The sequence below is a fragment of the Triturus cristatus genome, chromosome 2_2 (genome assembly GCF_964204655.1).
Source record: "Triturus cristatus chromosome 2_2, aTriCri1.1, whole genome shotgun sequence".
NCBI lineage: Eukaryota > Metazoa > Chordata > Amphibia > Caudata > Salamandridae > Triturus > Triturus cristatus.
Window position 1 is genome coordinate 1114976483 of NC_140582.1, and position 72089 is coordinate 1115048571.

Genomic DNA, 72089 nt, shown 5'->3' on the forward strand with positions numbered 1-72089 from the left:
TCTCCCCCACTTGAAAGACCCTACTGGGTATAAGAAATGGACTTTATACTTTACCAACTCAGTACACTTCTAGACCTGAGGATACCCTGCTAAGAGGAAGGCTCTTTGCCAAAGGTACCAGAAGGTGACCACACGTTAATGTAGGGTGTGTTTGTAATTTACCCTGATTAGGATTGTAGTTACTGCTTGGACAGGGTGCACGCCTCTGTCAACCAGAAATCCAATTGCTAACACACATATTTCCAATTAAACATACTCTCTCACATAACAGACACTCACCAGCAAGCATTCGCACAACATAAACTTAACATCATTATTTTTACTTTCCTTAACTGCTAGGGAAGGTCGTATTCTAGCTAATTGTACTCAATTTTTTTAATATGCTAGTAGTGACTAATGAAACATTATTCACTGTTAGTGTGATAAAAGAATTGAGAGTAATCAATGAGAGTGGAGACCCAACAGAGGTCCATAAGGTCAAATGTTCAGTTTGTCCCTGGCAGTGATTATTTGTCGCCTCTGAGGCCAGGGATTGCAAAGGCAATGCTAGTGGTCATAAGGGCCAATCCAGGGGCACAGATATGACCCCTAGTGACCCCTAAATGACATTCATGGTAAAACAGCACTCCTACAGCTCTTCAAATGTTCAGAACAGCAGTTAAGCAAAAATGTCGGACGGTATCTAAAAATAGCACTGGAAGTGAACACATGCATTGAATATTCAACCAAGACTGCACTGAACTCTGAAAGAAGACAGAAAATCTGTGGATTGTAACGTACACTACAAATGTCATGTGATTGTCAGAACAAAAGTAGTTACTATTTTACATAGAACTTCGTGGCGTATCAATTTTGCAGTAAAATGCACAAATATCTTTTTTCGTTTCTGAATTCAATTGTACTTTCTATGGTCATTGCTTTGACTTAGATGATTTTAAAGGACTTGCAAAGACTCCAATATCATGGAGACTGTATGAACAAGTGAGTAAGTCTTTGTGAATCTAATTGTTATTTTGGAAACCAATTACAAACCTGTCCCCCCTATAACCTGTGCTTCTGGAAATCTAGTGTTAAATGCGCTCTGTATCTGTGAAAAGGGAAAATATCCAACTTGTTATCACATAATGCAACTGCACAGGACTGTTTTCATGCAGGCCTCCCTGGTACATTAGTTCACTAAGTTATTTTATTTTTATAACCAACGTTATTAAGAGATTTGCAGTAGGACACATTGTAACACATTTCAAGAAGAATGAGTGATGCACATGCACAGCCCCAATCACCAGAAATGGTAAACATTACAGAATCAAATCAACACTCCATAATAGCCACACCATTTCCCCATACTCATTCATGCTTTTGAGGACAACAGAGGGCCTCATAAATCAGTTTTCCCTGGTAAGCGCACCAGTCCATCCTTGAATGCCAGCGGCTGACAGTCATGGCTTAGGCTTATTCCACGCACAGGCCACATCCTGTTTGGTGAGTACGCAGGCCACCCCCAGAAATAAATGCTCAGCTCTGGGGCCCCCAATCTCCTTCATCAGCCCCAACAGTGCAATGCGGGACATTAGGTCCAGGGTGCGGACCAAGACAGCAGCAAGCACTTGACCCACACCCTCCCAGAGAGCCTCAGTACTGGACATTCCCTGGCCACGTGGAAAGAAACTGTCCCTGGAAGTGTGCAAAGTGGGCACATTTAGTGAGCATCGGGGAACAAATGCTGTAAGCGCCGTGGTGTGAGATATGTCACATGCAAGTGCTTAGATTGAACCATTCGCAACTGCAATGAAATCGGCAATTTATGAGGTGCCATGCACACCTCCCTCCATTCCTCTTCATTCCGCTCTCCCACCTAGTTCGCCCACCTCTGCCAGGCCCCCTTCAGACCATCAGGGTCATAGGTGACCAGAGAGTGGAAAATCACTGAAGTTGCCCCTTTTCCCAAATGCCCTAAGAAGACCTTCGCCTCTAGAGGACTGAATTTGGATAGCGAGTGAATAAAGAGCTTGTGAGCCTGCCAGTTGTGGCGTGGGTTGAGGTAACAACAGAACTGTGGCTAGAAAGGGTATACCTAGTCTTTAGATGCTGAAACAAAATAATGCCTCCCCCCGGTACACCTCTCCCAGGTAAGAGATCCTTATTGGTCACAGGGGACAAAACCTTCCACAGTTGAAAGCTGACCAAGCCACTTCCCCCGCCATAGAGGAGTCATCCCAGTGAGGCAGTGATCCCAACCAGTGAGCTGAAGAGCTGCCCTCCAAGAGGAGAGAGCCACCTGTGCACAAGAGTGTAATGTGGTGGGCAGATGCACTCTGTACAAAAGATCCAGCAGACTATCTATACTCAACAAATGAATTTCCACATGATGCGCTGGATCGGCCCACCCCCGTAAACCAGTCGTTAACCTGCACCGCGTGAGCTGAAAGATGATATAGGTAAATATATGACACACTCAGGTCACCATCAAAGGGAGATCTGCGCAGTGAGTGAAAGGCCACCTTGTGCCTACCGACAGAAAGTGTGTAATCTTGGCTGTCACGGAGTGGAAACTTTTGCAAGGGATGGATTAGGGACAGTTGCCCAGAGTCTACAAATAACACAGTAGGCATACCAACAGACCCAGAAAATTAAGGTCCCAGGCCAGGTCCAGGATAGAGGACACGTGAATCCCTAAGTATTTGAAAGAATTATGCATGGTAGGAATGTACAGACAACAAACCCATCCCAGGGTGTCACCCTTCACCTCTACTAGGCAACACTTGCCTTTATTAACCCAGAGCCCAGATGCCTCACTGTATAGCTGAAGAAGTGTCAGAAACTGGGACCCAGAGCTCTGGGGATTCTTCAAAAACAGAGTGTTCTGCCTCCCAAACTTGACCTCTCACGCTCAAATCCGCATGGAATTCAACCTGTCATCTCAACTTTAGATTCTGAAAGAAAGATTTGTAGCTTACTGCTTGAAAATTAAATACGCCCGAGACCATACTTTAAAAAGCCAAATCTGAACACTGATAAACAACTCAGGGACAGCCTGGAACACATTTTTAATGCACTGTCTAGCTGCACTAGAAGCCCATAAACTTTGGTTGAGCATGCTACCCATAGGTGTGGCTGCTAAACTGTTAACCAAACAAGCAAAGATATTTTCAGCTAGGCATGATGCACTAGCCATGAAAAACCCCTCTCCCACCGCAGCTGGGCATCAAACTTTATGACTGTGGAAGCCTACCTCACTATCATTCCCCTTAAGCCAACAATGAAATGCCACTTAATGATTATGATTTGGACTAATCCCTCTGATAGCATGCAAGTGTGGTCAGAGGTACAAAGAAGGCACGGCCACTCAGTGCTGCTTCTGTGGTAATGGGGAGAACCTTAATTCACGTACTATGTATCTGCAACAACCTGTGTCCGCTGCAAATTTTTTGGCTGTTCCCTATCTGGCGCATTCTCAATGTACGAACATGCCAAGAGGCCCAGGAGGAGTGCATGAAGGGTGACTCTGGCCATTTGGCTGCCCACTGTGGGAAATTTATGACTGCAATAAAATCTTTGCTTCCTACAGAAGATCACTCAGAATTTTAGATATGTCGCACATGATTCTGTTTATAAAAAGACAAAAAAAATTGTATTATCTTTTTTGTAAAAATTGTATTGATTTTAAGTAATTGTGCAAAAAAAATCTATCAATCTATCAAAAGATATTAAGTTGCCTTGCAGTTGTGAACTATTGTAGTAATATTAACCACAAACATTTCTCTGTCTGTGCGTCAAAAACAATTAAGAGACCTGACTCTCACAATATTTTAGGCCCGCCCGCCCAACATTTTTTCATTCTCAATTCATTACTCCGCTTCACATTTGGTGTCAACTTTGTCTGATTTCCCTGTCCATTGCCAGTATTCTTAATTCAGGTTTGTTGGAACTCTGCCATACTCCCAGAGCTCCCATGGCATTACATTTACATCCAATTTGTCGCTAAATCTATGGCGTCAACTTGTGCTGGACATAGGGGGAACCTTTCACTCATCCATCTCTTGAGTAAATAAGCAATGGCACATTCTTTGTTGATGTGCATAGTTATATGGGCTATGGAAGGTTAGTAAATCTGAGTCAAGGTGTCTTTGAAATATGGTGGTGAGGTTATATAGCTAATGCCTGGCTGAGGTCACATTAAATGCATTTAAAGGGTTAGTTACAAAGGTATGTCCAGCTCGAGATCTGGAAAGTATGCTAGGCAGTTTGGCTGCATTTTTTTTTTAAAGCAAAGCATAATATTGGCGAACATGTTCGTTTTTCATTACTGAAAATGCACTCTAATTAAAATTAATAAAATTACAATTAAAGCTGAAGTATAGAGAACATATAACATGCATTTATACACTGGTGGATTGCAGATGATCTAGTATTTTCCTGGTGGCAAGATTGAATGCATGAATCAGATTAATCAAGAGCGTCCAGCTATCCAGTATTTAGACAAAAATACAGAACCTGAGTTCTTCTTTTAATATTAGTCTCCTGAGGTCGGACTTAGAGGTCATACAACTTGTGCCCCCTAGCAGCCCTAAAGAGCAGGTCACATGGCTATTCCTGGAAGACACACAAGATGATGGACGGAATGTTGCACATTGGCAAAACATTCACCCCCAGTCACAGATCTGGGTTTAATCCATCGTTATTTTGCTCACCACGCCACCCCAGTTCAGACATGGCCATGAACTGGGGTGGCGTGGTGAGCAAAATAACGATGGATTAAACCCAGATCTGTGACTGGGGGTGAATGTTTTGCCGCACTGGTTGTGCCACACACAGAAGCAGCCTGTAAGATCTAAGGTCTGCCATTGCAGAGCCTGCGTGCAGTCTGATACTGTCATGCTGACTGGGCAAGTGCACCCACTTGCCAGTCCCTAAACCTTCCCCTTTCTTCATATCAGACACCCAAGGGTGGGGTGCATTGTAAGGATAAGGTAGGACATGCCCTGGTGTGTGTGGCATGTTCTAATAGTGAATTACAGCCATTTTTGTTTATCACTATTGCAAGGCTACCTGTTCTCCATAGGCCAGAATGGGCAGTTTTATTATTAAATCTTATAATCCTAACTGACTCAGGGAACATGGTAGAAATTCGAATTTAGTATGCCTGAACTCAGAATGATAAAATACATCTTTTAGTGAAGTTGGTTTTAACATTCTGTGTTTGAAAATGCCACTTTTAGAAAGTAGGCCTTTTCTTGTCTAACCATTCAAACCTGCCTCTGCTAGGCTGTGTATTCCCTGTCTGGAGTTTTGAGTGACAGGGCTAGGGAATACCAGGAGACAGGGTGAATAGAGAGATCTGCATATAGATGGGTGGGAGGAGTTGCACCTGGGACCTGAATAGGGCTGTGCCTTCCCTCCACAATGCTGGCTCCACCTCCTGTGGTGCGTCTGATGTCTGATGTCTCTGCCCTGCACTCTGAAAGGAAAGAAGGAGTCAGGTAAACAAAGTGCTCCAGGAGTGACCAGAACTGGTGTGAACAAGGCAAAGGCCTCTCTGCCCTCAGATGACAAAGGATTTTGGGGTATAAGTATTGGGACCCTGATCCCAAGAATTTAGATCACTTTGGGAAACAAGAAGAAACTCTGCTGAGAAGAGGAACCAAGGAGAAACTGAGGAGAGACTATCCCTGAAACTGGGGGATTGGCCTGCAGGGATTGCCTACTGCCAAAGAGAGGAGAAAGGAACTTTGGGTGTACTTTTGCTCAACTTGTGAAGGATCTCCAAGGGCTTGGAAAGAGCTTGCCTCCTGCTGAAGTCTCAGGAACAACAGACTTCACCCCCCAGCTCCCTAGAGTTCTTTGGAAGTGCCTGCTGCTGTTGTTGGGCCTTCTGAGGACTGCGTGTCGCAAGGAGCTGTTGTCGTCGCATCGCGTAAAGGGTGTCGCCGCTGCAGTTGTCGCATCGTGCGGAAGCGTCTCGCATCCCCGAAGAAGTGTCTCGCAACGCCGAAGAAGCGTGTCACCATCGCAGCCATCATAGCTGACGCATTGCACCGCATCAAGAGAAGAGTCTTGCATCGAGGAAGAAGCGTGTCGCCATCGCAGCCATCGTAGTTGTCGCATTGCACCGCATCAAGAAAAGCACATCGCATCCACGGAGAACGAGCCGCCGTCGGGGCTGCTGTCGTCACATCGTGTAAAGGGGTGTCGCCGCTGCAACATCGCATCGAGCGGAAGTGTCTCGCAACGTCGGAGAAGAGTGTCGCCGCCAAGGCCGCTGTCGTCGCATCGCGTAAAGGGATGTCGCCGCAGTAGGCGACGCATCGAGTCGAGTCTTCTAGCAACATCGGAGAAGCGTGTCGCATCTGGAAGATCTTCACGTCTTTATTTCTTTGCACTAAAATCTTCAACTCATCAACATTGTTGCAACACTTTCGTTGCCCTGCGTGTCGCATCTAAAAGGTACATTGACTTAAAGTGTTGCATTTAAGAACTAAAGAGAACAAAGCAAAATGCTACCATCTAAAGTAACAGTATTGTGTATTTTTGTCGTTTAATGGTCTTGTGGTAAATCTATATAAAGAATACTTATTTTTTATATAAAACCTGTGTGGTGTCCATCTGTAGTGTTGTCACTTGGTTGCTGTTTGTGTTCACAAATGCTTTAGACACTGCCACTGAGATAAGCTTGTCTGCTCATGCCAAGCTACCAAGGGGGTGAGAAGGGGTTATTTTAGGAGTGTACCCCCTTACCCTGACTAGAGGCGAGGGTCCCTATTTGTCACAAGTGCATACCTGTGCCAACTAGAGACCCCCAAGTCTAACATTGGTGGTCAGCGGTGAGGATTCTGGACTTGCATTTGTGACTCATGTACAGAGATTGGTGAACACTACTTAGTGAGTGCAGACCATAACGCAACCAATACCTGTTGGTAGATTTCTTTTTGGGACTTTCTATTTTTGAGTACTGCCAAGTTAACCATGGTGGAGAAAGCAGCATCCATGGTCTCTGTTGATAGTGAGTGGGAATGGGAAGAAGAGAAACGGGAAAGCTACAAAGTACAACAGCTGAAATTCTTTTGCAAAAAATGTAATGTTTGCACTACTGGATGCAAAAACAAGGCAGAGTTCTACAAGGCGCTGAGGGCCTGGGTAGAAGCAAGGAATGCCACTGATGCTGATAATGCAGAGGAGCAGCTGGAAGGGCCAGTGGGTCCAAGAGGAAGGAGAACCCCTTCCCCTACCGGTAGCAGTGTTTCTGGTAAAAGTCTGTCTCCAGAGGAGCTGGCAGATAGAAAAGAGTGTAGGATGCACGAAATGGAGCTGACCAAGCTCAAGTTAAGAGGGCAGTTAGAATTGAAATTAAAAATTAGAAAGTTAGCCGTAGAGGAAAAGAAAATGGAAATGGAGCATGAGTTGAGTATGAGGAAGCTTGACTTAGAGCTCGAGAGGCTTGAGGCAATGAGTGTCTCAGCCCAGCAACAAGAAATGTGTGTAGCTCAGAGATTGAGCTTTGCTGAGTGGGAGGAGGAATCCAGCTCAGATGGTGGCAGCAATATTGAATTTTCTAGTGCTGAGAGATGTGGCGCCTGACTTGAAGGAGGGGGTTAATTTACACCAGGAGGTTCAAGGATATGAGGTAGCTCCAGTGGTGCGCAGTGTTCTTGAGGTGAATTGGGAAACTGGCACAGGGGTTCAGAGTCCTAGTGGTGGGAGGAATTCCCCCATGGTTGAGATCCTGGTGTGTGAGTGTGAAGACCGCTCAGAAGAGTGTGGGTTGAGTGACAGAGACAGTCAGATACTGTCTCGCCAATCTCAGGAGAGTGGTGTGGAGTACGTGTGCAAGGCACTGGATGGTGAGGTGAAGGATAGTTTGGTTAACCCTTCTAGGGGGCTGTGTGATCCAATTGTGGGAGAGCATATTGTAAGTCCCTGTTTTCCAGAGCTATGCCAACACCTGTTGGAGAGTGAGTTCTCTGAACCCAGGGAGCTCACATTGGAGGCTGTCCTTTTGGTGGATTCCAGAGGGTCCGAAGAGGCATTGGGGAGTGATCCCAAGAAGAGTGGTTCAGGTATCTTCAAACCCAGTGTAGTGGAAGTGGCTCAGAGTAGCCCAGCGAGGTCCTGTAATAGTGAGAGGGGTATAGGGCCTCACGTCCTGTCTTTAAGGGGAAGGAGTGAGAATGGGTTATGTCCCGGTAGTGCCCAACCTCAGTCTCAGAGCCTGGATGATTCTTTAAGGGAACACCAGGTGGGGAGCCTAGTCTGTCCTGAGGGGCTGCCCGTTGTGCGGGATCCCCTAGTGTCTGGTGAACTGGGAGGGTCTGTAAGCAGGCCTCCATCAGTTCTGGTGTCTGGAAGTGCCACTCCAGTCGGGAGGGTGCAGAAGTCCAGAGTGAGGGGTGAGAGGGGGGAAGAGTCCCCAGTGGAAGAACCAGTGGGTCAGGGGCCAGCCAGAAGGGCTGCGTCACCAGTGAATGACCATGGTGACACCACTTCTGTCCTGGGGGATCTTCGTGCACTGTCAGATGGACAGGGGTCGGGAGATCTGCACCAAGCAGACTGTCACACGACACATGAGTTATCTGTCACCCTCTGGGGGGGCATGCGTGCTCCCCAGGAAGTCCTGGTGCGCCAGGTGAGCGCTCAACTACATGGGTTGTTCCCAGGGTTGGGAAGCCAGGTTCAGGTGTTGTCTGACCTGGAGGGAGGGACATCTGTAATCATTGTCCCTACCAGTATAGTCTGTCTTCTTGGTGTATCACTCCAGGTGGGAGTGTACAGCCATCTGGAAGGGGGTGCAGAGGGAGGGAGTCCTCGCCTCTGACCCCGGCTCAACTGAAGGGTTTAGACCCTAGGTAGGAGGGCCAGGTTCAGGGTCCCCCCCTGACCTGGACGCCCAGTTGCAGGAAAGAACCCCTGAACTGGTGGGCGAGTTGCGCAGGACACCTGCCACAGGTGCCCTGGCAATTCTGGAGGGGGAACCACTCCAAGTGAGAGGGTACAGAGCCCCAAGCAGGAAGACCGGGTGTGAGAGAGGCCCACCCAGTCTTTGGTCCAGCTGCCGGGTACAGGCCTGGGGCTGGTGTGTCAGTGTCAAAATGTCATACCTGACCTGACAGGAGGGAGAATGGACAGAGGGTGCCAAGCACCTGGGGCTACTGCCCCCCCTCTCTGACACCACAGAGGTTTGAGAGCCCTGAGAGGCATAAGGCCTGGGTCTCATCACTGACTACTGTCAGTGGCCACAATGGCTTGCTGTCTGTCTGTTGGGGCACACCTGTGAGCAGGTTAAGGTTAGATGCTGGACAGGTGGTGTCCACAGGTGAGGAGCAGGGTTCCCCATGGGTTAGCTTGGTGGACCCTGCGAGTATGGACAGAGAAATTCCAATAGGTTCAGATTGGCGTATGTTGGACTTGGCCCTTCTGGGGGGTTCACCCCCAAAACTTTTTGCAATTATCCTAGCTTTTTCCCTATGTTGTGTAAGTGGTTTTAGGCCTCTAGGCGCTTTTACACCGTGTCCCAGTGGAAAGTGCGTGCGCTCTGGGTTACAGTTAGTGAGACTGACCTGCCCTCCCATAGGAATGCATGGGGAATGTATGTGTCCATGGTAGTTCCGGGTGCGTGGGGAGTGCAGGGTCGAGTTTGGTATGTGCGAACTCGTGAGATTGAATGCTGCGCGATGATGTGTGCGGCGTTAGTGTGTCTAGTGTAGAAGTGCCACTTCTAGAAGCTGGCACGTCTGTGGAATAAATGTGAAGTGCCTGTCTGGCGTGTGATTGGCTGGTGTGCCTGTCTCCAGCAGTCAGGATGGGTCTGCCCCAGTGGCGAGTGGAGAGATCTGCATGTTGATGAGTGGGAGGAGTACACCTGGGACCCGAATAGGGCTGGGCTTTCCCCACACAATGCTGGCTCCGCCCCCTGTGGTGCGACTGATGACCCTGGCCTGTTCTGTGAATAGGGAGAGGGGCTGAGCAAAACAAAGTGCTCAGGAACCAGTTGCATCTGGTTCGCCCCTTCCCTGCACCTTGAGACCAAGGAAACCTGTGTATAAAATGGGGCTGTGACCCCATGTAAAGGTCTGCTCTGCTGATCCTAACGGGAGGGGCCTGCTGCGGCCGCAGGGCGCCAGGAGGACCGCCACTGGGGACTGCCTCCCTGCCTGGAGGGCCCTGTGAGCTGGCCCCTGGGCCCAGCCCTTGCTCCCTGCCTTCTGAGGGACTTTTTCCTGGGCTTGGAGCTTTGCCCTGAAGCGCGCTTTCCCTAAAACTAAAGAGGGCTGGGGATTCTGCCCTGGCATGTGGAGAAGCACTCCTGTTCTTTATTTGCAGCGCAGGGATGCTGCCTGGCCGATATACAGCAGCGGGTGCCCACCCCGCATTGCCACCATTGACGATTTATTACCACTAGCGGGTGCCTACCCCGCTTTGTATGCGTAAGAAAGAGGGAGCCCACCCCTCATTGCCGCTTTGGAGGAAAAGAAAATCACCGCTGCAGCCGGGCTTCACCAGGAAGTCAGGCGAACTCCGTGAAGACGTGGGTGGGGCTTAAACAGGAAGCGGACGGGAGCCTACCCCGCGCTCCTGGGATCCAGAGAAACGAAGGCCCCGTGCCAGCCGCCGGAAGCGAGAGGAGGGGCTGCAGCTGAGTAGCGGGGCTCCCGTGGCAGAGAGAGAGCCCCGCGTGTGCTGCCCCGGCCGGAGGTAAGACAAGTGGCTGCAGCCCCAGCGGGGCTCCCGTGTCGTTGGGAGGAGCCCCGTGGGCAGCCCCGGACGTCCAGAGCCTTGCAGACTCCTCGCCGAAGTCCCGGTCCTAGGAGAGGGACCGGGTGAAGAACAGAGTCCTTCCCAAGGAGAGGAGCCCGCCGAAGATGGAGCGGAGTCCCCAGGAGCAAGCCCGGTGAGTCTCGAAGGGCTGGGGGGCTCTGTGGGGACTATTGTTGGTGCCAGATAAAGGCACAGTGCAGATCTGCCTTTAGAGCGGCCCCGGATGGCAGCAGGCTGCTCCAACCCCGGGGGCATGTGTTATTAAGAGCTCAGAGGGGCTCCATCGTTGGGGGCATTATTCTTCTAGAGCCCAGAGGGGTTCCATCGTTGGGGCATTATTCTTTTAGAGCCCAGAGGGGCTCCACCGAAGGGGGCATTTTTAGTCTAGAGCCCAGAGAGGGTCCAACGTTTGGGGGCCCTAGCAGTTTCAGAGTCCCAGAGCAGGACTCCAACGTGCACCTGGTTGGTGCTGGCATTTCCCCCAGCTGCCCCGTGTGATAGAGGGCAGCTGCAACGTGGCGCAGTTCTGTTAGAACAGGCACAGTGAATGCCCGGGCCCATCTTTGAGTCTACAGCTGCCCAGCAAGTAGTGGGCAGCTGCCACGTTTAGGCCTGATCTTTTTCTCTGCTGTTTCTGCTGCGTGCGCTGCCCAGCCCTGACATTGTGGACAAAGGTCGTTTGAGCCCCTGAGAAGCCAAGTTGGCCTGGGGACAGTCTTTCTGTGTTGTGCCCTCACCTAGGGTACATGGTTATTTTTACGTTGGTACTTTTGCGTAATATACAGTGTCTTTATGCTTATTTTTATTCCTAACTGTGTCTATGCGTAGGAGATTGTTTTCCTAGTATAGGTTATTCTAGTGAGTTCATGGTTCCCTGCGTTATATATGCCTAAGGTGTTTAGGATTGCGTTGGGTGTACTTACCTTTTACCAGTGGTTACTGGTTGTGCGCTACATTTATTATTTGCTCTACATTTCTACATTTACAATTAGTGATTTGTGCTAATTCTGACAGTGGTCTATGTGGCCCTGTCTTGTGTAAATAGTCCCCTGTAAGTTTCTGCCCAGTGCCAGTTGGCACAGTGTAAAATATGTGATTATCATCTAATGAGTTTATTATAATACAAAGGCTATTTTTATATATAACCTTGTGTGGAGTTTCTTTTGTGGTGGGCCTAGGGCGTTGTTGCTGTGTGCGCACGCAAACGCTTTACACATTGCCTCCAGGATAAGCCTGCCTGCTCGTGCCAAGCTACCAAGGGGGTGAGCAGGGGTTATCCTTGGTGTGTAACTTCCTTGCCCTGACTAGAGTGGTGGTTTTTGCCTGGCTTTGGCGCAAGCCCTAGCCAACCAGAAATCCCATTTCTAACATTGGTGATCAGCGGTGGGGTTAGGACTTGCGTTTGCGCAGTACCACAGCCACGACAGGCTGCACTACAAAACTCTGCATTTTAGATAATCACGTGTTTGGGGATTATTGTTCTGAGGTTTATTTTTTTTGTCCTAAAAAAAAAAAAGTGTCATTTTTAAAATTGTGTACTCTTGCTTCAGCTCAGACACTTAGGTCCCTTGTGTTGCACGTGTCCCTAAGTGTCCTGCCAAAATGTTGTCTGCTTTTAATTTCTGTGGTCTGTTTAGATACAGTATGGGGGAGTTGGTTGAGTTTTGTGAGGAGAGAGACATAGCAGTGAGTGTGTCAGACTCCCAGTCAAAACTTGGGGAATACCTGATCCAATGGCAGAAGGATGAATGGGAACGTGAGCGCAGTAAGGAGGAGAGGGCCCGGGCCACACTCCAAGAGGGTGGTGGGTCTGAGGGGAGCCCTGAGGAGTCTGAAGAGGAGGAAGAAAGTGACAGGACAGGGACGCCAGTAGATAGTGAAGACCCCAGAGATAGGGAGTCTCTTGCTGGGTCCAGTGTTACGGGCAGCGCCCCCTCCCTTTTCCTGTCCCCAGAGGAGTGGGTAGATAGGAGGGAAGAAAGGGAGCATCAGCTGGCTGTGGAGAAGCTCAGGTTAGAGCATGCCAAGGAGATGGCGCAGCTGGGCGTGGAGGAGAAAAAGTTTGAGACCGAGAGGGTCTTAGTGCAGGAGAGGATGGCGGAGGCGGCGAGGGCCTTCGCCAGGGAGAAAATAGCTCTGGAGGGTCAGTTGTCCCCTGAGCGCAGTTGTAGTTGTCTGGATTCCCCAGGGAGGGTAGAGTCCAGTGGTGGAAGCGATACAGAGTCCAATGCAGGACGTCCCATTCCCAGTTCCCCAAGTATGGTGCCTTGTTCCCGAGAGGAGGAGTACAGGTTAAAGTTCAGGGGCAATAGGAAGCTGTCTCACCAGGATTGGGGGAATTTTGTGGATGAATCTCATGATGCACTTGCTTATTGGGTGACGGTTAACACGGTAGAAGATTTGGACGAAATGTTCAATCTGGTTATCAAAAAGCAGATTCTCAGTTGTTGTTTTCCCGGGTTGCGCCAACACCTGTTGGAGTGTGGGTTCGCTAGTCCATGGAGACTTGCAGAAGAAGCAGACCGCTGGGAAAGTGCCCAAGGTTCTGATGAGGTATGGGAGAGTACTTCCAACAGTAGTTGCTCAGGTATCCTCCCGTCCAGTATGGGGGAAGAGGCTCAGAGTAGCCCAGCTAGGTCCCAGAGTAGTGAGAGGAGTGTAGGGGTTCACGACCTATCTCAATGGAGTAGGAGTGAGTGTGTGACTTCGAGTCCCCGGACGCAGTCTCAGAGCCTGGATGGTTTCTTCAGGGAACACCAGGTTGGGGGCCTAGGCTGTCCTGTTAGTCCATTTGAGGAGGATCACCTAGTGTATGGAGAACCTGGAGCATCTGTAAGTAGAGCTCCAGTGGTTCTGGTGTCTGGCAGTGCCACTCCAGTAGGGAGGGTACAGAAGTCCAGCGAGAGGGGTGGCATGGGGCTGTGTTCCCCAGTGGAGGAGCCAGTTTGTCAGGGACCAGCCGGGAGGGCTGAGTCTCCTAGAGGTGACCATGGTGACCACACGTCTGTCCTGGGGGATCTTCACGCACTGTCAGGTGGACAGGGGACGGGAGATCTGCGCCAGGCAGACTGTCACGCAACATATGAGGCATATGTTACCCTCGGGGGGATGGTGTGTAAGTCCCCAGAAGTCCTGAAGTGCCAGGCAAGTACTCAGCCAAAGGATTTAGACCCCTGGTTGGGAGGCCAGGTTCAGGATCAGCCTGACCTGGAGGGAAGGACGACTGTAAGCAGTGTCCTGACCGATGTAGCTGCTAGGGGCACCACTCCAGTTGGGAGGGTGCCGGACTCTGGAAGGGGGTGCAGAGGGAGGGAGTCCTCGCCTCTGACCCCGGTGCAACCTGAGGGGTTAAACTCTAGGTTGGGAGACCAGTTCTCAGGGAGAGGTCCTGAGCTGGTGGGTGAATTGTGTTACGAGGTCACCTCTCAGAGGAAGAGAGGACGGAACCCTAGAAGAAGAGGTAGGGGGAGGAGAGCCTCGCCCGTGACTGTTGGTCAGCTTGAGGGTACAGACCCTAGGCTGGAGGATCAGTGGCAGTTTAAAACTGCCCTGATGAGGGGTAGAGTGGAGAATGGTTACTATGTGCCAGGGGTTACTACCCCCCACTCTGTGGGTAGGCAAGGACCAGTGGCATCTGGATGGCCTAGGGCCTGGTCCTGGCCGCGGACAGCTGAGGAGTACCAGTGGGGTAGCCCAGTTGGTCCGCAGAGCTTTTACAGAGGGAACCATGTGGGTTCAACGTGGCGTAGAACCGGAGGGTGTCCCTGCCGTTGCGGGCCCGCTACCGTGTTCTATCGCCGAAAGCAGGAAAGCCCATCACGGTGGTGATTGGTCTCCACTGCGTTTTGGCTGGAAGGGGGTTGTGTTGGACTTGGCCCTTCTGGCAGGTTCACCCCCAAAACTTTTTTCAATTATCCTGGCTTTTTCCCTATGTTGTGTGAGTGGTTTTAGGCCTCTAGGCGCTTTTACACTGTGTCCCAGTGGAAAGTGTGTGCGCTCGGGGTTACAGTTAGTGAGACTAACCTGCCCTCCCATAGGAATGTGCTGGAGTGGGATTTTCTTTAAAAATGTTATACTCTCTCCATTTTGCATGTTTTGATTAAAATGAATAATTAATTAATAGTAATTGAACTAATAGTTTGCTATGTGAATTGACCAACATTACTAATATAAGAAATACACGTGGGAATTGCATTTGCATGGCCTAATTAATGACGTAAACTAAATGTGTATGCATATTAATAATAGATATTCAGAAATTGCATGATTATAGGTTGCTTTTGTGATGTATTCGAGATTTGTGCTTTATTAATGTGAATATAACCTGCATTAAGTGTTGCTTCTGCTAGATAAATACATACACATATGGGTATTAGTAAGGGGATAACAGATTATTAGTCATTTCTATGTATTAATTACATCTTTGTGTTTCTTTGCTTAAGTTGACCATTTGGTGGCCACAAAATGGCCGACATCCCTATCTGACGAAAACGACTCTATTATGAGCATCTCTGGGTGAAGTGCGCATGCGTCGCCATCAGCTGCCGCGGCCTCTGTACGACCCCGACTCAACTGTGCCAACCAAGGTTACACCGGGCTTTTGGCCAGCTGCTCTGAAGGAAACAATGAAAAGATACTATTGCGTGGATAGGAACTATATCTAAAGACACATTATATGTATGGGAAAGAAGTCGAACTTTCCCCAACGGACCAATGAGATTCGTTCAAAATATCATTTGTTACACTTTAGAATGTACATTTTACTATAAAAATGGTAGACTAGAGAGGTTGGTAGGTCGAGACCCTTCAGAAGATTTTCGATTTCCTGACGTTATGCTGACGGAGAGGACGGTGACACTGCAGGACAGCTGTTTCCTAAAGACTCTGACAGTATGAACTGATGACCAAGATTTTGACTTAGAGGTCGACTTTTAGCCAGAATAGGTAACTATGAGGATCTATTTGCTTGATTAAACCAGAGACTCAAATTTCAATTATTTAGATAAAATTTAAGATTCCTTACAAGAACTGTGTTGGGTCGTTATTATTTGAGAAAATGTATTTATGTAAATGATGTTATAGAATTTTTATCACTTTAACCTGCAGCTAGTGGATCCATGGCCTATTCATGGGAGGAGTACAAAGGTGAAGTTTAGATCTTTATGAATAGGGATATGTGAGTACTCTCTTCCATTACAGCGAGTGGAACAATCACCTCTTTGAAACAGGTTATTAGAAGAATGTATGTTGGTGTTATGGGCCCCACCAGCGAATGTAGTGATTGCGTGTGATCTATGATCTGTGACGAAGGGAGGGATTCTGCATTCCGCGCTGCATCAGTTTTTCTTGGTAGCAGAGATATAGTTTACTACCGTTTTGGTTTAGTGATCATTGCATGTAAATAGCGAATTGATTATTGATTGGTATTGATTTATGTACTAACACTATATGTTGAGTTGCGTTGAGTTATAGGTTGTTAGCACGGCTTCTGGGATGTAGGAAGCGGAAGTTTGTAACAGTTCCGTAGCAGAGCAGAGGTAAGCGCTGCTCTCGGGATAGACGGAATTGTTGTTGCCCTGTAGGTACACAGGGGAAACGTGTGACAAGCGAAGTTGCCCAGGGCATTGTCTGGGTTCGATCCGGCGGCTTCGTCGTGTGTTGCCATTAGAAATATTCTCGGTGTGAGAGAAGTGTGTATGATAGCGAAGGTTACCTGTGAAATTTTGGTCTTTAAGTACCAGGAAACCAATTGGCATACCGATAACGCTTATCACTGAAAAGGTAGCAGGTGTTCTCTGAGCTTGTTAGAAGGACGAAGTAGAGGGAAGCGCTGCTTTGTTAATGTGTGTCATAATTCTGTAGTAGGACAGACTGTTCGCTGTTCTCGGGAAAGACAGGATTCTGTGTGTATGTACAACATTTTGTTGTATGAACGAGTGTGAATGTAAAAGCATTCGGGTTGATTGCGAAACTCTAGGTTTATTTCTAAAATACCAGAGAAACAATTAGCTAATGCTTGCTAGAAGGGTGAAGTAGAGGGATGTGCTACTTTATCAACGGAAGTAACGATTCCGTCGTGGGCAGAGGTAAGCGCTGCTCTCGGGAAAGACGGAGTTCTTGTGAGAAAGGTCTATTGCTATTCTTTGGTTAGCGGAGCAGACAATGGAGATGTTTCAGTGTTGTTACTAATAGAATTGTAAAAGTTGCAGTAAGAGTTCACGGAGCGGTCTTGTAAAGGAGGGGTAGACAGGAGCAGAGCTGCCGCAGCGGCTGCTGACGTCAAACGACCACGCTGGGATTGGACAGTGGGTCAGAAGTGTAGAACGCTCCGGATTGGTGCGTTAGTGTAAATCCGCGCTGGGATTGGAGAAGTACAGGGTGACGTAAACACTCTTCATTGGTGCGTTAGTGTGAGTCGCGCTGGGATTAGAGGACTGTGAAAGTGACGTAGACGCTCTTGATTGGTGCATTAGCGTGAAGTCGCGCTGTGAGTGGACAGAATAGCGGTACAGTTGTAAAAGACTAGCGATACACAGAAACCAAGAAAATTTATTACCAGCCCCCAGATAGAGAAAAGAAATCCTGGTTTGGTAAAGTTAAAAGGCGGTTCAAGAAAGATAAGCAGGTCAAAACTAGGGAAGGACAGTTAATTCCTCCACCGAAAACCCCCGCAGCTTTAATGATTACGAAGTATGGATATTATACTTGTATTTGGGTAGATAATTAGGTCAAATATACCAAGGACGATGGAGTCCTGGTATTTCCAGAACATGGTTCCTTTAATTTGGCTGTTTTAAGTAATTTGCGCCAGAAGATGATGTACTTAGAACCAAGACCTAGACCGACGCAGTTTGAGGCATTGACAGAGTGGGAAGACGAAGCACATGAGCGAGAAAAGCAAAGAAATGGTAGAAGTTACAGATGTTTGTTTGGCAGGTCATATGGACATGAAACGCATGATGATCGAATGAAAAGATGGAGGAATGCAAGTATGACTGAGGGTATGTTTCCTGTAAGAGCGGTAGGAGAGAATGAAGGTAGAAAATGTGTGGAAAAAAGGAATAATGTGGAATCAAGAAGTTACGGGGCAAATGATTCGGATGATGATGTGTTGGATGATGTGTTTTATAAAAATCCACCACCGTACTGACCAGAACCAGAAATGTTGACACCAAATGCCCCAATGAGAGAAACATTACGAATTATCAAGACTGAAACTATGTCACCAGATTTAGAAAAAATAAACTCCATCAGAGAGGTAGAAAAGAGATCAGAGAATAAAATAGATAGCGAAAATTCAGCGGAATTGGCCAAAACAACTCTAGAATTAACAGAGAAAATAAGAGAATTAACCAAGAATCTAGACGCTGTAACAGTTCCAGTGACTATAGGTCCAGTAATGCCCATTTTTGAGAAGCAAAAGGATAGCGAACATTGTTTAACTGTACCATGGAGACCGGCAGTGAATATGTTTGAACCACATGTTTCAAATAATCCCTTTATAAATCAGAATTATGCTGAAAGGAGTAGAACGACAGTAGAAACTTTGTTGGAACCTCAGAGAAATCCAGAACAGAGTAGCGTAGAGAACCCGGTAGGACCATCTGTGGAAGAACTGAGTGAATGGTTAAAAGGGTTGCAGAGACCAGATAAAGATTCCCAGCCAATAGATGTGGCAAAATTGCGGATGGTATTGGAAGAATTGATTGTAGGGACTATTCCGGTAGAAAAATTAAAGTTTTATCAGGTTGAGGAGCTGTTATTCCTGTGCAAAAGTGTGACATGGAGAGCGAGGAATCTGCATGAAAGACTAGGAGAAGTTGCGAATGAAATGGGTATAGATATTGATAAGGTAAAAGCCTTACAGAAACCCTATCAAGTTAATTTTACTGAAAAAGACATTGAAAATCTGAACACCACAGGACAAATAGGTCAGATTAATGACATAATCATTGTATTGCGAAAATGGGGAGATGTGGATAAATGGAGAATTAAATGGTATAGAAAACGAACTATATAATTTCAACAAAAAAATAACCTGACATGCTTGTTAACATACATCAAAAGAGTCAAGTCGTGGGTAATGGATAGTGTTGGGGAGGTGGGGATTGGAGTGACAGAGAGACGAGCACTTTCACATGCATGCATTTTTACACTTTAATTAACCAGACTGAGTGAGAGGGTGCAGCTGGGGCTAGCAGGGAGTCTGGGAAAGGTTCCAAGCCGGCTTTGCTGCTGGTTTTCCAGTGTGTTTAAGGTATCTATGGTGTGAAGCTCTGATGCTGCGCTTAATTTGTTTAAAAAAAAAAACACAAACGTGTAATGTCAAAGCCCCGCTGAGGAAGTCGTTGCAGTTTGCACCAATTTAGACTAATCAAGGCCCCCAAAGCTATAATAATGGCTTGAACAGCAGTCATTAGTTATTTTTAAATAAATGAATTCAAAGGAATATGGAATGTTGAACTGTATATTGGCGGCATCTGCCCAGGGCTGCAATGTCTGGTCTCGTAGGTTCCGCATAAGGCATTTCAGAGGAACATGCCTCGAAACCGGCTGAGGTACCGAAAAATAATGATTTCATAACACAATAAAGCGACAAACTTTTCATATTAAATGCAAATTAACACAAACAAGAAATAAAAGATTTAAAGCACACAGAACTGTGTCAAAAGAAAATCCAGACTCTGTAGCTTTGAAACAGATGAGCAGCCGTTCACATGCCAGAGTCGGTGCAATATTTTATTTTATCTGCAAACAAAATATTAACAATTTAAATTTCGTCTAGTGCACCGCCACACCCCTTCCCATATCTAAAGCCATCGACACATCCCAACAGATTGCACAACAAAGCCACTTCAATGGCCACAGATTCCTGTATAACCATGGGGGTGTTTGTTAAAGCAGAAAAGCACCAGTGTCCTTTTGCGGTTGCCTCGTGGAGTGAGTGAGCTCCCTGAAGGCAGAGGCGTAGCTGGAGCTTGTGGCGCCCAGGGCTATCCCTCAGATTGCCGCCCCTGGGGGGGGTTGCTGGGAAAAAAGGACAGCAAGCACTTGAAAGAGGACCGAGAGACACGTAGTATCGCCGCTATTAGTTACCTCCATCATGCAAGTTACATGCACATACATGACACGGTCCAAGGCTACACAGTTGAATACACCAGTGATTGACAGTGACTGGCAGTCCAAAAGAGAACACACAGATTGCATGATCTATCTGGGGACTCAGAAAAACCGCATGTGACATCCATCAGAGAGCTGCGTGAACAATTACCTGGTAATCCCCTCAGCACAACGCAAACATGCACATACATGACACTGTTCAGGGATCCATCATCTACAGAAGACATTAAATGACCATTCATCATGGTCCCCCCATTAAAGCAGTGCACTTTGTGATCTGCATGGTACATGTTCTTTGCAGCAGGCATATTAACCCTCTGTGCTACCTTTCCAGGAATCAACCCTTCCACTAGACAAAACTCGGAGCTCTCTCTAGGAAGAACATTAATCACTGAAGTTATCATAACATTTTTATTGTTTCTGAAAATTGCTGGAGGCCAGGAAAGTGGCAGCAAGTTTTTTTTAAACCATAATATACTTGCAAACACTACGCACCCACCCGAAATAGGTACCCAGTGCGGTCACACCTTTGCACCGCCCTAACCTGTTCAAGGTTCATGTGACCTCAGTAACAGAGTCACAGTGACTGGATCACTTTTGCTCTAGGGTGTGCTGCTTCGTAGGCCTGCCCGCAAGACTGGAGATGAGCTTCAGTATAGATTGTGGTGGACAGGCCTTCAAGGTTAACTCACAATTGACACCACTAGGGTACACCTGCTTGTGCTAAGACATCAAGCCTTCTAATGTCTAGTGGGGCCTTGTAAGGTCTAGCATGGGAATATGCTCCCTCAGTAGAGTGGTCTGGTCATGAAGGCTGAACCCAGTTCCAAATTCGACAGCTCTGGCCATAGTGCCACATCCTCTCCCCCACTGAACACCATACTGCCCCACTGAGAGAAACTAGCACTGCCTTCAGCTACAACCTAATTGTGCCAGCTATAAACACTTGGATGTGGCTCAATTCAAATTATGCACTTGATAAGAGTAATATGCTGCCTAAAAAAAATGTAAAAGCAAACACTCATAGGGAATGCAAGATTAAGTAAAGCATGTGAAATGTAAGCAGAAACAACATGGTTACCTTAACGATCTCTCACTCACTATTCAGAAATCAGCGAGTGGTTTTACCTGAAAAGTTAAGGACATGACTACAGGGCCCTGAAGGGAACCGTTTCAATGACCATTGCTTATATCCTTAATAAGCGTAAGTAGTTTGGTTTAAAAAGACCACATCCATAAACAAAGCCATGGTACACATTTTGTTTTCCAATCCATCCATCAACCAGGTATTGCAGTACCTCCAGGAATGGTGCACTTCCCCACCTGGGGACAACAATGCTGTTTAACCTCTTCAGCGCTGCGCGGATTCCCGCGCGGTGCTGTAAGTTCTGAGCGCGGGCGGGGCCATGACGGAACGGTTCCGTCATAAGCACAGCCCAACCGACGTGCATGACAGAACCGTTCCGTCATCGGCGTCGAAGAGGTTAAAGAAAGACGAGAAAACAAAAATAGCGCTTCACTGCAAAGTCTGTAAAGTGAGGCTGATGTGTTTGGATGTGAATAAAACCAATCTGGCCACTTTGCAACCGCTCTGTCTTGCTTTATTTAGTTATGTATTTATTTTTCACATTGAAAACCTTCTATTTCTCTCCATCCCGCTGCACTTTGGAATAGAAAAATGTCAGAAAAAGGGCATTTCCCGCAAGAGTGTTTTTCTTTTTTGGATCCATTTCACAGGGAAGCAACTAAATGAAAGAAGGAAAGAGGTTGTGAACCGTTTCTTCAAGTTACGGTTTTCAGTAAGTGAGGAGCAAGACAGAAAGAGAGGGAATCATAGGAAGAGGGCGGGGCAGCAGCCAGCACAAAAAAGAAGAGGACATTGCCCGAGTCCTATTCCTTCTCTGCCTGTCCCCGAACGTCCACGAAAGCAAGCCGAGCCTTATCGGAATGCCTTTGTCCACCCCCAAAATAGTGCCGCCGGGGGCGGACCGCCCCCACCGCCCCCCTCCCTAGCTACGCCACTGCCTGAAGGCAGGCAGCCAGCCAGCCCAACTCCCGTGACCCGAGGGAGCCAGCAGCCACGACGCCCCGCTCCCTGGGAGGGAGTAGCTGGGGAGGCGCAGGGCAGATCCGGTCATTGCGATCAGAGGTGCTTTTCACAACTTGTGGGCAGATATCGCAGTAGAAGGAGAAAGTCAAGCAGTAAAAAAAAAAAAAAAAAAACATTCCTATTTATCAACAGACTTGAGTATTTTGTAATCCCTGCCCCTTCTCACTTTTGTGACACGCACACACATAAACCCAAACTCTTTTTAAGAAATCAACATTCGAATTTGTCAGCAGTAAACAGCACGGTGCTTGATATCACCCGAAGAAACACAAAATAATGTATATTTTGCTGTTGTCAGCGGCATTCCATTAAATTCGGGTTGCAAACCGCTATGTATTTAGTCCTCACGAAGAATGAAAAGACTAGTAAAGGAATACGTCATGCCCTGGAATGCTTAGCTGCTTCAGAAACACCAAAACTGCAAAATCCATTCCACTCATACTCTAGGAACTAATCAATACAAGCATTGGCATAGCCAATAGGTCTCGCCTTTGGGACCTTATAAGTGTTTAGCCATGCAACAGTTGCATAACTAAATACTTATAAGGTCCCAAAAGCGAGACCTATTGGCTATGCAAAGCGGCTGTGCGGCCGCGAAAGTGAAAGTAATCGCAGTAAAGTGTGGCGCGCGCACCCGTGCACATGCACTGTAGCTCTAGGCTGGCCTGGTAGCAATTTTTGGAGCCCTCTCAATAAGTCTCGCCAGACCAGCGCATGCGCTGGGTCAGGCGAGACCTAAAAAACAAGACAGCAGGCCTATTCCGTGTGTGCACCAGGACCTGGAACAACATCGCCGTATCCATCAGGACCACCCCAACCTTGCTCCAATTTAGGAAAATCTTCAAAGAACATTACATCACAACACATGAACCATCCACAACTCAGCTTCCTCTCCTATCAGTTGGCTTTATGCGTTGCCTTTTGGCTGGGTTTGCCTACAGAATTTATCACGTGTACCCTTACACATTGAGTATCATGCCTCTTTCTTCTGATCACTTCACAAACTATCTCATTCCATTTAATTTCTAATCCATAAACAAGCAGAAAGCACACAAGAAAGAGACAGAAGACCTCATGACTGAAGCCTTCACCAGCTTCACAAATATATCCAATGAGGACGTCAAACGCCTAAGTGACAAATTCATTAATATCTCGAGGATTGTCTCTTCGGCCTGATGACCACAAAAGAATGTTGCACTTTACAGATAACATAAAGTCAAATAAAAAATCAAGGGAGGCAAGCGCATTGCTTATAACATTTTATAGGCAAAAGAAAATTGCAATCTGCCACCTATTTCACAAAGCTGGGGATGTCTCTCTAAGTGAAACTCACTCCTGTTTCGAAGGCTTGCACCTACTTGGGGAAAGCATGTATGTCTCTATTTGATATTACAAGCAGAATGGTGTTCACTTCGTAATCACACTATTCTAAAACTATATTCTTATACTGCACAAAGAGTTAGTGCAGCTGTGACCCTCACAAAAACAAACCAATAATGCTGCTTCACCCGACAAAAGTTTTCGTTAACTTTCCAACCGAATCAGGACTCTATCTGATGTGGTAATCAAGCCAATGCGCACACATTTTTGCAGGTTAATCTGTCCAAATGTGCAAAGGGATATAGCAGCATACTCAGAATTTTGCATCTCAGAACGGGTGAAAACACGCATTACTGCAAAAATCAGTGCAAAGTAGCATGCTGTTCCCGTTGGGTGCATATCCACCTGGAGCGCTGATACCTGCTTAACCCTGCTTCCTGCCGGGTTATAAAGTATCCAAAATATATCACATTAGTTTAAAATTAATCTTTAAAATCCCAGCATATGATTCAGAAAGTTAGTCCGATATCGCAGAAGTAAACAAGAACTGTGCCCGCTTATGTGCTCTTGTTCAAACACATGAAGCATCGTGCCGTGAATATCTTCTCACAAATTAGTGCTTAAAATTCAAACTAATACATGTAGGCGCGCTGTACAATAGAATTTGAGGAGCCAGCTGTGTGATATTCACACAGTCTAGTGAGCAGACCCAACTCCATCTCCTCTCCTGCTGCGGCTGGGTCCTTTTCATTAGTAGTTGTTCTGTTTTGTCCATGAATTTAATAAAGTGAACGAACGCCATTGGGAAATCACCTCTCAAGCAGAAACCTGTGCCTCGGTGGCATGTTCTTATGTCATAGCGAAGAAATACCGGACATAGCCAATATCTGCATCCGGTAGGATGCTAGGACAGTCACCCAAGAGGTGCAACACTGTGTCTCGAAGAAGCAGGGGCAGTCTGCAGCTGTTCACTGGTGGCGCATCTGCCTATTTTGGGGACAGGTCGAGTGAGGCCAGAGTCCCAAATCGATATAACAATAACTTTCTGCTAAGTAATTTTGGTACTGTAGTCACTTGAATTATTTTATTTTTGTCCAATTCCATTTTTCTTTAATAATAGCACAAAAATACACTAGGACAACATCGAATAAAGTAGATCACGGATTACGGTGGGAGGGGGAAGGGGTTAGATTAAACCACGATTTATACCTAAATTTGTAAGGTATTTTTGAGAGTTAAAAAGACATTTTATATTTTTCGGGCGAAGTGGCCTCAGGAGTTAAGTTTCAAAAGGAAGGAGGGGTACTCAGGTAGATGAATTAGGGATATTTTCTTTGACACCACTTGTAGTTTTAGAAAATTAAAATGCTGAATATTAGGTAAGTTCAATGTAGGTTGGATAACTGAAAAGGTTTTGGGATCTTACAGGGAGCCAAGATCTTTGAGGAGGTGTGGCCCTGATTTCGCCTAAAGTGCACAAAAAATGGAGAATTAACTGATTTTAATCTATTTCTTGTGCCAGAGAGAAGCGCAATTGGATTTTTGTAATGTATACACTATTCTATGGTCTAATATTTTCAAGGCTCCATGGTGTGCAAGATACTGGATGTGTAGTGGACCAGGTTCAAGAGTTGAGGATTCCGAATATTTAAAGTGGCCGATGGAAGGATTGGATTGAGACATCATATTTAGTTTGGAGCCAGCAGGGTATGTTTGAGAATTCAGCTTTTTTAGTTTTTTTGATTTGCAGAGTTTTATATAGCGCGAACTTGACCCGAATCCAATCAGGTATCAGAGCGCTTGACATAGCACCAGTTACGTTACGTTACATGAGGACACACATTCATTTTTGTTAGGCAAGGGGAGATTCTGGGGCATATTTACAAGCCAGGCGATAAAATTATCGCCGCTTTAGCGGCATAAAACTGCCGCTAAAGCGGCGATAATGGGCCTGATAATATGCTCTATGGAATTCCAATTGAAGCCCATGTTAGACGTCCTTCACATCTAACATGGGTTTCAATTGGAATTCCATAGAGTATATTATCAAGCCCATTATCGCCGTTTTAGCTGCAGTTTTCTGCCGCTAAAGCGGCGATAATTTTATCGCCTGGCTTGTAAATATGCCCCTAAGTGATTTGCCCAGAATCACAGGATGTTTAGCGTCATTACAGAGACTCGAACCCAGTTCCCCCAGGTCCAAGGTCGAGCACCCGAACTGTTAGGCCAACTCCTCTCCCCCAGGTTGTAACCACCAGGCACCTTGGCCGCATAAAAAAGGAAGATTGGTATTTGTAGTAGTCCGGAACTTCTATGCCTCAATCAGATATTCAGAGTTCAAGCTTTGAAATAGCAATTCTTGTTTTTTTCTCCTTGGATAAAAACTTTGAAATCGAAGAATCAAAAGATTTGAATAAACTGTGAGAGAGCCTGCTTGTTGAAATATTTATCAGGGGGGTAATCATCGTGTTTAACATTTCACAACATCCCCACCAGGTAATCAGAAATGTCTCCATCACATCATTCCTTTAGTGGCCACATCAATTATCTGTAGTTGCAGACTCTCTAGAATGAAAATTCTAAAATCTCTCAGATTTATACCTTGCGGAGTAACGGACAGTTCATCTTTGACATTTTTAAACTTCTAATATTCACTATCACCGTTAAGAGGTTGAGGGTGCGGGTCCCAAGACTAATGGTTAAAAATGTTTTTCAGTTTCAGCATGTCACTTTCTTGACTTGTGGCAGTGACAATTTGTTCCAACGAAATAGCAGCTGGGGTGCATGATTTCACTATTAAGTTTATTTAAGCTTTAGTCATCTTGGAATGGGGGCTAGGGCATTGTAGGGGTAATAGTGAGAAGTAGTCTGCAGGGTTCTATTTTTTCATGGATGATGCACAATGGTGTAGTTGTACTCTTGCAGTCTTAGATCCCAAAGTTCAGTGCTTTTAGATTGCCAAAGATAGTCAATGATGTTTGATGATCAGTCACAGTATGAAGGACATCCCATACAAGAATAAGTGGGAATGTTCACAAGATTACATCACTGCTAAACTTTCTTTTCCAGGCTAATAATAAGCACGTTCAGTTTTGGACATACTTTGGCTTGTATACTCCACAATACGTCTTCCAGCATTTGGGTGTCCGCAATGGGGGCACGCATGGCGCCCAACCTGACAGGGATAGTGTCAAAATCAACCTCAGTATTAAGCTTTGGATCAAAGTATGCCCTTTCATCAAAGGTTCTCAATATGTTTTTTATTTTCTGGAAGCTTATCTCACATTCATGAGGCCAAAGAAAAGAAACATTCTTTTTTGTCAAGTCTCTCAATGGTGCACTGACAGTGGCAAAGTCTCATATGTATCTAGAGCAAATGCTGGCAATGCCAAACAATGAACATAACATAGAAAAATGTCGTGGGGGACTGGCAGTTGACAAAAATTGCACTTTAGCTTGATCGAGTGTCATTCCCCCATCAGAAAAGACATGGCCAAAGAATTTTAATTTTGTCTCATAGAACTCTCATTTCTCTGCTTTCAAAGTTAAATCAGTGATAGCGCGGAAATCTCATGGTAATCTCTCTTTGGAAAATATTGTACATGTGGCACAAATAAACCTTTAATTACCATTACCCTTTTTCCATGCTATTATCTGTTTTAAAAGTGGTGAATCTTTGGCACCATATTTTGACCAAAAGAGCTCCTTCATTAACATAGGCATTAACACACGCAAGTAATCAAATGCAAATACATATTTTAGTCAATAATGAGAGCTGTGAGTAGTTTTAAAGGGATTTATTTTCTAATTAAAGTTTAAGATTCTCTGAGCATTGATTTGTCAGGTATCAATAAGGTTACAGAATTGATAATAGAAAAATAAAGTTAGTGCAGAGCATAGTATAATTTGCATACAGCGTGTTCCATAAAGGAAAGTATCCCTATTTTAGGAAAATGTGGCGCAAATTATATCAATCAGAACTTATGAGGAATCAAAATAAGGCAAGAGTGAGATTAGTATGAAGCTAAACCAGTAATTAATAATAGCAGAATAAGAGCAAATAAGCCTTGGCAAAGCCAGTTAGTCAAAATTCCTAATTAGTTATTTCATATAAACGTGTGGAGTACAAAGAGTAAGAATAAACGACTAATACTCATGTAAAAATGTTTATCATTAGGGTGCAAAGGTATTGTTTGTAGGTGGAGTTAACAACCCTAAACTTTTATCAGTATAACATTCTACATCAACAGTAATGGCAGAGTCTGCTATTATCAAAAAGTGACTTGAGATAAACAGGCTAGATACTAGGAGTAATAATAAGCAATTAGTACGAATGTAGAAAACATGTATCAAGATGTTGCAAAGGCATTGATATCAGGTGGAATTCCCAACTCTGAAATTAAGTTAAATAGAGCAAAAGCCCCATATTTATAGAAGCGAGTGGAAGAGACTGGCTTGATAGAGCAAAAACAGCAAAGTGGAACAGTAATAGAACATTCATAGAAATATCTGAGAGACAAAAGGTCATTTCAATTATGAAAACAAGAATGGGATAAAGAAATCTCCAGTTTATAGCATCGAACCATTAACACACAAACATAAGACCGTAAAGTCTAGGTAACAGATACCTAGTAACAAGTATTCAAAACCATGCAACCAACAATAAGTTATTAGCGTAGTGAGTCAGTTGGGATTGTATGAATTAAAACAAATGAATGAATTAGAATTAAAACTAACCTTGCCAAGGAATGAGGAAATGCCTTAAACATGAGAAGACATACACCTTGCAGGAAAAACACAAACATATTCACGTCAACAGACATAACTGCAGCAAGCATTCATTTTTACAGTTCTAAGTTACAGAGGACAGATAACCAACATAAATAAATAGCCATATAGTAGAAATGAGTTACAACATATTGTCCAAGTGTGGATGGGAATGATGATGAATCTGCTGGTTCACTGTAGATTCCCTCCTTCCCACTGAAAATAATCTTGACTCTGGAAGGTCCTATAAAATGGAATGGAGTTGAAAGTGTATGTAACTTTCTATAAAGGGCTAAGAACCCCTTGCTATGTTGAACAGCCTCTTGTGAGTAATCCTGTGCTATAAATATATTATATCCTTCCCAAGTCACATTCTGAATCTTTCTCGTATATGAGATAATTTCTTCAGCATGTCTGAATTGCAGAGGCGTAAAAATGAAGCACATTGATGGGGTAGATTTATGTTTCTCATTAACAGGTTGTGTACCAGAGGGGATACAATGAGCACTCTTAATTTCAAAAGGTCTGGAAAAAGTCATCCCCAACACAGTAGGTAGTCAAGATTCTGAAATCTCAAAACAAGAGTAGGTCGAATCCTCTGACCCCTTTGGAAAGACAAAAATGCAAAGATTCCATTTGTAATTTCGATTCTCAATCACCATTTTGGTGTAAGAAGCATCAGAGGATTTTTCCAGAGATGAACAGCTGTCCTTAACTATACCAATGCCATTCTCAGCTTCAAGTGTTCTGGATGTGGGGTCTTTGATGTCTTTCCTGATTCCATGGATATTGTTCGCCATCATATCTGTGTTGGTTTTTGTGCTTTGAGCCAAATCATGTAGAGAAGCAGGTCTCTGTAGGACAAGACGTAATGACGCAATTTGATCTATCTTGAGTTTGACTGGCGAGTCAGGAAGAGGTAGAACAGGTTTATCTCTTTTTGTCCCAGACTTTGGATGTTTTGAGTATTTATTGCCAGCCATGAACACAGCAAGTGATTTACAGGATCACCTTTTCTGGAATGGCAAAAAAATTAAAAGGTATAAACTGGATGAGAGTATTAGGAGGATTGTGGGGATGTGACAAGCACCCTAGAAAATAAGGAATCACTGGTGCAGATGCAGAGACACATGCACAGTCTAATAACAATAGGCAAAGACAAGCTAGTGAGCTCAAATGTCCTTTTAAACTCTTTAATGAAGTGTTGGTGAAACAAAAGCATGCTGAGTGAGTGCTGGTTATGGATCCCAATGAGCCTTTAAACAGCACCGCCATGGGAATGCCATACCACCCACTTTCCAGGCCACAAAATTATTTGTAATCTGAAGGCCAGGCGGCAGCCACTCTTGGTGGTACTGGGACACGGCAGTGACATGCTGCCCACTCCTGCACCGCTAAGAGTCATAATCATGCCCTTAGTGTCCAACACCTTCAATTAGAGTGGATATAGTAAATGTCACTCCTTCAATGTCCAACACCTTCCCTAAAGTGATGTAGATTGTACTGAGGATTGTAAATGTCAACCCTTTACTGTCCAGCACCTTTCGGAAACTGGTTTAGATTGCTCTGGGAATAGTAACTGTCCCCCTTTAAGTGTCCATCGCTTTCCCCACATTGACATGGATAGCAGTGTAAAATAGTAAATATCACTCCATTAGTGTCCAACACTTTCAAGTAATTGGTTTAAATTGGAGTGGGAATAGTAAATATCACCCACCAGGAAGAGGGCAGTGAATAGGCAAGTTGGAATAAGCTCACCAGTGCCGGCATCGGCATGCCAGCATATTCATGCTGTTGTGAGTCCGCTGCCACAGCGGGATCCTTGATCTGGGCAGGGGGGGGGCAGTCTTCAGGCGATCCCTCCGGCACACTCGTACTAGAGCAGATGGATTTGATGGTCAGACCTCCACTGTGAGTACAGTGGCTTGTAATAAGGCCCTTAGTCTATTTTACTTGATTAAGGTTTTGGTAAGGAGCTGATGTTCATGAGAACAGACAAGTCCTTTTGAAAGGATGTTTGTAAGGGTTTTGAGGGAGGGGGTTCTGGGATGGAGGTCAAAAGGTTAGTTATAGTGTTATTTCTGGGTATTTTGTAGATTTAGTTGTATTAATAGTAGTTTTTTTCACTAGTTTGTAGTTTTAGGTCTTTCTACACTGAATTAGTAATGCATCGTTATGTTATGTTAAATTGAATTATGTTATTTATATTTCAATGGTTAAGTTTGATGTACATGTATTGTCTATGAACGTGTCCTATGGGTATTCAGAGTTACCTATTATTTTAAAGGTCATAACTTTGATTTAAGTAAGAAATTGGATTGTTGGCTGACTAGGGTGTGAGCCATGGTCATGCAACAGCTACAATCCCTTGCGCCACAAAGTGTCACTAAATTTTCCTGTGCTTAACCCTGGGTATGTTGGCACAAAAAGCAGCCAGGCTTAAGTTAGAGCTGTGACAAGAAATGGTGGCTGGGCAGTTCCCATGGGGAGCTGGGTCAAGACTGATTTGTATATGGCTGGGTTTGAACTGGACTGGCATGGGGAGCAAAAACACTGGACTGTGGTCCGGATCTCTGTGCTAGGGGAATGTTTGACTTTGTTCAGCATTCTGTCCACTAATTGTTCTTTTTGTATGTGTGAAATGTCTAACTAACTATAACGTCCCTGAAACCTATGTTTTTTTCAGTGAATTTCAAAGGTTTTTTTAAATACTAATTTCTATCTATACCGTCCCTGAAACCTATGGTTTTGTCAGTGAATTTCAAAGGTTTTTTTAAATACTAATTTCTTTCTATACCGTCCCTTAAACCTATGGTTTTTTCAGTGAATTTCAATGTTTTTTTAATGCTAACTTCTATTTATAATGTTCATTTAACCTATAGTTTTTTCTGACACCCAAGAAGGATACAGCACCCACTGCCACAACCCTCAGGACCTCCCCCCCATACCACCCCTCTCCCTACTGTAATTTTTGTTATTTAAGCTATATAATGTCTTTTGGTTCTTTAAATATTAAACAACTACATACAGTATGAAAGGGAGTCCAGCCCAGAGCCACATCTGAAGACCAACACATGTCATAGACCTATTGATCAAGCAGCTCTGACACCCAAGAACGCCACAGCACTCACCATCACCCCCAGGACCCCCCACCACCGAAGCAGCACAGAACAAGACAGCGAACTTTCCAAAAATGGCATCGCCCCTCAGCCACACAATAGCTGAATATTGGGACAGGTATGAACAAACTATATGTGAAGGAAGCAATTCACCCATGTTTAACAATGCACACAAAGCAAAGTGTAGCTATGATGTGCTGGACACATCTCAGTATGCAGAACACACACCTCTCCATGTGCACAAATACTACTTGTGCTTGTAGTGTTGTGGACAGTGGACCCAACCATGTTACGTCAAACACTAGGGAAGATCTCAGTCATGTAGCTGTGTCGTCCCCCCCTGTAAGCGTAAGCGTAACCGGAGTGGGCTGGTCCGACATACGCCACTTCAGCTTAGGAGTGTGAATAAATAGGCCGGAGCTCTGGGCGTGGTTTACTTGTGGGAAGGCCAAAGCGTCTGCCAGAGCGGTGCCCCTGACCATGCCACGAGGCTGCCGACGTGACCGCCAGCCTCCTCAGCTGATCGCTGGCTTCTGCCACACAGGCCCGCAGCGGCACAGCACCGCAGACTTATTTCTGTACAAACTACTGCCATCGATATACACTGCGGACAGCAAGGCAAGAGACATTGCTCAATTCAACAACACATGGCTGTGGGCCCTTCCTGACCGCTGCCTCCGGCCTACACTGCGGTGAGTAGGGCTCACAATTCAGAGTGACTCGCGATTGCAGATGACGCAGTCCAGTAGGCAACAGACATTGCTACCAGTGCGGCCAGCCCGGACCACGCATCATCGCTGACTGTGCACACGCTAAGTACTTCAAGTACCACTAACTCTGCACAGCTCAAGTCAACACCACGTGGCTTTGGGCCCTTGATGATCGCTGCCTCCGGCCTGCAATGCGGTTAGCAGGGCTAACAATTCAAGATCAGTGCCGATGCAAATTGTGTAAGAGAGTATAATCGGTTAAGGATACTATATGCTCCCAATCTGTGCAGCTCAAGTCAACGTCACATGGCTGTGTGCCTTTGCTGGCCGCTGCCTCCGGCCTACACTGTGGAAGACTGGCAACAGGTGGTGCCACTAACCCTGTTCATCACAAGTCGGCGACACGTGGTGCCACTAACCCTGTTCAACACAAGCCGCGACACGTGGTGCCACTAACCCTGTTCAACATAACCCGATCCCACATGTGGAACTGTGTCCTGAGTCCTGAATGGCAGTGGGCCCAAGTCCATGGCAGTGACCACAGCACCAGACTCCCTTTGATCAGTGAGGCATATTTCCATATGCATGGCCGGAGACACATGGTGCCACTAATCCTGTTCAACACAAGCCGATCCCACAAGTGAAACTTTGTCCTGACTCCTGAATGGCAGTGACCTCAACTTCGCGCAGCGACCACAGCACCAGACTCCCTTCGATTAGTGAGGCGTATTTGCATATGGAAGGCCAGCGACACGTGGTGCCACTGAACCTGAATTACGCAGGCCAGTGGGGCCACCAACCTATGCACGTGGCTGTGGGCATTTGCTCACCGCTACCTCTAGCCTACACTGCGGTCAGCAGGGCTCACAATTCAGATACAGTCACGATTGCAGATGACGCAGTCCAGTAGGCAAGAGACATTGCTCCCAGTGCGGCCCGTCCACACCAAGCAGCATCACAGGCTCATACACTTTCAATGCTTCTGGTGTCCCTAACTGTGCACCTCAACTCAACGCCACTTGGCTATGGGCCCTTGCTGACCGCTACCTCTGGCCTACACTGCGGTCATCAGGGCTCAAAATTACAATTAAGTCTTGATTCATTAATTACAGAGTCCAGTAGGCAAGTCACTATCACAGGCCTAAAACCTACATAATATCCTTTTAGTATCCTTGCTTCAAGAACTTTTTTTATATCAGTTATAGCTTTAGTACAATCACCAAATTCATCTTCAAGTGCATACGAACACTCATTAGCAGTCTATAGTGCGGGCAGCAGAGCTCACAATTCGAATTTTGGACACGTGGTGCCACTAACCCTGTTCAACACAAGCCGTGACACATGGTGCCACTAACCCTGTTCAACACAAGCCGGCGAAACGTGGTGCCACTAACCTTGTTCAACACAAGCCAATCCCACATGTGGAACTGTGTCCTGAGTCCTGAATGGCATTGACCCCAACTTCGTGGCTGAGCGACCACAGCACCAGACTCCCTTCAGTTTTATTTGTTGTTGTGTTTAAATAAAACGTTTTATATGTAAATCTATCCATGACTAAGATTATTGTTTGTCCAACCGCACAGGGACAATTCCGGGCCCAAGAAGGTTGTTTGGGGTATGTTGCTAATGTGGGAAGAGGGTGCGTTACCTGCTGATGTGGGGAGAGACAGTGTGAAAGGGGTATCTCTCACAGAATGATCTCCAGTATGTTTTCAGAAATGCCTCGGACAGATGCCAGCTGACGGACTGAATCACAAAATGGCTTTTCAATGCTTATGTAGTGTGACTTATGAACAGTTCGCCCCCAGGCTCACAGCGGGACAAATGTGGCCCGTCCGCTCGACTCACTGACGCAGTACTATGAGCCGTCCGCTCCCAAAGGAACAGCAGCGTAGTAGCTTGCAGAGGTACAGGCACAGCAGCGTACTAGCTCGCAAAGGTAGAGAGCAGCAAGCCGACGGACTGGCTTCTAACGGCAAAGCTGCAAAGTGGTGATGTTGGGCAGAGGGAACATGAAAGGGTTATCTTGCACAGTCAGAGCTCTGGTATATTAAATTGCCCCCGGGACCGTTCTTTTATATTTTCACTTAATGCGAGAAAGTGCGCTTTCTGGAACAAGACCTTTCTCCCTACCAAATTTGGTGCAATTCCGTTCAGCAGTTTGACCTGTAGCCTTGTCTAAAGTTTCCTATGGAGAATCCATTGAGAAAACACGTTTTCACCCACCCTACATAGCTACCTGTCGCAGGCGTACTCGCCCTTGGTGTGCAGGTCAGTGGTCTAGTTGTCAAAATGTCACGGCCACTCCCTGAGGGCAGGTTTGCACACACACCACACCCATCCGGTACATGCGTCACAGGCCATGTGACCACGCAAATATAATGGATCGACAACGTCACATCCTTTATTGCCGGTGGTGACTGGATGGTGGACGCTCGACGGGTCTCAATCAAAAAGAGTCCATGAAAAGTTGCGCAGAGGGTTAGTTGCACCCTGAGCTGTATGGCCGTCAGGGGCCTACTACCACGTGGCGCAGACTTGAGTTGCACAGGGTTAGTGCCACCTGAAGATGATGTGGCCGTCAGGGGCCTACTACCACGTGACGTGGACTTGAGTTGCACAGGGTTAGTGCCACCCGAAGCTGATTTGGCCGTCAGGGGCCTAACACCACGAGGCGCGGACTTAAGTTGCACAGTGTTAGTCGCACCATAAGTTGTATGGCCGTCAGCGGCCTACCACCACGTGGCGCTGACATGCGTTGCACAGGGTTAGCGGCACCAAAAGCTGATGTGGTCTCCGCCATTGATGACTCAGAACTCAGCGACATGTGACAGGAAACCTATTGTCCAGGCCTCCTCTGCCGGAGTTTTGGTCAGCAGCAGCAGGCCAGACACGTGTCTGTGGCTGCAGCATCCATTTTGTGATGCCAGGGCTCTATTAGATTTCTACTGGGTATACCAGTACTGTCATGTCTCTCCCTCTAGAAGGGTGGGATCATATCCTCACACCAAGAACTGATGTGGGGGTATGATTCCAAGGTGTTTGACACCAAACACGACATGTTTCCCTGCAGTCAGTCCAAAGTTAGCATTAACCGTTTAAGATATATTGCACTTAAGAGTATATGGTCAGGCTGCACCACTGACAACCCCGGAGAAGAGATTCTGAAGGATGCAGAGGGGCTCAGCTCATGCCTGGGCCCCTCTCACATATAACCAAGCACCCTGCCTTCAGGATTGGTAAGGCCTGTCATATGGGTGACTGCAGTGATAGGTGAGGTATAGTGAACCTATACCTCAGTAAGGGGTGCATGCACCACCTTACCCAGGCTGTGGTAGCAGACATGTGGTGTCATTTTGCATGGCTTTCCAGGGGTGGCATAATACATGCTTCAGCCCCTGGTAGGCCTCTGGGGTACCTATGCCCTGGGTACATAGTATACCATATACTAGAAACTCACAAGGGTACCCCAGAATCCAATCTGGAGTGTACCTAAAGTACATGCAATCAATTTAGAGAGGAAGCAGCTAGGCTGGGGCCCTGAATAGCAGGGTCCCAGCCAGACTAAAGTTGAAAAACAGCTAAACACCAGCAAAAAGTGAGGGTAAACATGTGAAGCAGATCCTACTCTCCTACACAACCCCCCTCCCAAACGCAGGGACATTAAACTAACCTTGACAAGTTGAGTCTTCATGTTCTAAGTGGAAATATCTGGGAAGTCCATCTGAATTGGCATGGTTACTCCCAGGTCTATGTTCCACTGTATAGTCCATCCCCTGTCGGGAAATGGACCACCTGAGAAGTTTGGGGTTTTCACCCTTCATCTGTTTTAGTCATAAGAGGGGCTTATGGTCTGTCTGAACAATGATGTGAGTACCAAACAATTATGGCCTTAACTTCTTCAGAGCCCAAACCACAGCAAAGGCCTCCCTCGCAATGGCTGACCAATATTTCTCTCTGGGGGTCAACCTTCTGCTTATGAAAGATACTGGTTGATCCTGACCTTCATCATTCAACTGTGACAGTACAGCCCCTACCCCCAACTCAGATGCATCTGTTTGGACAATGAACTTTTTGAAGTAGTCAGGACTCTGCAGAATGGGAGCAGTGCACATGGCCTGCTTCAGGTCATCAAATGCCTTTTGACAGCTAACGGTCCACTGAACCTTTTTGGGCATCTTCTTAGAGGTTAACTCATTCAGGGGTGTCACTATTGATCCATACCCCTTGACAAATCTTCTATAGTACCCAGTCAGGCCTAAGAAGGCTCTCACCTGAGTCTGGGTAGTGGGAGCAACCCAGTCCATTATGGTCTGCATTTTGCTCTGCAATGGTTGAACCTGGCCTCCACCTACAAGGTGGCCCAGGTACACAACCTGACTCTGCCCTATTGGGCACTTAGAAGCCTTGATAGTTGGCCTGCTTTTTGCAGGGCCTCCAAAACATTCCTCAGGTGGACCAGGTGATTCTCCCAGGTGGAGCTAAAGACAGCAATATCATCAAGATATGCTGCACTATAGTCTTCAAGGCCTGTAAGGACTTGATTCACCAACCTTTGGAAAGTGGCAGGTGCATTATTCAAACCAAAGGGCATTACCACAAATTGATAGTGCCCACTAGGGGTAGAAAATGCTGTCTTTGGCTTTGCATCATCAGCTAGTCTGATCTGCCAGTAGCCAGATGTCAGGTCAAATGTGCTTAGAAACGTGGCTGAGGCCAAAGTATCTATTAGCTCATCTGCCCTGGGGATGGGATGGGCATCAGTCCTAATGACTGCATTAGGACCCCTGTAATCCACACAAAACCTCATCTCTCTCTTGCCATCTTTGGTGTGAGGTTTAGGTAGCAGGACTACTGGACTAGCCCAAGGGCTATCTGAGGGTTCAATAACTCCCAAATCCAACATCGTTTGGACTTCTGTCGTTATACTGTCCCTGACATGGTCAGGTTGCCTGTAGATCTTATTCTTCACAGGTAGACTGTCCCCAGTGTCCACTTCATGAGTGAACCAGGTGGTCTGACTTGGAGTCAGAGAAAATATATGTCTGTACTGACTGAGAAGCATTCTGCAGTCAGTTTGTTGCTGGACAGTGAGGCTGCCTGCCAAGGCTACACCATCAACTGATCCATCATCAGGGTTCTGAGAAAGCAGGTCGGGGAGTGGGTCACTCTCTTCCTCCTGTCCTTCATCAGTAGCCATGAGCAAGCCCATGTCTGCCCTGTCAACATATGGTTTAAATCTGTTGACATGAAGTACCCTGTGGGGACTCCTAGGGGTTCCAAGGTCTACCAAGTAGGTGACCTCCACTTTCTGTTCAACAATTGTATGGTGGCCACTCTATTTATCCTGGAGGGCTGCTGGGGCCACAGGCTCCAACACCCACACTTTCTGTCCTGGCTAATAAACAGTCAGTACAGCCTTTTGGTCATGCTAGGCCTTTTGTAATTCCTGGCTAGCCTCAAGGTTTTTAGTAGCCTTTTTCATGTATTCAGCCTTCCCGGAGCAGAGACCAAGTACATAGTCCACATTGTCCTGTTTAGGGGGTTTGAGAGGTAACTCCCATCCCTCCTTCACCAGACACAAAGGACCCTTAACAGGATGGCCAAAAAAAAAGTTCAAAAGGGCTGTAACCAACCCCCTTTGGTGGCACCTCCCTGTAGGCAAACAAAAGGCAGGGCAAAAGGATCTCCCATCTCAGTCTAAGCTTCTCTGGTAGACCTTTGATCATGCCCTTTAAGGTTATGTTGAATCTTTCAACTAAACCATTGCATTGTGGGTGATAGGGTATGGTGGACTTGTAATTCACTCCACACTCCTTCCACATTGCAGTTAAGTAACTTGACATAAAGTTTGAATCTCTGTCAGATACTACCTCCTTAGGAAAGCCTACTCTTGAGAATTCACCCAAGAGAGCTCTTGCCACTACAGGTGCTGTAGTGGTCCTGAGGGGAATGGCCTCTGGGTACCTAGTGGCATGGTCCACCACCACCAGGATAAATCTGTGCCCAGATGCAGTTTGAGGATCCATGGGACCAACAATGTCAATCCCAACCCTCTCAAAGGGAATCCCCCCCCCCACAGGTAGTGGTATCAGGGGGCCTTTGTGGTTCCATCTGCCTTGCCACTGGCTCGGCAGGTCACACAGGAGCGACAAAACTCCTTAGTGTCTTCAGACATGTGGGGCCAGTGAAAGTGAGGGACTATTCTGTCCAAAGTCTTGTTCTGGCCCAGGTGTCTTGTTATGGGAATATCATGGGCTAGTGTCAATAGGAAGCCCCTAAACTTTAGAGGTATAACCAACCTCCTGGATGCAACAGGCTCGGGGTCTCTATTCTCTGAGTAAAGGAGTCCACCATCCCAATGACTTTTATGGGTGCCACTAGCATTCCCAGCAGCCTCATCAGCAGCTTGCTTTCTGAGGGGTTCGAGAGAGGGGCAGGTTTTCTGCTCCTGGCTCAGATCTGTCCTGGAAGGGCCCCTTGTCCCCAAGAACTCAACCTGGTCAGGTTCAAGCTACTCGGGGACAGTTCCTTCTTCAGGCTCAAGATCATCTCCTTCAAGAGACTGATCTGTACTCTGAGTCAGGTGGGAAGGCACTGCCTTAACCCTACTGCTCCTCCTCTTGGGAGGCACCTGGTCCATTCTTCCAGAATCCAGGGCCTGTTCAGTTTTAGACATTTTGGCCTGTGACCTAGTCACAGCAAAGACATGAGCAGGGATCCCTATAATTTCTGCGTGTGTCCTGAGCTCCACTTCAGCCCAAGCTGAATTTTCTAGATCATTGCCAAGCAAGCACTGTACTGGTAGGTCTGAACTTACCACAACCTTCTTAAGGCCAGTTACTCCTCCCCGGGAGAAGTTAACAAATGCCAGAGAATGGTCTGTTCTGACATTGCTAGCATTGGTCACTGGGTATATTTCACCAATTATAATCTGCCCAGAATCCACAAGATCTTTTGTCACCATTGTGACACTTGCTTTTGTTTCCCTGAATGCCAAAGCCTCTTTTCTATTTATTAAAGGCTGTTGTCTGTATTTGCCAACGTTACTGTGACTCACACAGGAAGACATATCCATGCCTCCATCACAGACTAGAACAGCCTGAGTTGGAACTCTGACTAGGCCAGAGTCCATCTCAGAACCCAGGATCAACCCTACTACACGCTTATTCTGAACATTACCACCACCAATTGTAGCTGTACTGGGGGAACTGTTGCCTTAGGGGCAATAGTGGGTGGAGTTGATTCTTTGGACTTGGTGCATTCACTTGTCCAGTGAGTTTTCTGCTTACAGATTTTGCACCATGGTTTCTTTTGGCCTTTTCCCTTGTTAGACTGTGAATCCCCACCTGAAGAAGATTTTTGGGGGCCTTGTGAAGACTTCTGGTCTTTACCCTTCTCCCCACCATTGTCAGAATTTTTAAGATCTTGCGTCTTGGGATCACCACCTTGGTTCTGTACCTTCTGCCTCACACTGGTTCTGACCCACTTGTCTGCCTTCTTTCCCAATTCTTGGGGAGAGGTCAGATCTGAATCCACCAGGTACTGGTGCAACAGCTGAGTTTGACAGTTATTAAGGATCTGCTCCCTCATAATGAAATTGTACAATCGTTGGAAGACATGCACTTTGCTGCCAAGTAACCAACCCTCCAGAGCCTTAGTTGCACAATCTACAAAGTCTACCCAGTCTTGATCTTGTGCTTTTGGGTATCCCTGAACTTTAACCTGTATTGTTCAGTGGTTAGGCCAAACCCTTCAATTAATGCACTTTTCAGACTGCTATAATCATCTGCCTCCTCCTCTCTAACAGTGAGGAGTTTATCTCTACCTGTGTCTGCAAAGGAGAGCCATAGGATTGCTGCCCACTGCTCCTGGGGGACCCTTTGAACTTTACAGGCCCTTTCCAGTGCAGTTATCCATTTTTGGATGTTATCCCCACTCTGGTAGGTAGGGACAATCATATTCAGGTTTCTATGGTCATGAGACCTTGCCCTATCTCTAGGGATGTGGCTGCCACCATGGGAATCTAGTCCCAACTTTTTCCAAGCTCTGTAGAGCTCTAGGGCCTCTTTATCTAGGGTTACCTGCTTTCTTCTGATTTCAGGCTGAGCTTCCTTATACTTAAGCAGTCTCTTCCTCCTCTCCTGAGCGTTTTCCCTCCTATGAGGAGAGATAGAGGTCCCTATAGATGAATCAGAATGGTTAGACTCCACTGATGGAGATCTAGACCTTCTAGGCCCACCATCAACTCTTCCAGGAGGGACAAAGAGAGTGCCTGTGTGGCCCTCCCCCTCATCTTCCAGGGGAGCTGGGTTTTCCAGGTCAAGATCATTGTCATCTTCCTGGTCAGCATTAGAGGTCAGGTCATGGGGATTTTCAGCCCTAGGCCCTTCCTCATGTGTTGTCCCACCCACTCTGCCTACTCCTTCAGACCGTATAGGTCTTCTGAGATCATCCAGCCTGAGTACCTCTATGAGATGCTGGGTGGTTGGACTTTTGCCTGTCCTCAGTTTCCTAGCTGTGCATAATGCTCTCAGTTCCATGAATGGGAGGTTATCATACTTGGAAACTGGAAGTCCATTGGCTTCTGGCAGGGACCCACTGGTTCCTGGCCTTGAAGACATTACTAGTGAGGTGTGGTGTATTGCACTACCTACTCTAGTGTGGCCTACTATTTCAATTTCAATAAGCTTTATTCGATAACTAAAAACAATAGGCATAAAAGCACAAATAAAACCCAGCACATTGCTTACACAGCTAACAGTAAAGTAATCACATAATTATAATCACATAAGTATAGATGTTCTTTTAAAACATTAAAATTAATTCAGCAACATATTCTTCATCTAATAGTTGTAAAAAAAGTAAAGCGGGGCGGCATTGTCTTAGGCCATGTTGCCTTAAAAAGGGGAGAATCTATCTCTTCCTGTACAAAGAGTAAAATTTACAGAAAAATAAAACTTGGATAGTTGATTGAACTGATACATTATCGCATGGACAATTGCACAACACTCCTGACCAATCATTCTGCATCGGGAACGAAATCAATCTATGAACAATTTCCAGTCTAAAACGTATCAGCAGAAATCTATTAAAATCCCCTGGGGTACGCCTTATGTAGGGTTGGATTTTAAATGTGGTCTGGAATTTAAATGTGGTCAGTGTAAGGTGGTGTGCCTGAACAGTTACTTTATTCATCTCACTTTTCCTTCTTATTTCTTCCATGTGATGTAAGCATCTATCTTTTAAATCTTTCCTTTGTACTAGGCAAAGACTTGTAGGATCTAATAAATATTCGGGATAACCTAGGCTAAACATGAAATTTCTGATGTACTCAAGCCATCTAATCTGTTTCACCCCGTCCAACCTGCAGCTATCTTCTAAAATCTGTCTATTTAACAACGTCTGTTCAGAGGTCCAAATCCTGTGCCACAACAGGACTGGCTGAATTTTACAAATATCCGTTATATAGGGCATACCTAATTCAGAGTGGCAGATAAAAGTGGAGTCCTCTCGGGAACCGACAGCAGATACCTAAGAAACCTGTTCTCCACAAGTTGAAGGGGTTTTACATCCTCGTATCCCCAGATACCTGTGCCATATGTTGCTGTGCTAATACACTTAGCCATATATATTAGCAGAAGTTCCCCTGGGGCCCGCTTTCTCAACTTCCTACTAAAATTAATAAAGGCTGCCGTTGCTTTTGAGAACAATAGCCTCCTAGCCTTGATCGCCTGGGTCCAAGACCCTCGTCTATTGAATAGAATCCCAAGATAGGAAAAGGTGTCAGTGCAATCAATTTGTTTAGTGCACAAAAATAGCGGCCTGCACTTCCTACTTCCAGTCCCGCATTTCATCACAAAGGTCTTAGGTATATTCACATTTAAGCCTAAGTTTGACATAAAATTTACAAAACTATACACTAGTTTCAGAATAGCCCTTGGGGTCCGGGCCATTAGGACTGCGTCATCGGCATACATTAGCGCTGGTATTGGGCGTTTTCCTATCAAAGGTAGGTCCTGGCACTAATTTTACAATGTTCTTCCTAAATCATTTATATATAATGTAAAGAGAAATGGAGCCAGGATGCACCCCTGCTTCACTCCTCTCATCACCTTTAAGTGTTCAGAACATTCCCCTCCACCTCAAACTGGACCCTTGCTATTGCCCCCGCATATAACTGTCTTAAAAACAATACTACAGACGTGTCCACCCCCATGTTTTCTAAAATTCGCCACAGTTTTTCGTGTATTACGCAATCGAATACCGCAGTTAAAACGACAAAAGTTAAAAAAAGACAGCCTCCTTTGGCCTTGGTATATATGCCTAGCAATATATTTAAATTCAGACCTTGCTCCACAGTGCCTAACCCCTTGCGGAAACCATACTGTAAATCACTAATAATAGAGGGATCCTCCGCTCAAACTTGCAATCTAGTTAGCAGGACTCTTACGATAACTTTAACCGTGGAGTCTAGCAAGGAAATGGGTCTATAGCATGCTGGATTGGACCGGTCCCCCTTTTTAAAAATAGGGACCAATATAGATTCAAACCATGATGGTAAAAGTCTGGTCCTACTACTTGCATTTATTACTTGTGTTAATAGTGGGCCCCATAATTCGAAGTTATGTTCAAAAAGATCTACCGGGATGCCGTCAGGACCCGGGGCCTTCCCACCCTTGCTTGACATTATTGCCCTGTTAACCTCGCTGAGATCAAAATTTAAATAGTTTTTTTGATTAATTGAGAATTACCTGACGGTACCTCAACTACGCCTTCTGGGCTTAAAGCCGAAAGAGGCTTGTCATATAACTTTGCATAATGTTCCACCCATTCAGCCTCAGGAATGGCAATCTCGATTTTTGCCCCATCTCCATTAACTAAGAAGGGATTATTTACTGACTTCCAGAAGGCCGAGGAGTCCCTCACCTGAGCAGCTGAACGTAGCGCTTGCCAGGCTTCATCTTTTAGCTCCCTTTTCCTTAATTTTAGGATACTGTTATTCTCCCGTCTAGTTTCTCTAATCTCATCACGATTTTTTATTGCTTTATGTAGGGAATTTTTAAGTTTGGTATAGGCTTTAGTACACTTAGTATCAAACCATCTCTTTTTTGCTTTTCTCTTTTTTTATCCTGCAACTGTAGATCCTTTTTAATAGCCTCCGCTATTGATGAAAAGCCAGCTATGATCTCATTATGAGTGGATTCTTCATTTAAAAAGGCCATAAATGCTTTGTTACAACTTGTAATAATTTTCTTTGTAAATTTCTCCGGATCAACTTTATCCCATTTTAGGGCATAACCATTTTGCCTAGTCAAATTTATGTTCCCAACAGTACGGCTAGAGTGATCTCTCCTTCTCATTATGTTACTTTTCATCATAACTGTCATACTCTGGGCAAAATGATCGCACACTGAAATTTCGTGGGTACTAAAATCCACAATTCTTGTAGCAAATCTGGAGGAGGCTAAAATAAAATCTATGGTAGAAAGTATACCCCGCCCATTAAAAGTAGGATTAAATGGGACTGGGGTCAAGCACAAGCTATTTGCAAAACCCATATCTACTTCAAACATAAATTCATTCAAAATATCCCCATATGAGATATGTGCAAAATGTTGAAAAAACACATTCTTATCACTAGTAATGCTGCAGAGGCCAGTATCAGCATGCTTACAAATAGTACAATTAAAAATGCCGCCCCATATTATAAACAAATCTTTAGCTAATGAGGCCTGAATATTTTGTACGGTACCACTTATCGACCTCAATATGCCCTTGAGTCTGTCCTGTGGGGCATTATTATAAAAATTTACTAACACCATACTCAGTGATTAATCAATCTCAAATAACATAACCTGATAGTAAGAATCACCACCAATCATCTTAATTTTTGTCAGATTCAGGTGGTTTGGTACAAAAGTGATAAGGCCCCCCTTGTCTCTGCCGTGTGTCGTTGCAGTTGCCGATGTATGATATGTCCTGAATCCGTTTATATGAACCGGATCCTCTGCCCAGGTCTCCTGTACACTAACTATTTCAAATTTCTTCAAAAAATCACACCATATTTGATTGTTCACCTTAGTTTTTATACCTGCTATATTCCAAAACAGAAACTGGCAGTTATGTATCCTGTTCACCCCTGGGTCTTTTGCTAGTGGTCCAAAATTAGAAACTATCGGTCAGGACAGCAAAAAGTCAGGAGTCTCTGACCTAGTATGTTTAAATGATGTAGTAGTGCTCGCACAACTCGTTATCGAAAAGGCAGGGAGTTCAATGTCAGAGACCTCTCCACTGATAAGGGCGGCCTGCATTATCACTGGCCCTACGCTGGGTAGCAAATTATGTTTTTCCCCAGTCATATTTGTGTCAATTTTGGCTGTGACATCGACCGCATGTGTCTGCTGGTTTGTTTGTCCTTGTGACAGTCAGTCCACATCTTCTAGATTGGGGAGATTATCAAACCTATTGTGGACTGGAACATTATATAAATAATTGATGTTGTCTGGTTGTTGGTCGTGAAGATCTAAAGGGCCAATATTAATCCGTGGTGGTAAAAGTAGGCCAGTAGAAGAATGTTAATATCAGTTCTTGTAAGGGCATGATTTCCTGCCCTATGCAGGATCATTTGTACAAAATGCGGTGTTGAGACTGACAAGACTACGCAATCACCACTTAATTTCTTCAGGCCTCTCCCTATCCAGCTTGTCCTTCTTGCCATTTTAAACTCGGCGAACAGCCTTTCAGTGTGACCTATTTTCGAGCCCAACCAGCATAAAGATTTATTCCTTAAAGAATCCCGTGTCTCTTCTAACCCAGTAGGCAATCTGGGTACATTTGCTAAAATGATCGTATACGGTGTGGCAGCCGGGTTTAAGTCTAATGTAATCAGAGTGGGGGGATCACCTTGATTTGGCCCGGTAGCTTGAGCTCTTATGCGTCTTCCATCCAGATTTAGTAGTGGTTGCGGCCCAACATTTTACCTCACTAAAGTAGAAATTGGAGGGTCATCACGAGAATGGTGAGCATTAATTATCTTAGGCAGTGTCAATGAGGGTGTTTTGACGCAATTAGGCACGCCACTTGACCGGGCAGAATTCACGGTTTGGACTTTCTTTTCAAATACATCCATTTTATATAAGCACTTACTCAAACTTAATTCCCCACTGCTAGATTGTGGCTCTGCAGTTATTCCCCCTGTTTCTGACCATCTATTTTTCGGACTGAAAGTAAGGCTATTTATAGCAGTGTCCATTTGTTCCAATTTTTTCCATAGTATTGTAAATTTATTTTCAATCAAATCATTAATCTGAGCTAGTATCGTTCCTGCTACAGCGCTCTCGGCAATAACATGAGTAACCGCTGAAGCGTCCACAGTGCTTTCAAGATTTGACATGGGGTAACAAGGAACCAGATCAGTCTGAGTGCCAACCGAAATTGTTTTAATTGTATCCAGTGATTTAGCATTTTTAACCTGACTTTCAAAGTGAGATCGCTTTGTGTTCTTGGTTTTTTGTGCACCCGTACCCCGCTTACGTTTAGCTAGTAGCTCTTGCACTTTTCTTGCATCGGAGGATTTACAGCCCCGCGCTCTAGTGGTGGTGCCGGGTACTTTTGGAGTCATGGATAGTGGATGTTCCACAATTATCACAGAAGGAATTAGTGGAACATTTGGAGGCATTGTAAGTAATGATCTTTGTGTAGGAGCCCCCAAATCAGGGCCAGAGATACCCAAAGAGGACCGTCTCTGAAAGTTCGCTGGATCCAGTGAGAGACGACGCTCTGTTATTTCAATTTCATGGGTCAATACTGCCTCTGCCCTGACTAAGAAAGCATCCAAAGTTCCCACAACTCCCTTTTGCTTGTTCATTATTTTGCCTTGAGGCACCGGGCCTTGCAAAAACCAAACTCAAAAACAGAGCCCCCACAAATGAGCTTGAATGTTGAGCGACAGTACCTGCACGTTACTGCTTGTTTCCACACCAATGTCCGGATACCCAGATGTTAAGGGGGAGGCCCAGCCCAGACTCCTCCGGTCTCTGACGGGCACAGACGGTCCTGCCCTTGGCCTGGGCTTTGCCCAGGCATGGCCCGGGCACGCCCGCGTGCGTCCTGTGCTTAGGGATCCCACGTCCGGTTTTGAAGCGCCTCCAGGCGCTACCTGCTGACACTGCACTGGGCACCGATGGAGCAGGGCAGTGTGGTTTCTGTGGTCCTCCTTGGACCTGTGGCAGCAGGAGAATCGAGGGAGCTGGTAGAAGCGGGACCCGCGCTGCGGGATCCTGCGTCTGGTTTTGAAGCGCCTTCAGGTGCTACCTGCTGACGCTGCACTGGGCACCGATGAAGCAGGGCAGTGTGGTTTCTTTGGTCCTCCTTGGACCTGTGGCAGCAGGAGAATCGAGGGAGCTGGTAGAAGCGGGACCCACGCTGTGGGATCCCGTGTCTGGTTTTGAAGTGCCTCCAGGCGCTACCTGCTGACGCTGCACTGGGCACCGATGGAGCAGGGCAGTGTGGTTTCTGTGGCCCTCCTTGGACCTGTGGCGCAGGAGAATCGAGGGAGCTGGTAGAAGCGGGATCCACACTGCGGGATCCCGCATCTGGTTTTGATGCGCCTCCAGGCTTTACCTGCTGACGCTGCACTGGGCGCCGATGGAGCAGGGCAGTGTGGTTTCTGTGGTCCTCCTTGGACCTGTGGCAGCAGGAGAATCGAGGGAGCTGGTAGAAGTGGGACCCACGCTGCAGAATCCCGCATCTGGTTTTGAAGCGCCTCCAGGAACTACCTGCTGACGCTGCACTGGGCGCCGATGGAGCAGGGCAGTGTGGTTTCTGTGCTCCTCCTTGGACCTGTGGCAGCAGGAGAATCGAGAGAGCTGGTAGAAGCGGGACCTACTAAATTCTCTTGAGTTGTAGAAAGGGAGTGCTAACTAAGCCCTTATCACACAACTCTAGGTTCAGTAGAACTTACTGTATTCTAAAGCTTGTATTATATGTACCTAGGGTACCTTTAGTGGTTTTCAGTCAGTCACTCAAATGAGATTATCTGGTATAACAACAGCAAGCTGGAATCCCACACGCTGCACACCAATGTGAGAAGTTGGCCTGGTGTATGGTGTCCACTAGTTATGGTGGGCACCATGTACCAGTCCAAAAAACCCCTTATTGGTTATAGGTTAAAGACAACCTTTATTGAAAGCTATCCTAGTGGTAGCTATGGAGAGCAGCCTTCAGGATAAGTCTTGAAGGAATGTAAAGCAGCTTGTTTTACCAGTCTATAATCTCTTGAGTGCCTAAATGAAAGACAACCACACCAGGTATATATATAACACATAAGTTACACTTCAAATATCACAGTAATAAGCACAAATACACATCAGGCCCATAGGGCGAGCCAAACCATATACTAAAATAGTGGTATAAGAACCACAACTTAACTAGACACAAGGCCTAGAGCCTGTAGAATCACTGGGACCCCAAGGAACCACCCAAGGTAGTGACACAGGGGACCCACGGGGGGCCGTGTGCAGTGTGTGAACACAGCCACGAGCTGCCGTTAGCTTCTATGGGGAAAGTCGCGGTTAGATTTTTAAAGATTAGGGACACTTAGAAATGAGTCAGGATCAAACCCTGTGGGACTTAGGAAATTCTAGGGTCAGCACCCACGGTAGCACCGGAGTAATCGTGTTTTCTGACCCAGGGAAGCCGGGTGCATAGGTGTCAAAGGGTGTCAGGTCACGTCATCAATTTCAATGGGAGCTGGCAAAGAAGTGCTGCTGCCGGGAAGATGCGAAGTGTCTGAAGAGATCCAAGCCTGGATTGAAGATGATAAGAACCTGAAAGCAGAGGGTAGAGAGTCTGGGTCACTAGCCAGTGACCAGGAAGGCGCTAGGCAGATGCTCACCGATGTCAGGTGATTTCAGGTGAAGAAGGTGAAGCTTGACTCTTCAGCCACGAGAACGAGGAGGTGTCGAGGATGATCAGGAGTTGGATTCGAGCTGTCCCACAAAGGATGTCGAGTACTGCAGTGTCGGTGCCCGGTTTAGACACAACAAGCCTTGGCAACAGCAACCCACACAGAAAGAACAAAGATGCTTCTGTGCAGACCAGCAAGGTCTGAGGGACTCACCACTTGGTTGGGAATCAGGGCACATCTTGATCAACCAGGGAAGCCCAAGGAAAATCAAAGTTACCCCCTCAGGGACCTACCAGTCAATGGACCAGGGATCGCGAAGGGACCTCAAGAGGAAACACAAAATGGCGGCCCATGGGTCACTCGGGGTGACTAGGCTGGCAATCTTCAGTGGATCTTCTGCTAGAGGTGGGGGCTACAAGTAACCCCAAGCATGACTTCAAGAGATGTCGAGAAGTCAATGCACTTGCAAAAGTGCACGGTGACAAGGAGTTCTAGTTCCACACTACTCACGAGGGCTGCGGGTCTCAGCTTTGCTGGGGACTCGGGTTGGCCTCTGAGATGCCTGGAAATCCTCTTCCTGAGCTGCAAATACTTCAGAGTCCAGCAGGAGCTTTGGAAATGCAGACTGGCAAATTGCTTCGTTGGTGCATGCCAAACAGGGGAGTCACTCCTTGACCCCAAGGGAGATTTCTTCAGTCCTCTAGTCTTTAGTAGAGTGTCAAAGTTCCAGGATTCAGCTTCAGAGTATCGTCCTGGGATATCTACAGTTCTGGTTATATAGGTTCCTTACTTATACCTAAGGAAGGGGATGGACTAGCTCTGGGGACCTACCTATGGGAGGGTTTGGAAAGAGGGGTGGCTACACCCATTTCCTTTGTCCAGTTTTGTGCCAGAGCAGGGGCTGGAAGCCCCTGAACTGGTTTGAGCTGGACTATGCACAGGGACACCAAATGTGCCCCCAGTGCAGGACTTCAAAGCACTCAGAGAGTGCTCCCACCCAGCCCAAATACACATACGCCTGTCTGGGAGGTGGTTACACCTCCCTGTGACAGGAAACCTATTGTCCAGGCCTCCCCTGCCAGAGCTTGGGTCAGCAGCAGGAGGCCAGACCCGTGTCTGTGGCTGCAGCATCCATTTTGTGATGCCATGGCTCTATTAGATTTCTACCGGGTTTTCCAGTACTGTCATGTCTCTCCCTCTAGAAGAGTGGGATCATATCCTTACATCAAGAACTGATGTGGGGGTATGATTCCAAGGTGTTTCACACCAAACACTACATTTTTCCGTGCAGTCAGTCCAAAGTTAGCATTTAACGTTTGGTTATAATCCACTTAAGAGTATATGGTCAGGCTGCACCACTGACAACCCCGGAGAAGAGATTCCGAAGGATGCAGAGGGGCTCAGCTCATGCCTGGGCACCCTCTCTCATATAACCAAGCACCCTGCCTTCAGGATTGATAAGGCCTGCCATAGGGGTGACTGAAAGGTTACTATGTGCAGTGATAGGTGAGGTATAGTGAACCTATACCTCAGTAAGGGGTGCATGCACCACGTTACCCAGGCTGCGGCAGCAGACCAGTGGTGTCATTTTGCATGGCTTTCCAGGGGTGGCATAATACATGCTTCAGCCCCTGGTAGGCCTCTGGGGTACCTCTGCCCTGGGTATATAGTATACCATATACTAGAGACTCACAAGGGTACCTCAGAATCCAATCTGGAGTGTACCTAAAGTACATGCAATCAATTTAGAGCAGAAGCAGGTAGGCTGGGACCCTGGATAGCAGGGTCCCAGACAGACTAAAGTCGAAAAACAGTGAAACACCAGCAAAAAGTGGGGGTAAACATGTGAAGCAGATCCTACTCTCTTACAGTGTGCTCTGCTTCCTATGTGTGTGTGCTGCATTGTGTGTGAGATTTCCCTTCATGTGAGGTTTTTTTCACCCTTCTCCCTTTCAGGCAGTGTGGTTTTCACTTCTGTGCTTGTTCAGTGGTGTGATGTTGGCGGGTTGTGTGACTTGTGCTCCTTGTTGGTGTGTTTCATTTTAGTCATGGTTTGTCTGTAGTTGTGCTGTACTTAATTGTGCATGTGTGCCATTGTGCCCATCTCCCCCCGTCCCCCACTCCCTGCTTGTTACTCTTCCTGGTGCTGTTGTGTCTGTAATTTTGTTACTCCACACATAAATACATGTAAAGAACAAATTAGAATAGTTCCTTGATTCTTTTAGATTGCAAAACTTCTCTCTATTGGTTATTTTTGAATTTTCCATAGAAACAGTTTTTTTAATATTCAAGGACACATAGAAGTCAGAAGTGCAACATATTCTATCAACACACTTTCTAGAACATTCTACAACACGTGCAGGTTAAAAGTTCATCAATTTTTTTAAACCTAATGATATTTTTTTGCAACATTTTCTGGAACATTTAACGGCACGTTCAGGTTAAAAGTTCACAATTGTTTTAAGTTAGAACAGTGCCTTCCAAATGCAAGTAGTAGGTGTGGTTGAGTTGACCAAATTTTATCCTATGATATGTACTCCACGTTTAAACTGCTTTTTCTTAACCAATCACAAAGATGCTTTTCCACAAAACGAATGTGCACCCTACTTTTAAAAAACAATGCTTTTCATCTCCCAATCAGTTATCGTTTTGAATGAGAAAAAAAAGTAGTTCCCCACCTTTAAACATATCTCTTATTCTACGAACGGACTGCATGAGCTACAGACATCTATCCATACTTCTCAGCCATACCTTCAAAAAGCTAGTGTGGATCGTAGGACATAGCTATGTTTTCTGGTGCAAAAGGTATGCAGAAAAGAGACGTATTGACTTATACCTAGGTTTACATAATGTGGACATTAAATGGTTTGGCCAGAGAGGATTGAAGTGGCACCAATTGTTGCCTTTGGTTAAAACCTGTTTTCATCTCCAACACCCTAACCTCATGATTGTGTTGTGTGGTGGAAACGACCTAGGCACATTGACTGGTGTAGGTTTGGAAATGCTAATGAAAGACACCTTTCGACAATTGATGTCGCTTTTGCCTCAAACTGTCTTTGCATATTTCAATATATGCCAAAGACAGAAGTGGAAATGGTCAAACCAATTTTGGCCTCAGATTGAAAAATCTAAGAAGAATGTCAACAAAGCTGTGTCTGCATTAGGGGTGGGCGGAATTTGCGAAATTAACTTTCGCAAATTATCGCGAAAATGCTGAAAATCTCCGCAAACACGCCGGAAATATCGCGAAGACGCAGAAGTTTTTTTCCCGCCTGTTCGTGGTATTTTTTGCGTGATCGCGGGTCGCCAACTTACCCATGCGGTTGCTCACGGGCGCAGCCATCTTGTTTTCACTTGTCCCGCCCTCTCGCGATGCTTCCATCCTGTTCCGGGTCGCGCAATGCATGTTCGCGCCCGTTCGGGGTCGATATTTCCTGTTCGCAACCGCTTTTACTTGATCGCGTTGCTTTTTGCTTGCTCGGGGAGAAAATATCGCGCGAACTTGCGCACGTGGTCGCAATGGGTGCACGAATCTTGTTTATCACTCTATTGCATGGTTCTGGGGCCTGATTTTGAAACCTCCCAAAATCTTTTCAATCCTTTGTTTATAACCACTTTATTACTTATTATTTCTCTAACTATTTTCCTGCTTCTATATTTTTGGTTTTGTCTACTTTTTTTTTGTTTTTTTGCTACTTTTTCTCTTTCTATTGCCTGCAATTTATTTCCTTTACTCCTTTATTTATTTTACCTTTTCTTTCCCGCCCCGTCCCCAGAACCATGTCCAAGGGTAGGGCTGTTCGCCGGCGCAGCCAGAGCCGCGACCGCCTTCCTTTCGGAAGGCGGCGCCCACAAGGGGTGCAGGCACGGGCCTTATTTGGGGAGGTGGAGTTGTCTGCACTAATTTTCTTTGTGCAGCGCCACCTCCCCTCAACCCTGGCAGCAGGTGGCAGGCCTGGGTCCGGGTACAGCCTCCGGGAGCGTCGGCAGCGGTGGGGGAAGGTGTGCCGGGCAGTGTCACGCTTCTCTGGTGTCCGGCGCACCCAGGCGCAGCTGACGCACCGGTGGTCCGACATCTTGGACCGTGAGCAGGACCTGCAGGACCTGCTGGGAGTGGAGGTCCCGGGGCTTGGTGAGTACCTATTTAATTTTTACTACTTTGTGTCTGTTCTTCTGCTCTGTGTTATATATTGCGAATATCTTTTTTTTCTTCCAACCAGCTAGAATGTTGCTGCTTACATTCCAGGTTAATTACGTTTAAAAGTCTGTGATTTTTTTTGACACAGGTGCTCTTCTGCGCTACTACTAATCTTACTTGTTTGCAGCTTTGCGTTTGCGCTTGCTTAGCGTGATTCTTTACGAGTTTATTTTAGAGAAATTAAGTTACGTAATGCTACAGTGACTCTAGTCCACTCCTTACTTTGTCCTGTCACTAATAGATAGGGGCAGATTGATATTTAGGTTTAGGTACTTTGTATGAGCTTCTAACTTGTTAGTGGTATGCGTGATGCCCCCTCACTCAGTTACGTGACGTGCTGCTAGTACGGCAGTCTTTATTAGAACCTTTTCTAGTTTGTTCAATGAGTGGTGGTAGGCTTAGCAGTTGCTTAGCACTAGCAGATCAGCATCAATCAATCAAACCCAAATTTGGTGTATACAAAAAATGTAGTCATGTTCATGTGTCCTCCATGATTTGACCATATGCATTGTTGAGGAATACAGTGGAAATGCATACTTAATGTACAATTGGCATGCCTGGAATAGGTGGGCTAGGTTGGGTTGTACGTTGTACTTAGGCTTAGTTGTAATTTAGTATTCTGGAATCAGAATGGAAGACTGGATTACTGTTGATAAATAGTAACTTAAGTAGTCGAATTGCGAATCCCCCGATATTACTTGTTGACCAGATGAGATCGGTCAATTTAGTTATTGCAATTGTTGTTTACATAAGTGTTTTTTGACCATTGTTTAAAAATATTGTATTTGTTTGACACCATCCATCAATGTTTGTCTCTTTCTTATATCTTTCCTGTTCATCAGCATCCAGGGGCAGACCGACAGGGACTGGGCAGTCGGCGGGACACTCAGAACACCACCAGGAGGACACCGCTGAGGGCTCCTCTGCTGGCCCCAGTAAGTCTTCTTGTTTTTAATAATATTTCTTATTCCATAACTCTTACTGCCCCATATTTTTCCCGAACTATTGTTTGTTTCCAAATGCTATTTTTTTACCACCAATTATCCTTCGATCTGTACGGTTTCAAAAATCTTATCCCTGCCTCCGCTATGATGACTCTGAGTACTACTACTACTACATACTATCAGTCTGTCTGTACTGTAGTAGCTAGTCTTGCCCAGTTGGCCAGTGCCACTCTTTGTGAAAGGTTGTAATATAAAACTCACCAGTAGCTCGAGCCATTGAGTCCAATCCGTTGGGTCGTCGTCTTGTACTACTTTTACTCTTATTGATCTTGAGGCTTTGAAAATTCACAGCAACAACAGCCCTACCAGATTTATTACTATTTTGATATGATACCCTATAGGACATACTACTGTTGTAGGGATCTTGCACATACACAGACATTTGCACCAGAAAATAGGATGTTGGTGATGGTAGGTTGGACCTTCCTTGCACACCTCAATCAGAAATTCCGCACCCACCACAATTCCACTGCTTGACTATAGTACTGTCTTGTCATAACTATTAGGTCTCGGAACCCTCCCCCCAAGATACCCAACAAGTAGACAACCCAGAACATAACACACCCAACCTCTCAGTCGTGGAAGCAATTCACATGCACACCCTTACTTTAATTTGCTCACTCGTGTAAGTTAGTCCACACCAAATACCACCAAGTCTATGTAAGTTCAAAATGTTTATTTCAATTTGAGAAGGTCTGTACACTGTTTTCTTATAAATGCAGCACCAACCGGAAAATCAATAACATTAAAACAATATACATTGTTACACTTATACAGTTGGGAATTAAATCTTGATAACTGAACTGTGGTGGAAGGCAGCACCACCATCCCCTAGGAATTTAGTTTATATACATTTATAAATGAAGATGTGAGTGAAGGGACCCCTCACCTTAGAAGAACCTAGTACTGGTAGTTGTTGCATCATTCAGAAGCTCTGGTTCGTAGAAGGGAATCTTGCATCTGTAATGCGAAAAATGAAATGGTGTGAGTTAGTATATTGCAACTTGCAAGCATTTCTCAGCCGTGCCAAAAAGTGTAGCATTTATGGATAAGCATTATGGACTAACAGTAACAGTAGTACACCAGTACTTCCTAAAAAAGTGGCTTGTTAATGTTTGTTGACCGCTTGTACGCAGCGCGTAGACTAGACAGTAGCAGTGTGAGGCAGGTCATGTGGGCTCAAAGGTGTCTTAAGAAGCTGCAAGGTAACGTCACATGTGCAAAAATAAAAGACACAAAGGTAAAATGGTAGCATGGCTAGGGCTAATTAAGCAAAGGCTACAATGATCATATATAACTATTAGTGTCTACTCTACTACTACCTGATTTGTACTAGTGATGTATGTTAGTATTAACTCATTTTTCAACCTTGCTACTGAACAATAGGGGGGAGGTGTATATGACGCCTAATAAATGTGTAATGTTTTCTAGGCGCACTACCGACCACCATTGCCGGGCCAGCGAAGGCGACGCGGAGGGCGAGGATGCGGCAGTTGCTGCAGATAGCAACGGAGAGGTAGGGGGAGTGGCAGCACCAGTGGCAGGCGGTGGTAAGTTAGATTCATAATCCTTAACTATTGTTGAACTTGACAGTACACTCACTGCAAGGGTGTACTGTATGTATATGTATACTGTACAGTTGTGACTTAGGGCCCCATTAGGATCGTGGGCGTATTGCCCCCGCCGGGCCGGCTGGAATTCACTGCCAACACCGCAGGGGCAAACCTCCCGCCATCCCTGTAGAAAATATTCAGAACCCCCACATGTCGACCAGGCGTAAAAGGGCTCAATATGCCGTTGGTGTCTCTTTGAACACACCGCCAGCCATATAATCTGCATTTTGGAATGCCTTTGCGTGGCGGCATTGCCGTCCGCCACGGAAAGGCATGCAGACATTGCAGAGTATGCTTGGGTGCCCCCATGGAGGGTACCTACCTATGCTACGGTACCCCACGCCTTTCAAAGCAAAACGTGACAGGCTCCGTGTGGGGCCCGTCATGTTGTGCTTGGAAAAGCAGCACAACATTTTAGCATTGCTTTCAGCAAAGCCAACCAGAATGTAAAAAAAAACATCATCCTAATTAATTGTCCCCACAGGACCCCCACCCTTTTTAGCATGAGGATGGCGGGTGGACAAAGTCCGCCCGCTATCCGATGTCGTAAGTAAGTATGAGTTGTTGGGGACGTTTGAAGAGTGAACTAGAAGACTAGAATTCCCTTTAATTGGCATAGGAGCGGGAGTATTGAGTAACCAATGGCCTCATCTATCTGATTTCAACTCTGCTTTGAAAGTTTTATGGAGAAGAGCACCTGGTGCACTGTTCAACTAAAAAGTGAAAGCGGGGTGGAAGGAAGAAGGACGGGCGACATTTAAAATGTTATGTACTACTGTGCTTTATTTCATAGTGCTACTCTACCATACCACTATGTGTATAAATAATTACCTTGTCCTACTGTTTTTCTAAGAGTACATTTTACAATTGTCTTGTTTTCTTCTTTTTGATACACAGCTACTCCGAAACAAAATCGGAAGGAGTTGGCCGCCAAGGCACGGCGCCGGAAGCTGGAGGCAATCCAGCGAGAATACCGGCGGCTGGTGGTCTTAGCCCTAAATGAAGTCTAAATTCAACAGACCACACAGAAAACACTAGATTAATAAAGCTGTGGCTACATGCTCTGATCCTAGTGGATGAAAGCAGGCCTATTGGCAGACAAGGCCAGGCAAGCTTGCAGGCCTAGGCTTCAAAATGGCCACCAGCCACATGGCCAGGCCCAACAACATCAGAAAGGCCACCCCCAAAAAGCACACTTCCCCAACTCAATCCAATGCCATCCATGCCCTAAATGAAGTCTAAATTCAACAGACCACACAGAAAACACTAGATTAATAAAGCTGTGGCTACCTGCTTTGATCCTAGTGGATGAAAGCAGGCCTGTTGGCAGACAAGGCCAGGCAAGCATGCAGGCCTAGGCTTCAATCAAAATGGCCACTAGCCACATGGCCAGGCCCAACAACATCAGAAAGGCCACCCCCAAAAAGCACACTTCCCCAACTCAATCCAATGCCATCCATGCCCTAAATGATGCTTGAAAATGAAATACATTAAAAAAACACCAAAAGGAGCAGTTGCTTTATCATGCACACACACACCCATGAGGCCATGCCCATGGCTAACTTGGTGTCTACTACTACTACCCACAACATTTACAAAAAAAAGGAATGATGATAGTTATCAAAAATAAATTGTAGTTACAACTGCAATGCCCACAATCAAACAGACACAACAACCAATTACTTGTAAAATATCCTATTCCAAAAATCCTCAAATCCAATTGCAATGATGCAGCAGACAAAAAGAGTGATCTTTCCAGCTCCAAATCCAAAGGCAGAATGAGCAGGAGATGGACAAAGCACTGGGAGGAGCCTGCTGGACAGGAAAAGGAAGTTGGAGATTCTGTGTCACTTCCTCCCTCTCTCCACCTTTTTAAAAAAGGACTCCTTGCACAAAAAAAACCAGCCAAATGTCAATGTAAGGAGTTGTTTTCATCCAAAATCAGCATTTGCAGAAGGTTTCATGCTGCTAGAGCTGATATTCCTCTCCAAATTGAAAATTTTACATGTTTGAGTTCTCGAGCTTCACATTACTTCCGCCGGCGTGTCGAAAATGACATGATCGCGTTCTCTTCATCCCTGTCGCGTTGGATATGACGTGTTCGGGGTCTCTTTCTCCTGTTCGCGTTCGATTAGATGTGCCCGCGTCCTCACCCTCTCGCTCGCGATGTAGAATGACGTGTTCGAGATCTCAATATTCTCATACTCGCGCGGTGCATGATCGCGAGAATAATGACGTGTTCGCGCAACAAATGACGTCATCGCACGACAATGCGAGCGCAAACTGTTGCGAGACAGCGCAAAATGGCTACAAACAATCCAATATCTCGTGGAAAACGCGACCGGGTCCGGAAAACTTGTCAGCGAACGCGGGGATTCAGGTAAGGCGATCGCGCGCACGCAAGAATGTTTTTTTTACAGCGCGAGCAAGAAACAAATTATCGCTAAGCTGCGGAATGCGGAAATTTTGACATTTTCGCGCTTTCCGCAGAACGCGAAAATGCAAAATTATCGCAATTTCCGCGAACGGAACTGAATTTTGGCCCAGGCCTAGTCTGCATACCTCAGAGACCATAGAATGGGGTCGATCATCACCAACAACATACGTTTTGATGTGGCTGATATTTACAGAAGTGATGGAGTACACTTCACAGATCAGGGAAATCGAGTTTTTCTGAATAACCTGAAGCTGTGCATCCGCACTTATATGTAGCTCCAACTAATAAACACAAGGGCTCTTTTTAGAGCCGCCTTATATTCCCAATATCGGTTCGCAGAGTGACAGCTGTGATCCGGCTAGCACAGGGAGACTTGCGGGCCGGCTCACAGAGGGAGAGCTGCAGCTCGTCGTCTCGGCTCGCACAGGGAGAGCTACGGGCAGTTGGCTCACAAACGCAAACCAGCGTGCTGGCTCGCAGAGGGAGAGCTCGGGTCTAACTCACAAGGGGACACCAACAGGCCAACGATCCTGCTAGCAGAGACACACCTATCACCTAACGGACTGGCCCGCACATGTACATCTAGGGACACGACGGCTCGCAGACACAGACCTGCGAACCGAAGGACTGGTACTGTTTTATGCTTTAGGGTAGTACAGTGGTGTTTGTGTACTGTAGAGGGTTCATGCTGGAGGTAGCATTTTTGGGTTTAAGGTAGTGCAGTGGTATTTGGGTAGTGTAAGAATCATGCTGGAGGTAGTGTTTTAGAGTTTACGACAATGCAGTAATGTTTGGGTAGTGTAGGGGGTCATGCTGGGAGTACTGTTTTGGGGTTTAGGGTAGTGCAGTGGTGTTTGTGTAGTGTAGGGGGTCATGCTGGGAGTAGTGTTTTAGTGTTTACGGCAGTGCAGTGGTGTTTGGGTAGTGTAGGGGGTCATGCTTGGAGTAGTGTTTTAGGGTTTATGACAGTGCAGTGGTGTTTGTGTTGCGGAGGCGGTCTTGCTGAGAGTAGTGTTTTAGGATTTAGGGTAGCACAGTGGTGTTTGTGTAGTGTGGGAAGTCAGACAGTGACTACTGTTTTAGGATTTAGAGTAGTGCAGTGGTGTTTGTGTACTGTTTGGGGGTTCATGCTGGGGGTAGCGTTTTACGGTTTAAGGTAGTGCAGTGGTGTTTGGGTAGTGGCTCTTGCTGAATTAACATCAGATGCCAGGACACTCCCCAACCAAGCCCCCTCCGCTGAGTCATGCAATGCCTTGAACTCTTTCTTCATTGATAAGATTTCGGTAATTAAAGCTTCTATTCCTCATTCCCTCCCTCTGGCTACTGTCGTAGCTCCTTCGATCAACACTTTTACTTTGACTTGTTTCCCGACCCTCGACTCCGACTCCCTAGCCAAACTGGCTACGCGAGTGAAGTCTGGCTCCCCCAAAGATTGTTGTCCACCTTCAGTGTTTCGTGAGATATGCCTCACTTTTCCGCACAGTGTTTTATCTCTACTTAACGCCTCTCTCAGTTCTGGAACAGTCCCCAGGTCTTTCAAGGAGGCCATCTTGGTGCCTTTGCTGAAGAAGCCTGGCGCGGACCCTGCGGTCCTCGCCAACTATCGGCCCATCTCCCTCTTACCTTACCTGTCTAAAATCTTAGAGACACATGTCACTGCTTGCCTCTCGTAATTCATTGAGGAATCCAACTTTTTAAAATCAAATCAAGCCGGGTTTAGACCAGCCCATTCAACCGAGGCCATGATTCTAGCCGTGCTGGACAACCTCAGAAGCAACGCTGACAGAGGACTCTCCCAGGCACTGGTCCTACTGGATTTGTCGGCAGCATTCGACACGGTGGATCATGCCATCTTACTCCACCGTGTCGAGTCAGCTGGAATCCGTGGGCTTGCTTTAACCTGGGTCAGGTCTTTTCTCGAGGGAAGATCCCAAGCAGTCAGCTTGGGCCCTTTCAGAGCTACAAGCCCCGACGTTCTGTGGCGTCCCCCAGGGATCATCTTTATCCCCCCTTCTCTTCAATTTGTATCTCCAACCCCTTATTCACTCCTTGGGTAGGTGGGACGTCACTGTGTTCAACTACGCGGACGACCTACAAATTATTTTTCCCCTCACTTCTCCTGATGCCATCACCAACTTCCAGGCGGTCATGATACACATCCAGCATTGGATGAATCAAAACCAACTGAAGCTCAATCCTGGGAAAACTGAGCTCCTCCTTCCTGGGAGGAGCGCTTCCCACTGGGGCCCCCAGTATTGGCCCTCTGAGCTCGGCCCTCCACCTCTCCCAGCTGGTTGTGTAAAGAGTCTCGGGGTCATCATTGACTCTGAGCTCAATCTTAAGGCCCAAGTGAGCGCTGTAACATCTGCCTGCATGTTCCAGCTTTACAGGATACGAAAAGTCGCCCACCTCCTGACCCCGGAAGCCTTGCTACAGGTTATAATAGCACTGGTGATGTCTCGTTTGGATTTCTCCAATTCTCTGTACCACGGTCTTCCAAAATCCTTGCTATCCAGGCTACAGGTCATTCAAAACCAAGCCGCAAGACTTGCCTTCAAAATTCCAAGATGTCAGTCGGCCAGACCCCTACTCCATCAATTACACTGGCTGCCCATCAGTGATAGAATAGCTTTCAAGGTCTGCTGCCGGGTCTTTAAAGCCCGGATTGGCTCCTCCCCGGCTTTCGTGAAGTCCTTGGTTACTCCCTACTTTCCCACCCGTATTCTGAGGTCCACTAACCTCCAGCTTCTGTTCATTCCCCGTTTCAAACTTTCCAGACTTGGCGGCCGCAGCTTCATCCATCTGGCTCCTAAGCTGTGGAACTCTCTCCCGCTCTCTCTCAAGACTGAGCCCTCTCTTCTGTCCTTCAGGAAATCCTTGAAAACTTTGCTTTTTTCACATCCCCGTTAAGTCCCTTTTGCACAATCTCGGTGGTCTACCAGCACCAGGAAACTCATGGTGACAGTGAGCTTAACAAATTTCCCTTAACATAACATAACATAACATAACATAGTGTAAGAATTTTGCTGGAGGTAGTGTTTTGGAGTTTACGAAAATGCAGTGGTGTTTGGGTAGTGTAAGGGGTCATGCTGGGAGTAGTGTTTAAGTGTTTATGGTACTGCAGTGGTGTTTGTGTACTGTAGGGTGTCGTGCTGGGGTAGTGTTTTAGGGTTTAGGGTAGAACAGTGGTGTTTGGGTAGTGTAGGGGGTCGTGCTGGGGGTAGTGTTTTAGGATTTAGGGTAGTGCAGTGGTGTTTGTGTAGTGTAGGGGGTCTTGCTAGGGGTATTGTTTTAGGGTTTACGACAATGCTGTGGTGTTTGGGTAGTGTAGGGGGTTGTGCTGGGGATAGTATTTTAGGGTTTAGGGTAGTGCAGTGGTGTTTGGGTAGGGGTCGTGCTGGGGGTAGATTTAGGGTTTAGGGTAGTGCAGTGGTGTTTGGGTAGTGTAGGGGATTGTGCTGGGGTTAGTGTTTTAGAGTTTACAACAGTACAGTGGTGTTTGGGTAGTCTTTGGGTAGTGTAGGGGATCGTACCGACAGACTGACTCACAGAGCTCCGAGCCGACGGACGGGCTTCTAAAGGCATAGCCGCGACCTGGTGATATGAAGAGAGGCAGCGTGAAAGGCATATCTCACACAGACACAGATGCCAGTGTTGCCTCCCATAGATAAAACTACGAACCCGATGGCTTCTACACGGAGTGATGCGAGCTGACAGAGTATATCACAAAATGGCTGCCAACATTTCCTGGTTTCAACCATTCACAGCCAATAAGCCGCAAGCTGGTGCTTGTAACCTCTCAGCAAATCACATGTCAGAATTCTCAAATATCGATATCTGTAAAATTTGATATTTCTCAAAAACTACTGAATGGATTTACACCATTTAAACAAAAGAGTGTTTTCTGGACCATCACCTTTCTCCCTGCCAAATTTGGCGTAATTCCGTTCAGCAGTTTTACCTTTAGTCTTCTGTAAAGTTCTGTATGGAAATTGCATGGAGAAAACACGTTTTAGGACCCTCTTTTTTTCTCAGCCCCTCCTACACCATTCACCCGAAACTTTCGATATAAGAGCTAATCAAAAAAAGAGAAACTTTTTGGATAATTTCATAAAGATTCATCAAATAACGCCAAAGTTACAAGCACATAGGAGGCTCCAGAAGGGGGGCCGTGCAAACCCCCTCCCAACATGAGTAAAGCCCCGGGGCTGCGTCGACCCCAGCGCACACCCCCGCAACCCCTTCAAGCCGCTGCTATTGTTTTTTAAGAAATACCCCCGGAACCTAGCCCTCCCAAGGGCCTCATTAAAATGAAACACGAGAACCCGTGACCCCAGCGCAAATTTTTGCCGATTTTTTTAATAGATTTTTTAATGTTTTTTGGGCCCTTGGGGTCCTTCTGGGACCCCCTGAGCAGGCCTAGAGGGTCAGGGTTTTTCTACCCCGCCCCCTTTTCTTGCTATATACCTTTGTTTCTCCATTTTCGGGTGACTCGCTTCTACCGAGCCACAAGATGGCTGCCAACACTTCCTGGTTTTGGACTACTAGCAGCCAATCACAGTGAAGCCTGCGCACGCGACTTAGGCTCCGCCCAGATATCGTAACTTTTATTTTTCTAATTTCTCAGCAACTACTGAACGGATAGTTTTGGCTGTAGCCTTGCACAAAGTATCATATGGGAAATTGATTTTTTGACTCTTATTTTTTGAATTTCTCAAAAACTACTGAACGGATTTACACCATTTTTTAAAAAAAGGTCTGTTTCTGAACCAAGCTCTACCTTTTTGCCAAATTTGGGGTTATTCCATTAAGCAGTTTGGGCTGTAGCTTGTCGCAAAATTTCCTATGGAAATTTACATGGAGAAAACGAGTTTTGGGACCCCACTTTTTCTCAGCCCCCGCTTGAGGTATCACCCCCAAACTTTCAGGATAGGAGCTGACCTGGATAGACTTTGAGAATTTCAGGAAGATTCATCAAACAACGCCAAAGTTAGTAGCAAATCAAACAATGCTTTTCCTATGGAAACTAGGTTCTAACTATAACTACCTACTGGCGACCGCCAGTAGATAATATAGATATATATATATGGGTTAGCAGTCTAGAAACACGCACAAGTGTAGAAACAAACAAGGGATCGTAATCAGCACCTATCACTTTAAAATGGCGATCTAGTCAGCCGGACTCAATGGTCCAGTTGAAGGCATAACACCGAAACGCATAGACCGTCCATATCTCTGCACAAATGGTGAAATGAAATAAATATTAAAAAGAAAATAATTGCCCAGACCTGACTTTCTTTATGGTGCCATGGTTGCCTTGCTGCGTAAGGTGAAAGTGTTGGTGATTGTGAAGATATCCGTGCGAAGGCTGAATCACACACCATAAGCACTCGGGAGTCGATGCGAAATGGCTGACCCATTTTCTCCGGCTGATTGGAAGTGCAAGTCAACCAACGCCTCTACCACGCTTCTGGAGGAATGCCTGTTCGGCATCCAGCCTCACGGAGGTCAGAGCGATACGAGCCACGGCAAGGAAAACACAGCGGTGAGTACGAGGAATGGGTGGAGACCCTGTAGACGGCAGCCCGACGGGCAACATTGGTGGCGTGAGGGAGCCGACTCTTTGCCGAAGCCCAGGACACAGAATATCGCTGTAGTTCTGAGCCGGGGTGGGGGAAAGGCTCAGTGGAGCCTATTGACGATTGCCCCCTGGTGGCCACAGAATTGTGAGAACGCTCTCAGATCCGGAAAGTGAGAATGTTATGGTATTTTCCTGAATACTACATCTGTTGAAAGATTACGAATGTGGGAGTGAAGAAAAAGGCTTCTGGCATTGGAATTATTAAATAAAAATAACATAAATAGCCGCAAGTGCAGAGAAAATGGAAAAGCAACATAATACCCACTATTTACATACATTTGGAGCATAAACACATCTAAAAATGGCCAAGAAAAGCAGAAGTAGAATGCAAAGAGCAAATGAATTGCTCGATGACAACCACGGGAAGCACAAACACTAGGAATACACAAACTGATGGAACAAAGAAAAAAACAACTCAGAGTACCATTAAAAAAGTACGTCGAACATAAAAGAGTACCGAGGGGTCTCAAAATCCGGATAATTCCAACACTTAATGACCTTTATGTGGATCTAAATAAACAATGGCAAACTGACACGAATGAATGCTAATTCAAACTGATGAGAACTCTGATTATTCACGTTGAGAGAAAACTTGAAGCAGTGATTGAAAACATACCAAAATTGGAACAAGAGTTGGATAAATACCCAGAGAATGAGGAGAAAAAAGCATTGTTGGAATATAAAAAGAAAATAGGCAAACCTGAGGCAGACATTGAGAAACATAAAGCAAGCAAATTCAATCGGGAACGCATTGATTATGCTAGTGGTCAAATATATACATTCCCAAGAAAATTCGACACTCTAAGAAACAGAGTTGTAATGGATAAGTGTGCTGTGTATTAAACTTCAGGCACAGCGGATAGCTCAGACCTGAGCTCTGCGAATGAGAATGTTCGGATAGACCTATATAAATTTTGTCGCAAACTAAAACTTAAAAAATACTATGCGTAAAAAGCACTTAGTCAAGACCAAAAAAATCCAACCTTAATCGAGATTTCCCAGCTACACCTCAAAGATATTACAACACTGAGAACACTAAACAGTCTTGAAATAACCTGGAGAACATCAGGCTCATCAATGATTCAACAAGAGGAAAATGACGCCCAGTTCTGTCAGAGTATGGGCATCTCTACAGGGAGGTGGGGGCGAGAGTGGACTTAAGATTCAATCAACATTCTATCCCCAACTCCCACTGGGGAATAAAATCGATATCTTTCACGAACTTATGGTGGAAGACATTAACAAAGTACTGTCTCCCAGGTCAAAATCTATGAAGTTCCAAAAAAGAAAAAGGACTTTGACACCAGGAGAACAGAAAGCCCTGAAGGAATTAAGAGATGACCCACAAATCATCATAAACGCCTCTGACAAAGGCGGGAACATTGTAGTCCAGGACGTTAAGGACTACATAGATGAGGCCACCAGACAAATCTCAAACAAGGAACATTATGAGCGTCTGGACAAAAGTCCAATGGAAACCTGGACACTGGAATACCATCACAAATTGCAACAATGAAATGAGTTGGGGTTGATCGACTTTGAAAAGTATATGCATTCGAAGGTAAATCATCCCATCGTTGCAACCATATACTTCCTCCCAAAGGTACACAAGTCGATCAATAACCCAACGGGAAGGCGAATTGTGTGCATGATTACCCTTAGAAAAAACATCACGCTTCATTGATCCTTTTCTGATGGTTTACGTGACATTATTGCCATCTTATCTAAAGGATAGTACAGATTTCCTTAAAAATGTCCAATGGAGTGATGGACTCATCATGGCTACAATAGATGTGTGTTCCTTATACACTCCAATCTTACATTCTGATGGAATAAACGCTGTACGCGAGTTCCTGAAAACTAGATCAGTACGTTTCTTGGAACATTCAAACATGCTCGTCGAAATCTTACTGTCTTACCCACAACATCTTTCTCTTCAATGGAGAGCTCTTCCTACAGAAGGAGGGAATAGCGATGGGTACATCCTTTGCTCCTACATACGCAAATTTATTAATGGGGGCGTGGGAGAGGGATGTACTATCTGGCAACTATAAATCCAAGATCAAAATTGGACCAGGTTCATCGACGACATGTATATAATTTGGGAGAGTGAACAGTGTTTACTGGAGAACTTCATCGAATCACTGAATAGGAATGAAATTAATTTAACTTTAACGTCCACTATCAGCAAGAATAGTGTCATTTTCTTAGATGTGGAGGTATTCATCCAGAGCAATAAAATCTGTAGCAAAATACATCGGAAACCGACTGCCTGGAACAGTATTCTCCACGCTAACAGTTGGCACCCACAACCTCCAAAGTGGAACATACCGTATTAACAAATGTTGCAGGTAAAAAGAAACTGCTCAGAAATAGATGATGTAGAACAACAAATAGAAGAGATGAGTGCCTGCTTCTTGGAAAGAGGATACCCACTCGAAGTAATCAGAACTGCTAGAGCAAAAGTTAATCTGAAATCACAAGAATGTTTGCTAACTTCCCAGCAAGAAGATCTGGCAGAACAAAATGAAGACATGGAAACAACACGACAGATCATGGATTTCAGTAATGAAAAAAAGGTACTAAAAAAGATAGTAAAAAAGAACTGGAACATACTGATGCTGGATGAAACACTAAAGAAAAAACTACCATAATTTCCTTGGATAACATACAGGAAAACAGCATTCCTATTATTACATACTAACTCCCAGTCACTTTGAGATCAAAGCTCCACAAAAAAACAACTTGGATGATCACTCCAGGATTTTGGAGATGTCCCAAATGCAGGGCATGTGAATATCATCAGAACACCTCAACGTTCACATTACAAAATGGGAGAACTAAATAGATCATGGACCATATATCATCTGAGTCTAGATATGTAGTTTACATATTGGAATGCCTGTGTAAAAAACAATATGTTCTGAGTATAATCAATAAGTTAAAGTTAAGAATACTTCAACACCTGAGAGCCATCAAAAACAAAGATTTTACCTATCCCGTTGTGAAACATTTTTTTGAATACCACTCTAGCAACGATCGTGATCTGAGATACTTTGGCATAAAAATTGCGCACCTAGGAAGTAGAGGTGGTAACAGAACAATGGAACTAAGAAAAATGGAGGCTAGATACATCCTACCTATAGGAACAGAACAACCTTTTGGGCACATCCTGAATGCGGAACTCCATATACATCTACAATAATGGCTCTGAAATCTTAACTGAACTCCCGCCAATTCAAAAGCAAGGAAAAGGGACAAGTCAAGTAATCTCTGAATGAGAAACCACATTTAACAATAGAGAATTATGCGAAAGGGAAAAGAAAAAAGGAAAAAAAAGACTGAAAAGGGGAATGGAGCACTAAATACTTATTCATTGAATCATGCACATTGTCACTTTCAGATTGTTTGAGTACTTTACATATAGATATTTATTTATTTATTTATTTATTTATTTCATATTTATCTACATTACATTTACAATTTTATCAGTGAGATGCTCAACTTGTAAGATTTTTCTAAAATCATACTTTGTTATAGTTGTAGCTCTTATGATTTTACTGTTGAAATTGAATGACATGTTGACATGAATTCTATTTGTTATAAATTCTAAACTCCCGGACCTGGAGCTCTTAGATGTAACATTCATGTTGTGATTCAAAGAATACACACAAAAATTGGAACTTTTACATGGTTGGTTTCTCCTGAAAAATTACTCTACTTGGTCAATAATTGTAACCACATCTTTCTGCACGTGTACTTTATTTGTAAATAATGCATTGGTACTTCACTGATTAATTCATGGTTTTAAATATCCCTTATTTTAAATATCCCTTAATGTAAACGATGACATGTTTAGAAAATTTGCCCTACCTTATTCAGTTTTGAAAATATCTTCTCTGCACTGGCGCTTTATTTTGTAAATAATATATTTTCACTTTCCTGACGATGCTTTATAACATTTTGAAAAAAGAGATTAGAAATGTACTTTACAATTAATGATAAGTGAAAACATAGGAAATGAAAAGTTTTTACTCTATTTATAATTGACAGGATTGTTTTGCACTAGCACTTTCTTTACAAATAGTGTACTTGTACACTATGACCAGATTATGCTCCAAAAGTATGTACAACATTCATTAATGTACTTGTACATGTAATGAAAAGTGAAAATGGCAGTTAAACAAAACCATTTAGTAAGAACAGTGGGTTAGCAGTCTAGAAACACGCACAAGGGTAGAAGCAAACAAGGGATGGTAATGAGCACCTATCACTTTAAAATGGCGATCTAGACAGCCGGACTCTATGGTCCAGTTGAAGGCAAAGCGCCGAAACGCGTAGACCATCCATATCTCTGCACAAATGGTGAAATGAAATAAATATTAAAAATAAAATAATTGCCCAGACCTGACTTTCTTCATGGTGCCGCGGTTTCCTTGCTGCGTAAGGTGAAAGCGTTGGTGTATATATAGATATATATATATATATATATATATATTCACTGAAAAAACCATAGGTTTCACACATGTTATAGTTAGCGGAAATTTTACTGATAAAAAACCAATGAAATTCCCCGTTATAGTTAGTGCAGGCAACTATAACTCACGCGACCGCAATCCTCTGCTGATGCTAATACTGTATTTAGACACTTATTTGCCCATGTCTTCTTCCATACATTTTTAGCTATACATATATTACAAATATTTTTTTTTCATAAAGACACATATGTCATCAGCAGAAGATTGCGGTCGCGTGAGTTATAGTTGCCTGCACTAACTATAACGGGGAATTTCATTGGTTTTTTATCAGTAAAATTTCCGCTAACTATAACATGTGTGAAACCTATGGTTTTTTCAGTGAATTTGCAAGGTTTTTTAAATGCTAATTCCTAACTATAACGTGTGTGAAACCTATGGTTTTTTCAGTGAATTTGTACGGTTTTTTAAATGCTAAGTTACTTTACGCCATTCGTGGCGTGCGCACCCACTTAACGCAGTTCGTTCCGTGCGCGCACGGTGCGCTTCGTGCACCGTGCGCTTCGCGCACCGTGCGCGCACAGTGAGCACGCGGTGCGCTTCGCGCACTGCGCGCCCACTTTACGCAGTTAGTGCCGTGCACGCACGGTGGGCACGCGGTGCGCTACGCGCACCGCGTGCCCACGTTACGCTAGATGGGCCATGTACGCACGATGCGCTTCGCGCACCGTGCGCACATGGAGGACATATGATGCACTTCGTTTTGAAAGGTAATATTTTAATTTTTCTTATAAGTTATAAGCCATGCACTAATGGTGCCCTTCGGGCACCATTTGCACACAGGGTGGAGAGAGTTTGGATAATTTTTTTTTTAAATATTTTTTTTAAAAATATTTTAGTTTTTCTTATTTCTAATAAGCCATGCACAATTGGTGCTCTTCAGGCACCAATTGCACACGGGGTGGGGAGAGTGTGGATAATTTTTTTTTTATTTGAATTTTTTACCGTACGCGTACGGTAAGCGTAATCGGCGAAATTTGCGAAAAAATAATAAATTCCGTTTTTGGCCTTGGGGGATCTTTGGGGACTCCCTCAACATGGCTATGTGTGTGGGAGCTGTCTAAACAGCCCCTTTACATGTTTTTGTGCTTTCTATTTTGAACATCACTCTCATTGCGAGAGAGAAAATGGCGGCCGCCGCTTCCTGGTTTCGGCCGATTCGAATGTTTACTAAGATCTAAGAGCCAATCAGAATCGCGCTCGCGCACGCCACCATACGCGTACGGTAAGCGTACCGTAAGCGCACCGTAAGCTGGCTCAGATATATATATTGATTTAAAGGCTATTTTCTCAGAATCTACTGAACAGATTTACACCAAACCTACAAAAGGCACTTCCTTGACCTGAGGACTAACTCTCTGCCAAATTTCTAGTAATTCTGTTCAGCCGTTCGGGCTGTAGCCCTGTCTAAAGGTCCTATAGAAAAATGCATGGGAAAAACGCGTTTTGGGACCCCCCTTTTATCTCAGCCCCCGCTTGACGAATCCCCCCGAGACTTTCAGGGTAGGAGCGGAGCGTAGCGCCCCACCTATTTTGAAAAATTCGCGAGGATTCGTCGACCGGCGCCACAGGTATTCAAAATAGAATGTTGCGGATTTCCTATGGAAACGTGGTCCTAACTATAACTACCTACTGGCGACCGCCAGTAGGTAATATATACTAAGGATATACACGCTTTCATCAATCTTGTGAGTATGAAGCCCACTTAGGGAAAAGTAATGTGGCTTTCTTTTTTGTACTTTTAGTACCATCATGCATTATTAATTGCTCTAAACTAAGCGCAGCCCACTAAGGGTGAAGAACCAATAGGAAACATGTATATAATTTGAATAAAAGAGAGCAGTTCGTAACTCACTAGTAATGAAGCTGCCTTTGAAGAAGGGACGGAATGCCTTGAAACGCGTTGGCAAATGAATATTCCTGAAGGGGAATGTGAGCTGTCATTGAAGGCTAGAAAGCAGGCTGGCTGTCGAGTGCGTCCTGAAGAGCTCAAGGGCACTTTGGTGGAACATATATATATATATATTTTTTTTAAAACATTGGTTTCAGAGACGTTATAGTTAGAAATTAGCCTTTTTTTAAAACTTAAAAATTCACTGAAAAAACGATAGGTTTCAGGGACATTATAGTAAGAAATTAGCATTTAAAAAACCTTAGAAATTCACTGAAAAAACCATAGGTTTCAGGGACATTATAGTTAGTTGGACATTTCACTCGTACAAAACCAGAGAAATTCGGCCGTTATAATTAGTAGAACTAACTATAACTCGTGCCCCCGCAATGCACTGCTGATGATGTCACATATTACATCACTCATGACATGGTCAGTGACATCACTCATGACATCATTGATGACATCACAAATGACATCACTGATGACGTCATCCAGTGACTGTGTGTTTCTATAAAGTTTAAATACGTTTCATATATATGCCAAGGTGTATTGAAGAATGAGTGGGTGTATAAGTTTCGGGGTGGAGGATTTAATAGGTGTGTGACTGACTGTATAAGTGAGTGATTACATGTGTCTTACTGAATACATGGGTTAGTGACTAAACTATGTGAATATCTATATCAGTCTGTCTGTTGTTGTGTAAGCTGCTGCATGAATTGGTGAGTAGCTACATGAGTGTCTATATGGGTTATTTATTGGTTGCATGAGTATCTGTGTGGGTGCCTGAGTGTTTGTGTAGGTGGGTGGGGGGTGGGTGAGTTTGTGCATACATACATGAGTGGGTGATACACTGGGTGTATGGGTTCAAGAGTGCATGTGGAAATAGTTGTATGGGTGTGTTGGTGAGGCAATGGATGTCTCAGTGGTGTATGTGTGAGTAACTACATATGTGAAAGGCAGTATATGTGAGAGGTGGAGTATATAAATGACTATATGTGAGACTATATGTGAGAGTGAGTGATTGTGAGAGTGGCTGTATGAATGAGTGTGTGCTTGTGTCAGTGATTGTATAAGAGAGTATATGTTAGTATCTGTAGGAATAGGTGAGGTAATGAATGTATAACTGTGTAGGTGAGTAAATGGCAGTGTTATTGATTCTTTACATGACTGGCTAGGTGTGTGAATAACTCTATGGATGAGTGGTAGTGTGTGAGTGTCTGTATAGATGTATGAGTGCATATGATAGTGCTGAATTGATGAGTGACTGCATGTATGAGTAACTATATGGGTGAATGAATGGATGTGTGTGTATACCTATGAATCAGTCAGTGGGTATGTAGTAACTACTATTGGTTTGTCTATGGTTTTAAAAATGGTAGTCTGTATTTTAGAGTGGGTGTATCAAAGCTCATATTAGGGTGTGAGGAGGTGCATAACATGATCAGACTGATGATGTCATCAGTGATGTCACTGACCATGTCATGAGTGATGTAATATGTGACATCATGAGCAGTGCACTACACGAGTTATAGTTAGCTCTACTAACTATAACGGCCGAATTTCTCTGGTTTTGTGTGGAGTGAAATGTCCAACTAATTATAACGCCCCTGAAACCTATGGTTTTTTCATTGAATTTCTAAGTTTTTCTAAATGCTAATTTCTAACTATAATGCCCCTGAAACCTATGTTTTTTTTGTGAATTTCAAAGGTTTTTTTAAATGCTAATTTCTAATTATAATGTTCATTAAACCTATGGTAATTTGAAGAAAACAAATTGTGTAATTTTGTAACTTTAGTATCCTAAAACGTTTTTGCAATTATTTGTGTTTGTTATTAAAAATATATAAAATGTCAACTTCTTTTATTAAAAACTAAAATATATATATTTTTTTTTAGAAAAAAGTGGACTTGCACACTCATTGTGTACCTATCTCGGTGGGTGCGAGGATTCAAACCGCCATATTGGTGAAGTTGTGAAGGATGCGCGTTTCAGCCAGCCCACTCCGCTTAACCCTTTCGCTGCGGCGGGAATTCCGCCGCAGCGCTGGGGGGGGGTTTGGGGGCAGCGCGGTGGCGCGGTGCTCATGACGGAACCACTCCGTCATGAGCCGCGGTTGAGCTGTGCTCATGACGGAGTGGTTCCGTCATGACTCCTCCCACTGCGCTAATCGCCCGCACAGGCAGGGAATTAGCGCCGCATGGGCGGCGCGGCCGCCAACGGCCGCCGCATGACGGAACCACTCCGTCATGAGCACACGGCGACCGTGGCTCATGACGGAGTGGTTCCGTCATGAGTGGGGAAGGGGTTAAGCTTACAGGGAAGCAAAAACAATGCTACATGTCGCAGGTCTTCCCTTTAGTGATCTGCTGATCACAGGTCTAGTTGTCAGCATGCCACAGTCACTCCCTCATGGCTGGTTTACACCCACACCACACCCATACAGCAAAGGTGTCACAGGACTTGTCACCCTGCCAAGAAAAAGGCCCGGGCGCACGTGCTGGAGGCCATTTCCATTCTCTCCCATGACTTGAGTTCCACTGAGTTAGTGACACCAGAGCTGAGCGGGTGTGCAGCCTGTGAGGATGCTTAGGCCTCGATACACCACCCTGGCAATCAAGACCTGATTTGAATTGTGAGCTCGGATGGACCTTGTGTACGCCAAAGGCAGCTGGCTGTACAGACATAACTCCTCGATGCGGTGCAGCAGGATGCTCTGAGGGCCTGTGCTGCAGAATCCAGCGAGAGCTGAGGAGGTTGCTCCGGCACGTGGTGGGCCCTATTGGAGACACATCAGTGGTGGCAGTTGAGCATTGAGGTCTAGGTGTGCAGGGTAGGGCAGTCATTGCTGGGCGGAGGACTGTTCTGGGGACTAGGGCTAGGATGCTTGTGAAAGATGTGGGAATCATGCACACTGCCTGAGAAATTTGCTACGACATTAGTGTACAGGCCCCGGTGGTCCAG